Source organism: Dromiciops gliroides, chromosome 5 (genome assembly GCF_019393635.1).
Source record: "Dromiciops gliroides isolate mDroGli1 chromosome 5, mDroGli1.pri, whole genome shotgun sequence".
In the NCBI taxonomy this organism is placed as follows: domain Eukaryota; kingdom Metazoa; phylum Chordata; class Mammalia; order Microbiotheria; family Microbiotheriidae; genus Dromiciops; species Dromiciops gliroides.
Window position 1 is genome coordinate 128,947,540 of NC_057865.1, and position 72,089 is coordinate 129,019,628.

Genomic DNA, 72,089 nt, shown 5'->3' on the forward strand with positions numbered 1-72,089 from the left:
GGGAATGACTTGCATTCTTATACATTTGGTTAATTTCTCTACATATTTAAGAAATGAGGACTTTATTTGAGAAACTTCCCATATTTTGAGTTTCTTTCTAATGTTTACTGCATTACTTTTGTTTGCTAAAACTTTCTGATTTCATGTAATCAAAATTAAACATTTTGACTTCCCATTATTTTCTCTATCTCTTGTTTGGTCATTAAAACAAACAAACAAACAAAACTCTTACCTTATCCATAGATCTGAAATGAATATTTTTCATGCTCCCCTAATTTATATATATTACACTTTATGTCCAAATAATTTACTTATTTTGATCTTAACTTGGCATTTGGTGTAAAATGTTAATCTATGCCTAATTTATTCCAAACTACTTTCTGATTTTCCCAGCATTTTTTCAAAGTATGAGGATTTTAACCCCAAAATATGGGTTTTGGGGGTTTATGAAACACAAGAATACTATGGACATTTACTACTATGTATTGCACATCTAATCTCTTCCATGTTCTACCACTTTCTTTCTTAACCAATGTGAGATTGTTTTTATGATTACCATTTTGCAATAAAGTTCCTAATAAATTACACTACCTTTGTTCACATTTTTTCATTGATTTCTTTGATATTCTTTTTTTATTTCTTTGTTTTGGAGCAGGTCAGTGTGGGTCAAATGACTTTTCCAGGGTTACACAGCTAGTAAGTGTCAAACATCTGAGGTCAGATTTGAACTCAGGTCCTCCTGAATCCAGGGTCGGTGCTTTATCCACTGTACCACCTACTGAGAGGTGCCAAAGAAAATTGGTTACATATAGGCCTGAGGCACAGCCTGTGGAAAGGAACAAAGATGGAAGATGGATTGACATGGATGAAGGAAAGCCAACTAAATAGCTCGGAAAAATTGGGAAGGGTATGTCATAACTTGAGAAAGGTAGGTTAGAGTCAGATTGTGAAAAGCTTTAAGTGTTACTTAGAATAAATTATATTTGGGCAAGTAGGTGGCACAGTGGATAAAGCACTGGCCTTGGATTGAGGAGCACCTGAGTATAAATCTGGCCTCAGACACTTGACACTTACTAGCTGTATGATGCTAGGCAAGTCACTTAACCCTCATTGCTCCCCCCCCACAAAAAAGAATAAATTATATTTGAACTTAAGGTTGATTGAGAGCCATGAGAGATATTTGAACATGGGAGAGAAATGGTCAGACCTTCACTTTAGGCACACCAATTTGGCAGAAGTATGGAAATGGATTGGATACAGGAGAAAGATGAGGAAAAGAAACCAATGAGCAGGCTATTATGGTAATTTAAGAAAAAAGATAATGAAGACCTGAATGTGAATGGTGAGTAGAGAAAAAGTGATGGATATGAGATATTTTATGAATGCAAAAATGACAAGCTTTGACAGTGTTTTGGATAAGGAACTGGGAGAAAAATGGGAGTGGGGAAGTGTGAAAATTCCATATTTATAAAAAGCAAACTCAATAAAATTAAGGTTGCATACATACCATCTACAATGAAACACAGTCGGGTTGTAATCGGTATTCTATACAAAACTCAAAGAAGTTGATGAGCACTATCCCATCTGAAACATTGGTTGTATTTGTTGTTCTTCTTGTTGCCATAGCTACTTACAATCAATAAATTATCCTGACAGTTCAACAAGATAAAGTTCCTCTGCCTTCTGTACAAATATGACAAATGTGTGATTGGAGAATACTTACTGCCAATGATTTTCCACCTTGTGCAAGAACCTGCTTGTGTTTATACCAGCAAGAAGCAGGTGTTCCAGCTGTATAAAAGTTAAAAAAAAAAAGAGAAAGAGAGAAAAGATTGCACTGAGCTGAGCATCAAACCAAATATTTTTAGATTCCTAAGATTGAGAAAACTTTTATGATTTATTTTCATAGGTTCCTACTTTTAAGTGACATTGTACTGAAAGATGAAGGATCTGAAAAAAAATTATATTTTGGGATTCTGCTCAAGACAAAATGAAGGAAGAATTGAGCATGCTGTGGGGGAAAAAAAAAACAACAAAAAACTATTCCTACGTATATTTTCAGCAGGGTATTTCAAGTATGGAAGTTGTTTTTCATTGAGCCAAATTCCACTTCAGCTCAAAATACTTTTTTAAAAGAAAAAAAGAGAAACATCTAACCACATTCTCTTAGACATTGAGAATTTCCCTGAGTACAGTGAAGCAGTGACTTGTACTGGACATCTTAGGGAACAGCTAGATAGTATGGTGAATAGAGTGCTGTGCCTAGAGTCAGGAAGACACCTCTCTTTAAGTGAAACTATAGCCTCAGATACCTACTGAGTGACTTTGAACAAGACACAAACCTGTTTGCTTCTGTCCCTCATATGTAAAATGAACTGAAGAAGGAAATGGCAAACTTCTCCAATATCTTTGCCAAGAAACCTCCCCAACAGGGGCTACACTGAGTCAGATGCAACTGGAAAAAAAATGACTAAACAAAGATAGGGTCAATTGAACTTCTAATAATAACTGACTTGTGTCAGAGAATAATTTCAATACTCAAGAGATTCTACTTCAATATGCCACCAAAGCTTGTCATCTCATACCCAAATATGATGATTTTACTTCAACTATCTACCACTGGGATAGAATTGCGTGTCCTATCACACATTTAGCAAGATATTGCCTTACTTGTCAATTTTAATCCTTTCAGTAGCAACACTTATATGTCCTTTTTCATATTCACCCCTTTCTCAAGAGCATTAAATGGGCCTCTTTAACTTCCTACATCATCTACATACCTCTCTTTAAGGCTCTCTATAATTTGTTCTTACTTTATCTCAGAATCATAGCCTATGGCCTCAGAAGTTCTTTACTCCAACCTATTCCTATACAGGAATCTTTTCTCCAACATTCTTGAAAAGTGATTATCCAGTCTCTACTTGAAGACCTCCAATGAGATTTAAATTACTGTTTCTCAAAGCATCCCATTGTACTTTTAGATAGCTTTAATTATAAAGGAGCATTTTCTTACTTTGAGCCTAAGCTACCTCCTTTGCTACTTCAACTCATTTCTCATAGTTTTGCCATCTGAGGACAGTAAGTTCAAGCTAAGTCCTGGTAATTACCTACATGCACTATATTCATCCCTACCTCACCTCTGCTACTGATCTCACATTTGAGAAAATAATTATTAATAATGGATTTGGGGGGGGCGACCCTTGTTCTTTTCACCCTCTGACTCCAAAGTGTGATCCTTAGAAAATTTAGTTAATCTCTTTTGGAACCAGCCCAGGAACCCAAGGGTGGATCCATAGTAACAGAGATTGACTCCATGGTATTAGCCACACCTGGACGTCATTTGCCTTGCCCTTCAGAGATGGTCTTTTTGCACACTTCCCCAATAGATCATTACATCATTAAAACTCACTTTAATATGGACCACCCTTAGTTCATGTCAAACACATATGGAAGGTTTTATTTGCAAGTAATATAGAAAAATCCTACAGTCGTTAAGATGTAGTGGCAAAGCAAATGTTAATGCCTCCTTTTTTGTCATTTCAACTGATAAACTCTAAGCATTTTCTAATGCTGAAACATTTGTCAATACCAAGGACTTTGGTAAATAAGAACTTTCTTTTCTGACTCTTCAGGAGCTACAACCCACAGAAGCATTTGGCTAGCTGCATCTCTATAGGTGGTACTTCCCAGGATGATGCATAAGGTCACTTGCCTGAAAACATAGCTATTTCCAAGGTTTTGGGACTCCCAGTCCTGCCCTGTTCCTGTCAAAATCCAAGGTGGTTTTACTTGCCTGGCCCATGCACTATACTGTCTATCCAACAAGATGCCTTTAGCTTAAGCTTAGCTGACTTGTCTATCTTACAGTGAGCAAAAGGAATAGCCACAGCAGGACTGATTAAAGATGGGCATAGTGCTTGGTCCATTGCTATGGATTATGATCATTTTGACAGTTGTCATTGTAGTGGTTATTTTATTTATTGAGGTGGCATAATACCACCAACCTTACTTCCCCCAAGGCAAGAAAGATGGAGTGGCAAATTGTGCAGTTATCCAGAAAATCTGTGAACTATAAACACTTATCTAGAAAATTTAGTTAAGGGGAAACAAAACACAACTCAACAGGAAGATTCAGGTTTTTGTTTTGTTTTGTTTTTGTTTTGCTTGAATTACCTGGGTAATTACTCTTAAGTCTCCACTCTTCATTGCCTGTGGGTGGAACCTAAGAAAGGGTTATGACAGTGCAAAACCTCTTCTGCATTTGGGGATTATAGGATTGCTTGGGGAAAACAACATTAGATCAAAATTTACTTATTTTCCCAGGAATAAAATTGTGAGTAACTGGCAAGACCTTCAGCCTTTCCATGTGCAGGGGAAAGAATTCAAAGTTTTTTGGTGACCATGTTATTTATTTATTTATTAGAAATTCAACTCAACTCTTGTTCTCAATATGTTCATCATGTTAGCAGAGAAAGGCAAAGTTTTTTTTTTTAAATTAGAGATGCACATTGAACCTATTATTTTACTCTGTCATTGTCATTATTTAAGCCTAATTATAGCAGTTCCTGCTGGCACTGTTCTATTATAAGCCCAGTTTTTCAGGAGTTTATGACTCAATGGTTTCTAATTCGAATAAGAACAAAACAGTGCACAAAGTTGTCAAGCCTGCATGCAATTTATTTTCTAAAAATGGATGTAAATGGGTTAGGGTAATTTTTAATGCAAATAGTAAAAAATATATATATATATTTTTTAAATTCCCTTACATTCAGTTGACCCAGAATAAAACAATGATCTGTTTTTTTATTATAATTTTCTAGTTATTTCATTTCAACCTTCAAGTGAAATATTTTAATGCAAAATAAGTTAAATATATTGCTAATGCTTCTCAAGATATTCACCTTTGTTGATTCCCATGTCCATTGTTATATATAAAGGAATTTTAACTGGATTCCCAGAGTAAGGCTATCCAGATGGGGTAATAGAAAGCTTTACAGATCTTAAGTCAGAGGACCTATATTTAAATCTTAACTGTGTCTCTTGAGTACCTGTTAATGTTACTGGGCCTCATTTTCCTCATCTGTAAATGAGAGAGTTGCACTAGAGAACTGCTATAGATCTTTCTTACTATTAGGATAAGAATTTATACGTAAAAGTTCCTTCTCTCACCTTATATCTAACATTTATGCAGCACTTTGTTTCATGTGTGTGTGTGTGTGTGTGTGTGTGTGTGTGTGTGTATAGATATATAAGTGTGTGTGTATATAGATAACCTCAACTGACACTCATAATAAATTAGTGAAGTAAGTTTTATTATCATTTCCATTTTATAGGCAAAGAAACCAAATCTGAGGTAGTGAAGTGACCTGCCCAAGGTTACACATCTTGTTTCTAAGGCAAGATTCAAACAAAGTCTTCCTGACTCCACCTCTAGCAATCTATCCAGTATACCAGCTAGCTGTCTATAAAATGATCCTGAAGTTATGTATGACTTTAGTTCTTGTTCGTCAAAGTACATTTAAATATATTAAAGAAATTTGTCATTTAATGGAATCAAATATGGTCCTTTCCTTGGAAATCCCAAGTTTATTTTTCAACTCTGTGAAAGCCTTTTTATTATATCTACATTAAACCTATATTTTTAGAGAATCATATTATTTTAAATTTGGAAGTAACCTTAGGAATCAATCAGGCCAACCCATTTATTTCCCAGACAAGAAAACTAAGACCTTTTGTGTTTAAATATGACTTGTCCAAGGTCATAGATTATTGTAATTTTAAAACTTAACACTTTAATTGAAAAACACAAGTACAATTACAGTGGAGACTTACAACTATAGCATGGAATTTGCTATAACGTGTTTGCCTGGGATAACATCCAAGTGATAAGTTACTAGAAGTTGCTACGAAAAAAACAAAAAACTGACAGTCTCACCAATCAAAATATCTATAATTTAATTGTAATAAGGGTATTTTAAAATAAAGTACACACACACAATTGGTTAAGTGATCCTGAAAAATAAATACAAAGAAAGGAATAATAACAAAAGAATATACAGAGAGGAGAGAAAGTAAAATAATTGAAGTAACATTTTACATCAGAAATTTCACAGTTAAATATCTTGGATAAAATTTTTCAGATACCAACTTGAGTTTATAATGGTCTGGATGAATTGTGCTCCCACCTCAATTAATAACTTGAAATTTTACATAGATACCTGTTAGCCTTGTTATATCCTGGTATTAGGGAATGAATATCAGCTATCCTTGCACCTTGAATTTTGTCAGTTTAAACTGAAAATATGTCAATTTCTGCACAACCTTTCCTAAAATATATTTTAATTAAGCTGGTATTATCAATAATAAAATGGAAATAACATGCTATATATGGATAAGATATATACAGGGTAAAGTAGAAATAATCACAGGGGAATTATTCAAATATTTAAGTAGACACTTACTGCTCATAGGATAATGTCCTTTATTTTAGCCTGTTATTACAGATCCAACAACATCTGATGTCTATTTAACCTTTCCACACCTTAATGCCAGCCTTCATCTGCTCTATGCTCTGGGCAAACTGTACTATTCAAAATATCTTAAAGATGTTCTACATTTACCATTTCTTTGGATTTACTCATGCCAATCTCTTTGCCTGCCATATACCTTCTTTCCTTCCTCATTATATAATGAAATCCTGGGTACACTTCAAAATCCATCCTAAATGTGTTCTCCCTGATTTATCCAAGTGACAGTGATTTCTTCTTCTCAACAATATGAACATGTTACATCTGCTTAATAGACTTATATTTTCATATTTTTCAGTATTTTTTATGTAAATATAATTCTTCCTACTCATTGTTAAGTTTCTCAAAAGCAGGAACTGTGTGCTATTTAATTTTAACAAAGCCCAAACAGCCAGATATGCTTTGCAGAGAATACCCTTTACATACAGATTAGATTATTTTTCAGGTGTTTTTCATCTCTCACATTTTGTGATTCTATGAGGTAGATTGTGATTAATAAATGTTTGTTGGTTGAATGAATCAATGAAACAAGCAATTCTGGAAAGATATCTTTATGTTGTGAATTTCCTGAGGACTATATATTATATGTTTACTGTTCGCAATAAAAACTTAGTTGATTGATTTAAGTTTCCATTAGATTACAATATTCAGTCAATAAGCATTTGTTAAAAGTCAGGTACTATGATAAGTACTGGGGATGGCAAGAGGTTCCAAAAGACAGATCCTACCCTCAAAGAGCTCATAATCAAATCGGGGCAACAAAAAGTAATCAAATATGTTCACACAGGTTAAATCAGAAATAATTAAAAGAATAAAGGCACTGAAGTTAAGAGGGATTGGGAAAGACTCCCTTTAGAAGGTAAGCTTTTAATTGGGACTTGAAGGAAGTTAGAGAAAGCATGAAATGAGGATAAGGAGTGAGAGAATTCCAGCTATGATGGACAATCAGAAAAAGTGACCAGAGCTCAGAGATGGAGTGATTAATTTGTGGAATATCAAGAAGTCCTGTGCTACTGGCTAGAAGAGTGTGTGTCAGGGAGTAAAATGAAAGAGTGTGTGGGGGAAGGGAGGGACTATGAAGGGGCTTTGAATACACTTGATCCTGGAGGTGATAAGGAGCCACTGGAGTTTATTAAGTTGGGGTGGAGGGTGACAGAACTAGACCTGGGCTTTAGAAAAATCCCTTTAGCAGAAGAATGGAGGATGGATTTGAGTGGGGAGGCATTTGTGGCAGAAAGACCTGTCAGAACATCAGAATAGAATGTGGTAGAGTTTTATTTTAGTTTTCTTTTTTTTTCTTTTAATTTTTCAATGGTATGAAATAAAACATGTATTTCCATAAGATAGTATAATAAAAAAGATGATTGCATATGAAACTGCAAACCAATCCTGTACAACTTACTATTCCTAAATATACAACAAAGGTTTCATGTAAATTTAATTTTTTAAACTTTACTTTCTTCTCTCCTCCCCCACCCACCCTAGAAATGGTTACCATTATACTCAAATAGGTATATATTTTTAAAATTACTCTATAGATACTTATATTGATCTGTTCTTTCTCTAGATCTGTATAGTGTCCAGCTTCATATGTTCTTTACTTTTAGTCACTTAAAGTCTTACTTAATGCAATATTGTTGTTACCATCATATTTTGAAGAAATGCTCTTTTCATTTAACTCTTAGCTTCCTTTATTGCAGTATAGTGCAAAGCTTCCTTCTGTGGTTGAGATGTAAAGGAAGTAAAAATCACTGGCCATTAAAATAGCATATGCTTCTCTTTCCAAATATGTTCCAAATTTACTGGATGTTTGATACTACAAAGAGAAAAATAAGTTCAAACAATTTATTAAGATTCTGCCTTTTAAAAATTCACATAATTTGCCATTGGGTTCATTTACCCTTTATGGAAAAAAATTCCCTGCATGTGACCATGGGGATATGTGTTACACATAGCAGATGTTTATTAATATTGAATTGAATTGAATTAGTCTGAAATGAAGTCAATATCATTTTGAGCTTTTATTGTTTGTGTATAAAGTGATTTGGGATAGATTTTGTCTCAAATTGCCCTCTAGATCAAAAGTATTAAAATTCCATGTAACCAAAATTAGCATTAAATTGTATTTTAAATTTTTTTAAAACACTTGTGTTTACTATAAAAGACAAGGCTATGCTGAACAAGCAATTGCTATTAGAGGTAAATGTATCTGGCCTGAGGACCATCAACTATCATATCATGTGAACAGGATACTATGAGTTTGGACTGAATTTCTAAGATTCAGTTTAACAAGCATGTTTCAAATATCTACTAGCAACTCTTGTCTAGTGCCTTAAATGAATAATTTGAAGACATTACTTTTCTATACTAGTAATTTCTAAACTTTGGAAAAAAAATTTAGAGTAACTTTTGTGTATTTTGATAACAAAAAAAAGGACTGCAATGAGTATTTTGGAATATACAAGGAGTTTAACTACAAAAGTGAGGAGACATATGGAATGGTAGCTATTAAGGGTGAAGGATCAAATGAGGGCTTTTCAAATATGAGGAAGACATTATTTGTGCTTGTCAGAAGTATGGATGTAGCCAGTAGTAGATGGGGAGGTTGGAGAAAAGTAATATAATGAGGATAAAAGAGGGGGAAATCTGCTAGAGAAGATGAGATTGAATGCTATCACTTTGGCATCTAGAGGGATCTGCTTAAGCAAGTATAAGGGGACCCTCTTCATGGTGAAGGAGAAGAGAGTAATGTAAAGCATCTGATCCAAAACAACAACTCTTGTACAAGAACCAATTGCTGAACTATATCCCAAATAACTCAATGTCTTATAACAACAACAAATCACAACAGCAACAACACCAAAAACATTATTCTAGCCTAGCTCATTAAGTTTTCTATGATGATGTTTGAAACTACTTTATGGAATGTTATTGGAGTCTCCCCATGCTATTAGATGCATAAACTGTAAGTCCAAACCACATCCCCACCCCCCCCACACACACACACACTTTTTATCATTACTTTAATGAAGTTTTGATGATGACGATGATGATGTTATAGGCTTCAAGGTTCCTTATGATCCCTGAGTTAAAAACTTCTGTGGTCAACAGAGTTTTAACCCTGAGTTGTTTTGATTTATAATTCTACCATTAGTGATTTTGAGCAATCTTTCATATTGCTCTTCTTATTAAGTACTTGTACTGCAAACTGTTCATTGCCACTGATGATTTACTTATTATATAATAGCTCTTGGTCAGATATATTTATGTTAATTCTCTATGCATCTTTGATATCAATGAAAATGAATTATTTCCTAATTTTGACTTACATTTGTATTCTTGATATATTGATTCTTTATGAAAAAGTCTTTTTATATCAGATAATTGGAATTACTTTTTACTTTGTATTCACATTGATATTTGTTGTTATTGTTATTAAGAACCTTCCTATGAGCCATAGTTGTAAACTTAGCCAGATTTCATTGAATACTATTTTCATAGTGTGTCCTTTCATATTTAGGACACATCTATTTTGAGCATATAATAGTGTGCAATATAATATGTTTTCAAAACTTAATTTCAACCACGGTGTCTTCTGGTTTTCTCAGTAATTCTTGTGAAATAGTAAGTCCTTCCCCAAGTCGCTTTGAGTTCTTGGGTTTTTTGAACACTAGATTATTGAAATAATTTTTTATGGTTTAGTTCTTTATTGTGTTTCATTGATCTAATTTTCTTAATTATAACAAATACTAAGTGGGGTTTTTAAAATTATTATTGCATTAAATTATACTTTGAAACCCAAAAGTTCTATACTTCTTCCAGTCATATTCTTTTTTCATTATTTCCCTTGTGACTCAACCTTTTCTTTCTAGAAATGATTTTTGTTACTTGTCTAGCTCTTCAATGTATCCCCTTTGTAGTTTGATTTGTATAACAAAAATTAGTAAATTTATTTCTGTATATTTTCAATTTTATTGTAATACTATAGTGCAACAATAATCAATTACTTGTTTCAAGTCATTTTACTCTTTATTTATAATTATATTTACACAAGGCTTGTTTTTGCCTTAGTAGCATTTCTCCTAGAGAATGTAAATGTTTGTAAACATTTTAAATGGCATTCTCCTTTTTTCCTCCTGGATTTTGTTATTGATATATAAAACCCCTGTTGTTTTTTGTAGATTAAATTCTACTTTTTTTACCTTTTAATTATATCAGTTTCTCCATTTATTCTGTGTGGTTTTCTAATTAGCTCATTAGTTGCCAGCAAATAAAGGTAATATTTTCTTCTATTTTTATATATTTATGCCTTTAAATTCTGTTTTCTTGTTGCTATCTCAATCACTTCTAAAAGAATGTCAACTAATAGAAGGGAGAGTGGGTATTCTGCCATTACTCCTGTATATATAGGGAAAGCGAAGTTCCCCCATTATATGTAATTCTATCTATCTATCTGGGAGATAGCTATGTATAGATATACATAGTATTTATATATATATATATATATATATATATATATATATATACACACACAATATGTACATAGTATGTGTAATATGTGTATATATTATAATATCATATATCATATCATATCAATTCTATTGTCTTAGGAGCCAAAGTTGTTGTTTTTTAAAAGACTTACTGAATATATATGTGTGTATATGTTTGTGTGCGTGTGTGTGCACACATGTGTGTGTGTATAAATATTACAGATGCAACTTTACAGGTCTCTGAAATATAAAATACACTCATATATCCAAAATAGCAATGACCCACAAGGAAATAAAATCTTTAAATCTGGAAAGCTAAAATCCCTTGTGAATATCTATCTATCTATCTACACACAAACATACTCCTTCCAACTGCTCTAAAAATGAGAAAGTCCTTAGGAGTTACAAATATCATCTTCCCATATAAGAATGTAAAAAGTTTAACATTTTTAAAGACCTTATGATTTCCTTTTCCTGTTTATCTTTTTATGCTTCTCTTGAGTCTTGTATTTGAAAATCAGATTTTCTATTGAGCTCTGGTCTTTTCATCAAGAAAAGTCCTCTATTTCATTGAATGCCCATTTTTTCCCTTGAAGTATTATATGCAGTTTTGCTGGATAGGTGATTCTTGGTTGTAATCTCAGTTCCTTTGCTTTCCACAATATCATATTTCAAGCTCTCTGAACCTTTAATTTAGAAGCAGCTAATTTTTGTGTTATACTGACTGTGGCTCCACAGTACTTGAATTTTTTATTGTTGTTTGTTTTCTGTTTTTTTGCAATGTTTTCTCCTTGTCCTGAGAACTCTGGAATTTATCCTTGGGCTTTTCATTTGGGGATCTCTTTCAGGAGCTTTGTTCATTTTCCCAACCCATTTCTTGACTTATAACTCATTGTAAAAGTGGGGCTCTGCTTCCAGGGTGAAGGATGCACTGTCCCAGCTGTTTTCAAACATACTTCTAGGGACGTATAAGTTTTCAGTTTTTTCCCAGGTGGTATTATCTAAGGAGAGATGTATTTACTACTCACCTGGCTTGTGCTCTGGTCTGTGAGTGACCATAAACCCTCTTTTGTCCCCTAAAACTGTGAGGAGATTCCCTGTTCCACTGAAGCTGCAAACTCTGGTGTATTATTGCTTCTCTTGGCCCTGAGGCTACCTTCCAGGAATGCAACCTAGATCTGAGTATGGGCACAGCAACCAATTCCTGCTCCCAGTGCCAGCAGAGACCCATGCAATTTCCTTCTGATCAATTGTTCAACCATCTTACCATCTGTGGGCTGAGAAATAGTGACTGAAACTGCTGATCTGGTGGTTTCCAAGGCCTGTTCCTGGTTTGATAGAATCTGGTCTGCTCTGATCTGGCCTGTGCTGGATGTCACTCCATTCTCATCCTGGTACAACAGACCTTTCTTGCCAAACTTCTAAGTTGTATTTGGTTGGAAAATTATTTTACCATGTCCTTTTGTGGGTTTTTCTGCTTCAGGAATTATCATGGCATTATTTAAAGAAATCAGGCACAGACCAACATCTTATACCTTATACTAAGAAAAGGTCAAAATGGGTACATGATTTAGACATAAGAGGTGATACCATAGGTAAATTAGGAAAGAACGGAATAGCCTACCTTTCAGATATTTGGAAAGGGGAAAAGTTTATGACCAAACAAGAGAGAGAGAATATTATGAAATACAAAATGGATTATTTTGATTACATTAAATTTAAAAGGCTCTGTACAAACAGAAGCAATGCATCCAAAATTAGAAGGGATTCAGAAAGCTGGGAAACAATCTGTATGGCCATTACTTCTGATAAAGGCCTCATTTATAAAATATATAGGGAACTAAATTAAATTTATAAGAATCCAAGTCATTCCTGAATTGATAAATGGTTAAATGATATGGATAGGCAGTTTCCTGATGAAGGAATCAAAGCTATCTATTGCCATATGAAAAAATGCTCTAAATCACTATTGATTGGAGAGATGCAAATTAAAACAACTTTGCGGTACCACCTGACACCTATCAGATTGGCTAACATGACAAATAAGGAAAATAATAAATGTTGGAGAAGGTGTGGAAAAATTGGAACACTACTACATTGATGGTGGAGCTGTGAAATCATCCAACCATTCTGGAGAGCAATTTGGAATTATCCCCAAAGGGCTATAAAGCTATGCATACCCTTTGAGCTAGCAATACCACTATTGGGTCTTTTTCCCAAAGAGATCATAAAATAGGGAAAAGGACACATGTACAAAAATATTTATAGCTGCTCATTTTGTGGTGGCAAGGAATTGCAAATTGAGGGGTTGCCCATCAATTGGGGAATGACTGAACAAGATGTGGTATATGAATGTAATGAAATACTATTGTGCTTTGAGAAACAATGAGCAGGAGAAGGTCAGAGAAACCTGGGAGGACTTGTATGAACTGATGATGAGTGAGATGAGCAGAACCAGAAGAACATTGTACACAGTATCATCAACATTATGTGTTGATCAACTGTGATAGGCTAGATTCTTCTCACCAATACAATGGCACAAGAAAGTTCCAAAGGGCTTCTGATGGAAAAGGCTCTCCAAATTCAGGGGGAAAAAAATCTGTGGAATATAGATGGTGATTGAACCATACTATCTCTTTTGTTTTTCATGGTGTTGTTTTTCTTTTTTGAGATTTTTCCTTTTTTGCTCTTATTCTGCTCTTATAACATGACTAATGCAGAAATATGTTTAATGTTCATATATATATATGAACATTAAACATATATATATATAAACATTAAACATATATATATATAAGTATATATATATATATATGTGTATATATATATATATATATATAATATCAGATTACCTGCTGTCTAGGAGAGGGGTGGAGGGAGGGAGAAAAATTTGAAATTGGAAATCTTATATAAATAAATGTTGAAAACTATCTCTTCATGTAACTGGAAAATAATAAAATATTTTTATCAGGAAAAAAGTATTTGCAGACATTAGGCAAGTCTCTGTCTTTATTCCATCATCTTTCTAATTCTATATTTCATAAACAGTTCTATGTATTTTACTTATGTTTTTTACAATTGGGTATTCATTTTTTTGTCATGTTCTGTGAACAGATTAGTGATACTTAAATGTTGTTTTGTTTTCAAAATTTGCATTGATTTGTATAGTATCCATGTCTTATTTTATCCTTGATGCCTTTTGATTCTCTTCTTTCAGATTTTCTTCCACTTAAGTATTTTTACATTTTGAATCTGACATTTTCCCCCTCGTAGTTCATTGTTCCCTTCTAAACACGAAAACTGTGAGAGCCAAATTAAGTATACAGAGCATTAATCTCCCTCTTCAACTTTCCTTAAGAAAAAAAGGAGCCACTAAGCTTTAATGTACGGTGGATCAGTTTCAGCTGGTGCTGTCTAGCAAATGCTACAATCATATCATTTCCTCCCCACTTCCCAAGTTTCTTTAATTTTTCAACATATTCTTCAAAAGGAGAGTCATTTATTCTAAAAGACTCAAACTCAGTTCTATGGTTAAGCATATAAGAAGCAGAATCAATTTATCAAAAAGAAATAAGGCTTCAATCAGCAAGATTCAATATTCAATATGTTCATTGATAGATCAAGCAATAGGGTTCAATAACCCTAGAAAAAAAGAATTCTGGTAGCTTCTGAGGCTCAATGGCCCCAGCCACAGTATATACTTAAGATGTCTTTGAAAAGTCACTTAGTTTACAAAATTGAATTTTAAAAACAAAGCAAAAGAAACAAAAGTCAAAAAACAAAGAAAAGCCAAAAAGAAAAACAAAAAGCAAAAGATTTGCTAAGCACTCTTTTGTACTCTTAAAGAACTTAAAGGTGTGGTGAATTCCAGGCCTTTTCAGTGCCTTAAAGGATAGGTACAGGGTGGGGAAAGGGTGGGGGAGATTGAGGTGGGCCAGAAAACCAGGTCTTGTCCTTCAGTGGTTTGCCTGTAGAAGGAAATGCTTGTTAAAGTTTAAGGTATTTAAGCTGCTAGAATATGGGGTATGCCACATTGTTTTAACTGGTTCCCCAATTCTCTGCATGCCAAAGGGGTAGGGGTTTCTGAATTGTCATTAAATGCTGTGATAATGTTTTCTATGGTAGAAAATGTGGAGTTCTCTAGAATCAGCTTCCCCTTTGAAACAGGATCAGTATTCCCCATGTGGGCAGGGCAATGTCTTTGCCACTGATTTTCAATAGGGGCTGATTCAACTGATGAACTATCACATTCAGCTGGTGATTGGGAAGATCCCCTATCATTTATTCAATGTGTCCTATTCTCATGTTTGTCTGTATTGTTAATTCTGAACTAAGAGCTCTGTTTTAGTTATTTATTTTCATTTGTGAAATGAGAACTTTATCTGAGAACCTGTCTATGAAATTTTCCCCCAATTTTTATTTTCCTTCTAATTTTGGCTACATTGCTTGTATTTATATAAAACCTCTTTAACTTAATATAATCAAAATTATCCATATTATACCTCATAATACTCTCTCTTTTTATCATAAAATGTTATTATATTCATAAGTTTGATAGATATGTTCCATGTTCATCTAATTTTCTTTTGATATCTCACTTTATATCTTGGTAATGTCTCCATTTTGACCTTGTCTTGGTAAGTGATTGAAAATATAGTTCTATGCCCAATTTCTTCCAGACCACTTTCCAGCTTTCCTAATAATTTTTACCAAATAATGAAATTTTAGCTCCAATTTATTTTTTAAAATCTTTTTTTTCCTTTTTTTTTTTTAACAATGCCGGTATTTGTTGCTGTTATTCCATGATCTCTCAAGAACTTGTAGGATTTTCTTTGCCATTGAGTAACTTTGATTAATTTGGTTTCTCTTTGAAGTTTTATTCATTTACACTTTCTATTTTTGTTTTAATGGTCCTCTTTCTTCGTCTATGTGTGGTCTGCCTCTTTATTTAGGTTTTTTCTCATATACATTTTTAATCCAGAGCAGCAGAGGAAACAGCTGAAGCAGCCTCAAACTATGTCCTCTCCTGTTTGCCCATGGATAGGTCTTTTCCCTTCTTCATTCTTCCCCCTTCTTCCTGCCCCGTCTCTGAGTACCCATTGATATTCCTACCCCCTATTGTTCTACTTCATGCCTCCTATACTTCCCTTCTCCCAGATCAGCCTTTTCCCTTTAGCCACCTTACAACATCTTACAAGTTTTCAATTTCAAATTTCCATCAGTGACCAAAAACTTGGCCACTTTACAGAGTTGAATTCCCCAGAACACTATTTGATATGGATGATGCTGTGATGAAGGTGAATCAAATGTCATTCTCATGATTGGGCTACTTATTCATGGAAAGGAAGCACTATTGTAAATAAAAGAAAACTTGTCAAAAGAGGGGTGGAGTTATCAACATCATAGAAGGGACTTGAACTGCAAGATTAATTACCTTGACTGGACCCACCAATGCCATCTTTAAAGCTTTGCTCTGATCATTGACAAACTGGAAGAGGACATCAGCCATTCTTTGATGAATAAGACAGCTATCAGTAAACCCCCACTAATTGAGGGGCTTGTGGTACCTGCCTGCTAGTGTCACTTTCTAATTGGAAAGGAAGGATACAATAAATAAGAGAGAGCACAGAGACTCAGGGCCATGTGGCAGGGAATATGCTATCAATGTCAACTGAGTCAGCCCTCACCAATTCTAGCAAGCCACAGTCTATCACTGAATGTGTCAAACAAATCTGCATGGTCATGTTTTGCTTACTCCTCCATAATGATGCTTTGTGGATTTGTGGGAGAGTGAGCCTCAGATTTATATGCAGATACACATTAATTAATTAATTAACTGATTAATCAAGACTACTAATTACTACTATATATGCTATTCCATTCCATTAAATGCCTATTCATTGAACTATTTGTGTTGATGACCCATTAAAATGAATATACTAGAGGGAGTTCATGAGTTATTATTAAGGGGAGGTGGGCCTTGAACCACATTTATTTTTTTCAAGAAGAGCCAACTTGTGAATAACTGAGTTCTGGAACAAACTTCCCCTTAACCCCTAGGGAGAATTATTAGAATTATTAAAATAGGACTTTAGTTGAGAGAGAGCTGGATAATTGCTTAAGTATTCATTTTGACCAATGTTATATTAAACACAAAATGTATAATTTGGGATTTCAGAGTTCTATGATAGTGTTTAAGTGCCACCAGTATGAAGCTACTTTTATCTAGGACTTTATACCTACATAGTAGCATATGATTAAGAGAGAGTGTGAGGTAGGATAGGTTCCACATCTTTATATGTAAAATCAGCTTTTCTGCTTCATTGATACAATAACTGGATACCCTACATGTTATTCCAGCTCTAGTATTCTAGTGTTGTTTTCTGTAATTTCCTTTCCCCAAACTCAGCATGTGGTGTATATTTTACTCTTAATGAATTTGATAAAATGAAAGTCTTCCTCCAAAATCTACCTCAGTTTAATCTGTACCCCTTTTTGATGATACTTGTATCTTAGCCCCTTCAATGGCACACCACAAATTGTCCAATGGTTTTCCAACTCAGACACTATCAGACAAAATTACTAGACTGATTAAACATGAACAAGCTAAGTTGATCATCAACTTGATGGCAAGGTGCAAAACTCAAAGTCTTTCAAATCAAATTAGTAGAGTCGTGCATTTTTACAATTGTGTATGTGGCCATATTTTGTAAGTTTCTCAAATGGCATGAATTCTTACTTTTTACCATTCTATATTTTCTTGTCATTCTATAGATGAGCAATTCAATTGCCTCTAGCCTCTCCTCCCAACCCAGCAGTTTTCCTACAAGTGACAATCCCAGTCCCCACCACTGACTGTTTCTCAACTCAACCACTCCATAGGCTACAAAATTATAGCAAAGTAATTTTGGCCTTTTGGCCTTTTAGCCTCCTTGGCTACCAAAACCAATCCTCTTGAGGAAAGTAACCAATTAAGTGGCTTTTCTAAATTAGCTACTGTGTTTCAGGCCCTCTTCTACACACAGAGAACAAAGAAAAAAAATGAACGGTTCTGGTTCTCAAGGACTTTACAATCGACTGGCGAAGACAAAAGGTACATTTGTAATTATACATACATGCATATTTGTTTGCATCTGTGTATATAAAATGTGTGTGTATATATACATATATGTGTGTGTGGTTATTGGTAGGGAGAAACTTGTTCATCCTTTGTTTTGACATAATGGGGTGATGACTTGTGCATGAACTGGATTTAAGGAAGGCAGAGTTGCACAAAGCCATCAGCCTCACTCTCTTTTCCATAGTTAGTGAAGTCCAGTGGCAAGACAAACAGGACAACTGGTGATGCCCTGGAGTACAGTGAATGACCTCAAAGTCTTCAATGTCTGACTAATATCTAAGTACCTGCTTCAGCCATCTTCATAGTTGTTGGAACAAAATCCACCCATTCTTCCAGGGTAATCTTTACATCCTTGGGGTAGATTTTTCCCTGAGTCATTGATGGGCTTGAGGCGAGTAAGTTACCCACAACCTGGTATAGCCTATCTGCAGAGACTGTTTTACCAGGTTGTAGTTGCTGTACATGTCATAGTTTCTTGGAGCCACAGGTGAGAGTTGGGTAAAAGGTTGAGATCAAAGGTGGATGACCAGCCCTGAAAAGAACTCAGCAACCCCTCACCCCAGAGGTGCTAGTCAGGGGAGATATTAATTGCTAACAAAAGGAGAAATATTTTTATATAAAAGGTGGTACTTCGATTCAGTTTTGAAGGAAAGAATGGAGTCTAAAAGGTGAAGATGAAGACAAAGTACATTCCAAGCAGGAGTAACAATCTGTGCAAAGGAACAGAGATGACGGATGTGATGCTATAGGTGAGGAATGGCAAGGCGAATTTAGCTAGAAGGGGTATAAATAAGACTGAAAAGATTGGTTGGATCTGCCTTTTTCCTGTCCCTTATAAGAGAGTAAGAGAGGGGTGGCATCATTGCTGGCATGTCAGTATTCCTCACCGTGTATTTTTCCAAGTGTCTTTTTTCAAGTCTAAAAAGTTGCCCACTTCTCAGCAATACAACAGTCCAAAACAATTACAAAGGACTCATGATGGAAATGCTATCCACACCCAGAGAAAGAACTGTGCAGTTTGAATGAAGACTGAGGCATGCTATTTTCACTTTTTTGTTATTTTTTGTTTTTTCTCTTGTGTTTTTTTTTCCTTTTCCTCTAATTATTCTTTCATAACATGACTAATGTGGAAATAGATTTAACATGATTGCACTATATAAAATATTAGATTGCTTGCTGTCTTGGGGAAGGGTGAGAAGAGAGAGAAAAATTTGGAACTCAAAATCTTATAAAAATGAATGTTGAAAACTATATTTACATGTAATTGAGAATAAATACTATTAGGTAAAAAAAGTTACTAAGTCAATGATTATGATCTTCAGAAACTCATCATCCAAAACAACTCTGAAATTCTCACCTCCTCATATAATTTTCATCTCCAGCTTTAACACTTCATCATGCCCACAGTTTAAGTAAACTCTCCCCATTAACCCCCATTTTCAGCTTCATATAAGTTATCTTCCTCCATTAGATTGTGAGTTCCTGTAGAGCAGGGATTGTTACTCCTTTCTTTATATCCCCAGATCTTATGCTTAATTAATGTTTATTGACTTTTGACTCTATCATCAAATATTTATTAAGTCCCCACTGTGTACTAATCACTCTTCTAAGCACTGGAAACATTGTGATATGCTCTGGACATTTATTAAGCACCTATTATATGCCAGGCACCTCTCTTGAAGTTAGTAATGCTAAAATAAAGACAATATTTTTACAGTTAAAATATTCAAGAAGTTTTGGTCCTTCAAGAAATTTTTCTGTTACAATCTCCTTCCACTTCATAAATTGTATTTCTTTATCCTTTTATTGAATTTCTGTTCCCCTTTTACATTGCCCCCTTTTTGTTTCCTATCATTTGGGACATAAGCACTAGTATCATATAACTCCTCACCCATAATATAATAGATTTTAAGATAGATGTGACCTCAGAGGTCATTTATTTTGTCTCACTTAACAGATGAAAAAACTGAGGTCCATGTAACTTGAATGAATTGCCCAAGGCAGTAAGAAAATAAATATCATAGGTAGAATTTTAACCTAATACTCTGATGCCAGAGCTAGTTTTCTATACTTCTGTACTCTAGCTATGGTAAGAATTTTTTAATCTATTCATAATGCAAAAGAACATTCCAGAATATCAACAAAAACAAATTATAATTGCAAAACTCATATCATGATTGATGACAATTTTACCTTTTCACTTAGAATTGCATGAGAAAGTAGAACAACCTATAAGAACTGTTAATGCCATATGACCATCTGTTTCTTCAGGGCTTTTACATTTTTCCTTCAGCTAAATGTTTTTGAGAATGAACCAGGGTAGCTCATCTCTAGTGTCTCTTGACAGCACAAAGGCAATTTTGAATATCTGACATCGCCCAGTAATATCACATCCTTCAGAACAGTTATGATGAAGAAACTGCTTACACAATGATACAAGAATTGGCAATACTTTTTTGAGCTGTACTTGACATGCTTGCTTTAAAGAGAAAAATAATAAATACCTCCTCTGGACTAAACTGATTAAATGATCTCACTGTTAAACCATTACATTCTAATGCAGAAAAGAGTAAAAGCCAGACAATCCACTTATGTGTTGGTATATTTTCTGGGGGAATTATGATTGCTTGGTGAGATAACAAAATTAATGTATTTGAATTCAGTTCCAAACAAACAGGAAAATAAATACACAGTCTGATGACTGCTTCAAAGTATGATATGAAATAAATCAATTCCTAATTATTTTGCAATGCATCTCACTTTTTCTTCTGGTTGTTGTAATCCTCTGGAAATATCTATGTGAATGTTTATGTAATATGGCCTATGTGCAATTAATTTCTGACAGACTTCAGGTAATAAAGCTTTTTTTTTTCATTTCCCCAAATATTTCACATCACCAAAATCTTGGAATTAAAAGGGACTTCAGATGTCATCTATCCAAACATGTAACCGAAGAAGTCTTTTCTCTAATGTATCTGAGAAGTGGTCTGGCATATATAAACATATGTATGTGTGTGTATATATATTCATACACACACACACACACACACACACACACACACACACACACACATATATATATATATATATATATATATATATATATATATATATATATATATATATATATTTTGGCTCGGGCCCAGAGAGCAGAACTGAAAGAAATGATTGGAAGTTGTAAAGAAGCAGATATTATGTAATTATTTTTCTTTGTTTTATTACAGAACATTGTTGATAATCTTTTGTTACTCTTCTTAATAATGTTTTACAAATAATTTCATACTATGAACTTGTATAACTCTTGGATTCTATATCTTTCTCTTTGGTAAAGAGAACTTGATGGTAGAGATGGTTTGAGGGCTATTTTGTTTCTTCATTGAGCTTTCATCATTCAACAATTAACTACACTCTAAGAAATTAAGAAATGGAGATTATCAATGTATTTATTTTTATCTATTCATCATTTTTTAAAGAATTTGGTTAAAATTTTTAAGTTAAGGGGCAGCTAGGTAGCACAGTGGATAAAGCACTGGCCCTGGATTCAGGAGTGCCTGAGTTCAAATCCGGCCTCAGACACTTAACACTTCCTAGCTGTGTGACCCTGGGCAAGTCACTTAACCCCAATTGCCTCACCAAAAAAAAAAAATTAAGTTAAAACAGCTACACACAGTATCTTCTTATTTATCCTTTCTTTCTTTTTTGTTTTTACTTTGATTCAAACCAATCAATGATCTAATTACACAGAGAAAACAATTCTTAAGTGATAGATATGTCTGGGTCCAGTCAATTAGAGTTTGTTAAGTTACAATCAATTTTGTTTTGGGGATGCTATTCAGTGTTTTCCACCTATGAATCCTTCTCATTCTCTTTCTCAAGAAATTGTTCATGATATAATAGGTAGGAAGCTTCTTAGTAACTCTCTCTCTTTCTCTCTCTCTGAGTACTCAGAAGCTACACACACACACACACATATATATGTGTATGTATGTACATATGTGTGTATGTATGCATATGTATAAGTTTATATAAATATATAAATCTTGTATGTACTATACAAATCTATTTTCATTTCTTAATACCTAAACATATTTACAAACATAGTTTTAATATCCTTCCTTTTGCATATTTTAAATTGAAGTAACATTATCAAATAATATGTTGATTTTTATTTTGAGGGTTTTGCAATATTTTGCACAGAATTGTTCTGTGCAATGGATATTGATCTAGAAGCAATAATGACTTTCAAAGTGATCTGTTTTCTTACACTTGTCAAGAAAGTGATATATTGCAGAATTAGAATTGGGAGAGGCATTCAGGTATGACATTTCATATCCCTTTATAACATTTTTTCTGCTTCAGAGAAGGGGAAAGGGCCTTAATTAATTATAATTTTATTGTGATATTCACAATTTATAGGAAGTAGTCATATTTCAGGTGTGCAATAAAAGGGAAGTATGTGCAACAGAAGAGAATTTTAGGAGTGTCATTAGTGATGATCACATTTAGTATAATTCTCTTAACTATATGAAAATCTGGAATAGCAAATAAAAATTGTTTTGATTGCACCCAGGTGATATACAAATAGGTGTCAAGGAAACCCAGAGTTATTTGGGATATTTGGACCATTTGTATCTAGGAAGTTTATCTTGATAATATTTGGGGGTTTTATAGGACACCTAACAGATGCTTTTATCTGCCAAGACTTCCCTTCCCAAGTTAATGGGTGGTTTATGGCCTTTTAACAAATATTCTGTCTGCCAGGGCCATCTTTTATCACCTCCCCAACACTTGTAAAAATTTGGGGGTGTCATAGACTCTCTAAGAAAACATCCTTATCTATAGATAAGACTTCTCCTTATTCATATTTCCTAGTCATATTGTTTGCTTTTAAGTTTGAACTGTCAAATTGATTTGTACTGTGTTGTAGAACTAAGAACATCCTGTTACAAACCAGGAAGCAGCAAGTTAACTAATCTGGATCCCATTGGTTTACCAATAAAGACAAATATTTAGGTTTCCAAGGACTTATAATGGCCCTGTGGATGAAGTTTGAACTATTCTATTTTAGGCAAAAGCTCCACATACTACATGCCTGTTTTGCTAATTAGAGAAGAATAAATTGGTGCTGATTTCTCTAAACTGGATTTTGTTCTGGTTGCTATGAGTTTTCTCACTCTATTTCTGTAAGGGACAGTTTAGAGATTTTTCCACATTAATAATATTCAGTTGTATATTATTTGACATGAGAAGACTGAGTGAGTGCTGGGATGAACAGGGAGAAGCTAGCAAGCAGAGCATTTACCTAAACTGTACTTCCACTGTTTTATCCTTACATGTAGAGCATATTTGTGGCTACATTTATTCAGTCAGAATTTTTGTTTGATTGTTCTAGTCTCTATGTCCTTAAGACAAAGTATATATGAGTTATAATTTATGATGATGATAACAAAGACAATGATGGTGGTGATGAAGACAATGAAGACAATGTTGATGGTAACTGCAAAATAAGATCTGGACAATTATTAAAACAATTATATAAACAATGTTTAAGGAAGTGGGTGGCACCAGGAAATTTATAATGATTCTAATGAGAGATACATATGTACAAGAAAAAAAACCTCAATTATTTGTGAATACCTTTGGATTATTTGTGAAAGTGACACTTTTATTTGTCTTTTGAATTAAATTTTGCAAATCTCAGAAAAGGGACAAATCACTTTTGGCTCTGGAGCATCAAGGAAAACTCCATGAAGAATGTAGTATTTTAACTCAGTCTCATAATATTAATTAAAAGTTTATTGTTTGGGTCAGTACTTGTGTTTTCATCAGGGTAGAGAATTTCTTTGCAAGGACATTATCGCATCAATACAGCTCTGTAAAATGTAATCTTATTTGCATTGATGTGGACTTAGAATAAATCAGAAGAAGTTTCTCTTGTGAGAAGCAAAACAAAAGATGACAAGATAACAGGACAGACATATTGAGTAATCAAGGAAATATTAAAGTTTAGATTGACCAACTAGATATCCGGACATACATACCTAAGAAGTAAGGGCAGATCAAATTCTATAGCAGGAAAGTCAATTAGGTATGACTACCACCTGACTGGAGCTAGGAGACAGAGATAACCTCAAAGGTCAGGACCATTATTTAAAAAAAAAAATCCCCCTCAACTCGTAGGAATATGAGAAGCATCCACGTTTTCTCCACCCCATCCCAAAAGGGAACTTTCCAATTTTCAAGTGAACACCCTACCTATCCTTTATAAGAGCTTTTGCTTTCCCACTGTTCAAGGAGGAGGAGAATGTTTCTAAGCCCTCCTCACTGAGAGGTGAAGTCTTTGCCTTTCTACTAGGTCACCTTCCCTAGCACCAAATAAAGACTACTTTAATTCAAGTTGGGTTGTGTGAGACAGTGTAATTCTTTATTGAGAGATACCTAAGAACCACCACAAACCCCTGTGTCAGTATGGAGCACTGACAAGTTAATTGACTTGCCCAGGATCACACAAAGTATATGGCAGAGGAAAGATCTGAACATTTCTTTCTTGCACTTGTCAGGAATTAATACAATTCTTTCTAACTCCCATGTTGGACCACTTTTTTTTCCACACCATACTATCCATCATTAGAGCCTTCTTCCTGCAAACCTTTATTGACATTACAAAATGTCTCAGGCCACTTTTTCCTCTAAATATTTAAAAATAAACCAACAGCCAAATCATTTTAAAATCAGAAAATTTGGAGGGATTAATATCCTCATTTCCTGGGATCATGTAATAGTGAAGGCATTCTTTTTATATATTCCTGTCCTTCATGCAATTGGAATTGTGCCCAGGTTAATAAGAAAAATAAAATTATATCTCTATTTCTTTTAAATATATTTACTTCATCTGGCAAGTAGGGAAAATGAGTTGATCATGTGAATTTATAGTCTTGTATAATAGAATATCATTATCGTTATAAATAATATTTATGCTGTAATTTAATTTTATGGAACACATTTCCCTAAGAAAATCTGAGTTGCATATTACACATTATTTTTATTGGTTTATAAATGAGAAAATTTTGGCTAAGAGAAATTAAGCATTTTGCCCACTGAAATAATATATTTCAGGTTAAGTCTCCTGTTTCTAAATTTCATGCTTTTTCTACTGTACCAGAAAGTGGAAAGGTACTTAGAAGTCATCTCTTCTATCTTTTAATTGTACAGATGAGGAACTCAAATTGTACAGATGAGGCTGTTGAGCTGATACACCCATAGTCACATAGCAAATTGGTGGCAGAGCTTTAATTAGACTACAGATCTCCTAGGGGAAGAAAGTATATTATATAACAACTTATAGGTTAGCAAACTTGAAGATGATTCTTGTCTAAATTATGGGGTGTGGTTTATGTCTACTTAACAAAGGTGATCAATTCTAGGCAACATTGGTTTGCTAAAAAGAAATTATGTCAAAGTAAGTTAATTTTTAAGAGGGTATCTACAGTTGAAGAGAAGAATGTTTCTAAAGTATAGGATAGAGGGCAGCTGGTGGATAAAGCACCAGCCCTGGATTCAGGAGGACCTGAGTTCAAATCCGGACTAAGACACTTGACACTTACTAGCTGTATGACCTCAGGCAAGTCATTTAACCCCCATTGCCCTGCAAAAAAAGAAAAAAGAAAAAAAAGTATAGGATAATAAAAGCAGCAGAGTGAAGAGAGTGGAGAAATGATTACCAAAAGGAAGTTTTACATAATTTCTAATACTCCATAATTAATCTGAATATTTAAATTACTATGATATGATTTCCCCATGCAAAAAGATGGGTTGGATTTTTTTTTTTTGCAAAATTGTGAATACAAATATTTTTAAAATGTGTACATCAAATTATATTTACACTGAAAAAGGGTAGTGACTTCTAGAGGGAATCTGATGATGAATTTTTTTATAAGCTGAATCTGTATGAATATCTTAACAAATCTTTGATTAGTAATAAGCATGTATGGAAGGTTAAAGCAGGTTGAGTTAAAAGCAAAAATTCAGAAATGATAAAATGTTTGACATCTGACACAAAGAAAATTGCCATTTATTCTTTTTGTTTTGTTTTGTTTTTTGTTTTGTTTTATTTTTAGTGAGGCAATTGGGGTCAAGTGACCTGCCCAGGGTCACACAGCCAGTAAGTGTTAAGTGTCTGAGGCCGGATCTGAACGCAGGTACTCCTGACTCCAGGGCTGGTGCTCCATTCATTGTGCCACCTAGCTGCCCCTGCCATTTATTCTTTGAATATATGGAAATGCCAGATTTATGCATATATAAATATAAGTTAACTTTATTTGCCTGTCAAGAAGGGACAAAGCTGGACCATTAAAAAAACAAGCACTTCTAGCAACCATGATTGGTCCATTCATCTTCAAAGGAAGGGAAAGAAGTGATTGGATTTTTGTTCCTGTGAGATAAATCTTTCAGAAGATCAATAAGGCAAAAGAAGAATAACCACAGTCTGGGGTGAGAGGGCATGGGAGGGAGGGGTAAGAACTTAAGTAGGACAAAAAAGAGCTCTTCAATAATTTGTATAACATTCCATTCTAGTTTAATGTATGCAAAAAACAGAATATAGTTAGGTCTGTTGTTCAATTACATAAGGGCAGATTGTCCAAATGCTTCAGAAATTCTTGGTGAAATAAAGCTACTTATTCTTAACATACTTAAAAATCAAAATAACTAGACTACATTTTTCTTGAGTGGTTCTCTGAGGTAGAATGATTAGAAAGACTCCCCATCTCTCTCTCTTTATCTAGCTCTGTCTGTCTGCCTCTGTCTCTGTCCTTGTTTCCCTCTATATCTATTTCTCTGTTTCTGGCTCCCTCTGTCTCTCTCTGTCTTTGTCTCACTGACTCTGTCTCTCTGTCTCTCACTTCTCTGTCTCCCCGGGTCTGTCTCATCCCTTCCCCAACAATTTGATTCTTAAAATAGTGAATAGCATTATATTATTTTAATCATAGAGAGGAACAACTTTTGTTCAATAATTAATTTTGTAAGAATGCTGTCATTTTATGCTAGTCAGAAAGTCATACACTCATATATTCTGTTAAAAAAACTAGTATAAAGAGACATAAAAATAAATTTAATGGATAGTTATTTAAAATAAGAAATTATAGAGAATGTGTCAGAATCAGTGGAAATTCACTCCCAAAACCTATAACTTTTCTCTCTAGAGTATTAGAGGTAGAAATTGAATGTGAAATATGATGACCTTGGGACATTATAGGATCTTGAATTATCAGGGAAAGTTCTAATTATAATCATTATGCTTTATTCCACTCATGTAAAAAAAGTGTAACATATATTTTAGAAAAAAATGTTCAAATAGGGATTAAAACAAGAAAGTAAGAGTACATTTAACCTTCAGCTAACTGAACAAATCAGAAGCATCTCTTCAACTATGCCTGAGAACTGAGGTGATACTGTATGTATTTATACAATAAAGAATATTTACCCGTGAGGCCAGAATAATCTTAAATTAAAATAGTTTTAGAAAATGAATTGTTCATCTTCCGATGATTTCAAAAGATTTTCAAGGATGGAGGCTATCATTTGAAATTTCAAAATTCTTTATTTTTCCTAGTGAATAAAATGACCTGGTTAATAATATGCCCCCATCAAGGTCCTTGGAACATTCTCTATCTTCCTAAGGTCCCCTATTATTAAAGATTATACTTCTCATTTATCCTATCATGTATCTCATCTATCTACCTATTGTCATCTATCTATCTATCTATCTATACCTTCACAGATTATAGATTTGCATTTTAATAAGAGATATACAAGAATTAAGTCAGATGATTGGTTAATTATAGGAGTTTTAGAAATTATAATATACTTAAGGGCAAGATATTTTTTTAGTGGTGAAATCTTGATGCATGTCATACTTTATCTCACAGATAGTCATCTATTATACTCATATAGGGCCGGCTATCAATATAAAACAATCCTTGGAAATCAATTCACACTACTAGAACTATCTCTAAAATCATCAGGGTAAAACTACTTCCTCAGTCCCCAGTGAGCAGAGCCCAACTTTAATATTAAGTTCATAGTCAAGAAATAAGATAGAAAATGAGTACGTAACAATAACAACAAAGAATTTGACCATGAAAAGCTAATATGGTTGCAGGGATGACCAAGAAGACACAAACTTGGTGGGGGAGGGGGGAGGAGGGAGGAAGTAATTTGAAAATAGCTACAAACAAAACCTCAAAGGAAAATGCTCATTGGACCCAAGTACAATAAGAATTCCTGGAAAAGTTAAAGAACAAGGTAAGAGCTGTAAAGAAAAAAGTTGGGAAAAGAAATGAGAGTGATACAAGTGAATTATGAAAAGAATATTCACAGCTTGGTAAAAGAGGAACAAAACAGACTGAAGAAAATAACACCTTAAAAATAGAATTATTCTCAAAAGTTTGCTGAAGAAAAGAACCCCCTAAAAACACAGAAATGATCAAAATAGGGAAAAAAATACAAAAGCTCACCAAAAATAATTCCTTAAAATTAGAATCGGACAAGTGGAAGCCAATGAATCCATGAGACATCAAGAAACATTAAAACAAACTCAAAGGAATGAAAAAATATAGAAGAAAATATAAAATATTTTATTGGTAAAAAAATAAAAATTAAATTAAAAAAGTTAAAAACAAAAAACAAAAAACCTGACCTGGAGGATAGATTAAGGAGAGACAATTTAAGAATTATTAGCATACCTGAAAGCAATAATTTTTTTTAAAAGCCTATTTGTTATTGTTTCTGTGATTTATTCTCTGGACCATTCATTCTTTATGAATAGATTATTTGGTTTCCAATTAGCTTTCAATCTATGATTCCACAGCCCTTTATTTAATGCATTATGGAATGATAAACATTCATTTTTTTCTTTTTCCTTTTCTGCTCTTGGTTGTGAGGTTTTTATAACTTAATACATGATCAACTTTTATGCAGATGCTATATATGTACTGATAAAAAAGTATACTCCTTTCTATACCCCTTCAAATTTTGCCAGAGGTCTATAACACATACCCCCCCCCACACACACACACAAATATGACTTTCTTTTCATCTCTTTGACCACTTTCTTATTTGTCTTATGGTTAGACTTAGCTAGGATTGAGTGGGGCTAACCAAGGTCCCTCACTAGTATAGTTTTACTGTTTTGAAGACACTAGGTATCCATGAGGACTTGAGTAATCAAAATTGGGAGAGAACAAGGTTGAAAATAGTTATTGAAGAAGGATAAAAAATAAGAGGGGTTTTTTGAACTTGAGTTTGAAATTAACTTACCAGTTGGTAAGAAATGTATTTGAAGGGAGAACTTTGAAGACAATTGGGAAAGGCAAGAAAATATGGTAGAGTTTGAGGAAAGGTGTAAACAATAAAAAGGGAAATCTATATACATTTGTCAGTAACTAGATAGTAGAAAATCTGTTCATAAAAATCTGGGCAGTTTTATATGAATTAATACCGAGTGCAGTGAGCAGAAACAGGGGAACATTGTACACAGTAGTAACAATATTATAACTGTGATCAAGATGATAATCCAGGACAATTCCAAGGGATTCATGTTGAAAAATGTTTTCTACCTCCAGAGAGAGAACTAATGTGTTCTGTCTTCTTAAGGTGGAAGGGCTGTAGTATGGAAGAGAATTTTGAAAATTTTTTTCAATGAATATTAAATTTATTAAATTATAATTTGGAGATATTAAATTAAAATATGTTTCAAAAATAAAAAATATTCATATTAAAGTTTCATAAAGTCAAAAGGATGTAGCAAAGTTATGGATTAATTTAGGTGGTAAAATGCATAGAATAATGGACCTGGAGTTAAAATAAATAAGTTCACATCTGGCATCACTTATGTGACCATGTACAAATCACTTTACTCATCTATAAGATGGTTATAATTATGGCATCTACCTCCCAGGGACATTGCAAAGATAAATTTAGTTAATATTAATAAAGTACTATGTAAACCTTAAAGTATAACAAAATATTAACCATATTATTAGCTTATCTAGCACATTCTCTAGGGCTACTTTCCCTAACCTTCATTTGTACCAGAAGGCTGGGTTCCTTGTTGAGATTCTAGAATTTGAGAATTTTTTTCTAATACTGTAGCCCATGAGTCTACACATATCTTCTTATTGTTCTCTCCAATTGGTATCAGTCATCTATATTGAATTTGCTTTTGAAAACAGGATTTATTCACAGGGTTTATCCCAACCCATAAGTTGTTCACTCCTTTTATGGATATACACAGAAAATCCAGGAGAAAGTGGGCTTATGCTTGGAGTGCACATAGCAAAGGAGTAGCCTCCAGCTCCTAGAACCCATTTTGTTGGAGTCCTCAAGATGTTTCCCTTAGGCATAGTTTGTATAGTTAGCTTTTCAGATTGGTCTTAGGATATGGCTTTCTTATACTTTCCAGTGTGTCTTCGGCTCACAGTGTAGACACTAACATCAGTAATTTGTAAAGTGTCAATGAAAAAGTCAAAATTCTTCAGTCCTCTGAATTTCACAATGCACTCCTTTGGCCAGATGGTCAGAAAGACCATGAGACCAAGTGATTACTCCTTAGAGGTTTGACATGAGGCTTCCACCACTTATATTCCTAAAAGTCAAAATAACTTGGTTCTCAACTGGTCTACTATTTTATAGATGACCCACATGGATTAACCAAGTTTCTTTAAATAATGTAAACACATTTTCTATTCAACATTACTTCATTTCATCTAGTAACTTTCAAGGATAGCTAAATTTAAGGATGTTTTATACTTTGTCTCAAGCAGAAACTCCTAACCTGGAGGATGGGTCTCAGGGATAGAGAACAGGGAGTTCATGAGTTTGGATGGGGAAAAAAACCCACACATATGTGTATGTATGTATGTGTGTATATGACATGTAGATAGATATGTGTGTACATATAGGCATAGGTGTATATACACATGCATGCATATATGCACATATTTATTTATGTATATATGTGCATAAACTATATATTACATATGTAAACATACAACTCATCCATAATTTTGATACCTTCCCAGATTAAACTATTTTCCTCTATCATATTATATAATGTGTATACATACATACATACATACATATATATATATAATACAATTTTTTCAGTGTTCTGAAGTTATTTCAATGTATTTCTGCTCTCATTTATATGATGGTTATGAGGTTACTACCAGAAAATATTTTACATTTTTTTCCAAATCTTTTATCCCTTACAAATATAGCAAACCTATATCATGTAATAGTTTCACAGAAAGCTCTCTGATGCTCTGATATTTTTTAAGATTCAGTGCATTCCAACAAGTCAATTTTATCAAGAATCTCCGGTTTAATTCTTAGGCAAATTAATTAAGATTTAATAGATTCACCAAATAAAAATAGGCACAGTGTGATGTATATAAACCATAAAGGTGTAGCAACATTGATAGGACAAGTTTATATTAGCTGAGTCAGAAGCAATAATACTCAACTTTATATACTCCCTGTACTATAAATGAAAAAGGAGACAGTGTGTCATATTGGTACATTTTATCCATATTCTTGGTTACTGCCAGGAAACTGTTAAGAAAAACAGAGCAGTTTTAATGCAATGATTTCTATGCTTGTGTAACGTGGACTGTTTCTTGGTGATAACATTTTTATTCAATTATGTCTGTAAGCATCATAACTTCTATTGATGAACATGGATTGGCATAGTTGTTTAAGCCTATAATGAACTAAATGTTACACAGAATACAATTTTCCTCTTCATTTACTTTAATTTATTCAAGTTGTAAATGTCATTGCCTTCCATGATTACGGAATAAATCTCACTGTAGGATCAATTACTACAGTTTAAGAATTAGACTTAAGAGTTCTGTTGTAATTATGAATGTTTAGAGGTACCATTTCCATTCACCACAGCTCTTTGAAAAAGATTTGAAGACCTAATGAATGGTAGGTAACTCTGATGTTGGGCCACCAGGCACATAATTATTAACATTATTGCAGCATATTTATTCATGTTCAGTTAATTTCATCATTTCCCTCTGTATCTACCTAAACAGATGTTCACTGTATTTCATAAATGGATTATTTTGAGATAATTTGATCCTTTTTAAAAAGTGATGCTTTTTTAAGTTTCAAGAATTTCCATACTGACCTTTTATTTATTTATTTATTTTTGACAAAGCAGTGAGCAAAATCCAATAATGATTTTGGCACCACTGGTATGGAAATATATTTAGCAACAAAATATCAGGTGGAAAACACTTGTACAAAGCAATAGAACTAATAACAAAGCATGATTGATAAATCATGGACTTTTTTTAGGTACTCATTTAGGAGATCATTGACAAATAATAGCATTCATTTAAGAGTTCATAAATATTTGCCATCCCTTTTTTATAATAATGTAATCATGATGCCAGTGTTAAGATATTTTTAAATAATGATGAATTATGTTAATAATTTTTACCATTCAAAAATATTTTAACCACAAAATAACATGAAGAAGCCTTATTGGCCAAAGTTTAAAAGGAAAAAAAAAATCAAGACATCCTTTAACACAGTGAAGCCATATTAAAAGTTTAATTCCACAATACATTTACATTCCAACTGGATAGCTACTTAACTTCAGGAAACTTTTATATTCAGATCCATCTCACTCTCTGGATTAGACATACCTTAGAGGCAGTATTAGAGATTAGGCAATTGGAAACCTCTTGAGGAAAATCGTGAACAAGATTAAATATAGGGTGCTTATATGTGTAAAATGAAATATAGAAATGAAGCAAGTTTCCTGAGTCAATTAGGCAAAAGTGTTTCCTGAACTAAATCATCATCAATATTTCCTCATTCTCCAATATGCATTGGCTAGATGAACATATGTGGTGAAAATGGATAAAAATTGCCTGATTCATCATAGCATGAAGCAATTCCTGCAGAAAGACATGAACCATTAAATGATTCACAAATACCAATCAAGTGACTTGTAAGACCATTTTAATAAATGGTAGAAATCAACTAAAATGAATGTTTTAGTCCATCAACCCTAAGGCTCAAAGAGACATGCTCTTACATTTATGTAAATGTAGACTTGCTCTTGGAGCAGGCAAGGGGGTATAGTGGAAAACATGTTGCATTTATACAGTCAAAAGATGGTATACAAATCCTTACTCTTCCTCTTGTTTCCTGTGTGGCCTCAGTTGAGTCACTTCACCCCTCTGCCCATCAGTTTCTACATCTTTAAACTTAGAGCATTGTTCTAGATGAATGCAAAGGTCCGTTTGAATTCTAAATCCATGATGCTATGTCACATTTTGGTTAGGAGTGTCTGGGGAGGTAAACATAGTTGCTGTAGTGTGATAGTATGTTATCAAGAGCCTTGCTTTTAGATTTGGAAGGCCTGTGATAGGATTCATTTGCTATTTTTTTAAATCATACAAGTATTTTATTTTCCAGTTACATGTAAAGATAGTTTTCAACATTTGTTTTCATAATAGTTTTAGTTCCACATTCTTCTCCCTTCTTCCCTTCCCTCCCCAAGAAAGAAAGCAATCTGATGTAGGTTATATATGTACAATCACATTAAACATATTTCTGCATTAGCCATGTTGTGAAAGAAGAATCAACAGGGAAAAACCTCAAAAAAAAAAAAAAGTAGAAACAGTATGGTTCAATCTACATTCAGAATCCACAGGATTCATTTTGCTTTTTGCTTTTTCTGGATGTGGAGAATATTTTCCATCATGAGTCCTTTGGAATTGTCTTGGATCATTGTATTGCTGAGAACTAAGTCTATCACAGTTGATCATCATACAATGTTGCTGTTACTGTGTACAATGTTCTCATGGTTCTGCTAACTTCACTCAGCATCAGTACACTTAATTCTTTCCAGGTTTTCTGAAATATGCCTGCTCATCATTTCTTATAGCACAATACTATTCCATTACATTCATATACCACAACTTGTTCATCTGCTGTTTTCTATATACATGACAACTTCCTGTTTAAGGGCTTCAGTCTTCTCATTTGTGAAATTAAGGCATTAGACTAAATATTTTCTAAAGTCTCTTCTGGTACTAAATGCTATTACCTATTCAAAATTAAGGCCTATTGTCCATATATAAATTGCAGTCTTTGAATGCTTTTAAAATTGAACTTTAACTTTCAACAAAGAATATTGAAGTGATTATGTGCTTACTTCATATTTCAGGACAAATACAATCTAATTTCAGTAGGATAAGCACTCCCCGTATCAATGCAATACTTCCTCTCCACCAGAGTAGATGGTTTTAATAAGTATCTTTCTTGTAAAATTCTAACAGTGCAGAGTGGTCTGGATATTTTATATGTCGCCAATGGAATCTGAAAAAATAGTTTCTCTAATATGACTATCAGTTGCAAGTGAATACAATGATTAGTTTTTTTAATCTATACTAATAAAATAATATAAATCCTCTAAAAGTTTTCATTCATCAATTATAGAGAATTTTCTTGATTGTCTAAATTGAAATGAGGAAAAAACAAGGAAGCATCAATAATCTACTATACCAAAACAGGCATTTTCACCCTAATGGTTCTTCTACCACCACTAAGTTTTCTACAGTGGAAATTCCAAAACTCTAAAAATATATCACTAAGGCTTAGTTGGAAGATCCAGCTTCTTTTTTATTTTATTTATTTTTCTTTCTTTCTTGAAAAGAAAGACTAGAAAAAACTTCCTTAAGCTTAAGATGTGATTATTATTTTTTCTTGGGTTCCTATATAATCAGGGTCACTTTCTGGTTGATTTTGTTCCTTGTGCTCTTCTTACTTTTATTTAATTTGAATGTATAATGATTTTAAATTGATATGAAATGCTAATAATCACTAGCTCACTAAATATCCTGTTAATTTTTTCTGGAAAGATGCACAGAGAAAAGCATGTTAGAGTTATATTCATTTGGAGGGTCAAAAGTGAATTGTCTTTCTCATACTTATGTGGAAGAAATATAATGTGCCTGAATTATGATTTTTTTTAAAAAAAGTTTCTGTTCTACAACTGACCTTTTAAAAATAGCTCCTACATTAAGAATGGAAACACTTGGGACTTAGCAGTTACAGAGAAGTTAGGCAATTGAAAAATGTCTGCAGGCAGGAGAATTAAACTGAAATAAGAACTTTTACATTTCAACTTTCTTTTCAGCTATATTTAGCTCATGTAATATTCCTACATTATCACTTTTCTTAAAGGTCGCATATATATGCTGTCAAAACAACTAATTGATTAGTGTAATATAAATAATCCAAAAAGAAAAAAAGGGTATGAACAATTGTTAGCCAAAACAATTAGATTATTTGCATTTTTAACTTTTTAATCAGTTATGATTAGATGTATTTGTATATATCAAATGATCTTCAAATTGTTCTTATTATGAGACTTTATATTCTTGAGTTCTTTGGGTGAAATGTGTATCTTTTTATCTCTGTCAATCCTTTATCCTATCTCCTTACAGGATATTTAATAAATAGGATCTATACATTTGGATTCATGACTATAGCTATACTTTGTTACTTATTCTGGAGATTGCTTCATCTACTGTCTCTTCTGACTACTCCATTATTGCATGAAATGGCATTCTTTGGAGCTTTACAATTAGAGCCGTTTTGAATATATAAACATCTTTAAGGCTTTGGGCTAGGAGAGGAGCTTACAATCTAGATATACTGTGTACCTAAAATATTTTCTATTTTGGTAGTTTGGGAAGAATAAATTGATGCATCTATAAGATCTTTTAAGCCCATACTTATAGGTATTTATTAAACCAGGCATTGTGCTATAGGAAAGGCATACAAAGACAAAGGTAAAGCCATGTCTTCTGGGGCAGCTATGTGGCACAGTGGATAGAGCACTGGCCCTGGATTCAGGAGGACCTGAGTTCAAATCTGGTCTCAGACACTTGGCACTTCTTAGCTGTGTGAACCTGGGCAAGTCACTCAACCCTCATTGCCCCACCACAAAAAAAAGCCATGCCTTCCCTCAAGGAGTTTAGATTCAATTGGGGGTAATTTTACATGAAATAAATAAATAAATATTTATAACATATTTACAAAATAAATACAAGATAGTATTTAAGCGAAGTCACTAACAGCTGGACTAATCATGAAAGGTTTCATATAAGGTGGCACTTGAGCTGGGATCTGAAAGAAAATAAAGATTATATGGGACAATTAGGGAATATGATTTAGGTATATGGTATAACCTATGAAAGATAAGACATGAAGTGAGCTGTGGAGGAAAATGCAAGGTAGGCATTTTGGGTTAAGGGTGGACTGTGCACAGTGTAATAGAGGATATAAAACTTGAAAAAGTAAGTTCAAAGCATTTGAAACCTGTGATCATCAAATAGAAGAGTTTGTATTTGATCTTAGAAATGGGGGGGGGGCAGTTAGGTGTCTCAGTGGAAAAAGCACTGGCCTTGGATTCAGGAGGACTTGTATTCAAATCTGGCCTCTGACACTTGATTCTTCCTAGTGGTGTGAACCTGGGCAAGTCACTTAACCCTCATTGTCCCACAAAAGAAAAGAAAATGAAGTAGAAGTAGAAGGGAGCCATTAGAATTTATTAAAAATGAAATGACAGAATGAATTAGGAATACTGCTTCAACAACTGTGAGGAGTGTGAACTAGAGACAGGGTATACCTGAGTCAGGGATACCATGTTGGAGTCTATTGCAGTTCTTCAGATGAGTGGTAATGAAGTTTCAACTGAATGGTAACCTTCTAAAAATACATAGCACATGTAAATTCTGATATATCTTCATCACAACTTCCTCTCTGATTGACATGTTAGGTTCTGAGAGCTAGGCTAGATATCCCTCCCCTTTAGTGTCCCTGAGGGACAATGGGGCAGCTATATCTAACACCATTGGCTTAAGACTCCACTGGTATATTTCTCTCTAAAGATTTTCAATTGAGAAACATTTAGTCAGCTAACTTTAAGTATTGTTTTTTCTCTCCATCAGTATTGTCACTTTCTTAGTGTGTGAATGGTGATTTTTTCTTTGGGGAAGATAAAAAGGTTAGATAATAATAGGAAACATTTATATAGCACCTACTATGTACCAGGCCCTGTGCTAAGTACTTCATAATCTCATATGATCTTTACATCAAACCTGGGAGGTGCTTTATTAGATTGATTTTAAAGATAAGGAAACTGAAGCAGAGGTTAAGTAACTTACCCAGATTCACATAGGCAGAAAGTGTCTAAGGCCAGATTTGAACTCAGGTCTTTCCAACTCCTAACCCAGGTCCTTCTGTACTACCTACTAACTACTAATTAACAATGGAATGCATTAGAAGAGCATAAGGAGTCATTCCCACAGTTCATAGTTGTAAGGGGAAACCAGGTTGAGTATCAGTTTGTGTTGTCACTATGTCCAAGTATGTGCTCTTCAAAATATGTTCTTTCATGCCTGAAACAAATCCCTACCCTTATTTAGTACAGGCTGGTAACATAATCACCTGCTTTTTTTCATGGGTTTAATATAATTATCTAGGTAACAGGGTTCATGGGAATGATACAAATGGGTATCATTTTTATTAGTTGCCACTTTGTGTGATTTCAGTAATGACTGACTTTTTTCCTTCAAAAACAGGTCCTACACTATAACATTCAACCCAGTTCCTTGTCATTGAGGTGTGGTTCCTTGATGCCCAGAAGAAAAATTTGGCTACTTTATTGGTATTGAACTTTCATCAGCTCCTTAGCATATTCTCCTTCCTTATAGGATTGGTATAGAAAATATTGACAAAGCACTTCAATGCCATACCATCATGATCAAGTAGATGTGGGAGGTATAGAGTTTTGCCAGTTTGATTTGATAGTTGATGGTGGCTTTCAAGACCTGCTGATAGTTTTGCCAAACCTGTGAAAGAGAAAAAGTCATTTGGCAGTGATAAGAAAGCTTTGGTTGAGGAGGCTTGGATGGCTGAGACAGGAGTCTACTATTCAAATGGTAGAATGGAAAAGTATTGGCAATGAATGCCTGGACAAAGTCTTTTCTTCCTCCCAGGTGATTCCTCCTTAGGAGCATGCTGGACAATTGTATACCCCATGTTCAAGAAAAGCTTCTTCTCAACTTGATTGATAATTTGTAGAAATCAAAATACATGACTAACTTCCCCTGACTGTTGCAACAGACTTCCAGTCTGACATAATTTTACTTCATCCAGTGTCTTTCAAAAGCTTTTTATATAGAGTAGAAGGAATTCTGATTGATTTATTGAATAAAATTAAGATATAGTCTAGGGCAAGTAGGTATCACAGTGCATAGAACACCAGGCCTGGAATCAGGAAAACCTGAGTTCAAATCCTGCCTCAGATATTTATTAGCTGTGTGACTCTGGGCAAATATCTTAACCCTGTGTGAAAAAATAATGGGGTTCTAGGGGACCCAGAGAGCCTGCCTGACCTTTCTTAAGGCCAACCTAGAGTCAGAAGGATTTCAAAGGAAATGTAATTGGACCTTGGACTGTGAATAGCGACAATTAGAGATTAAAACCACACCTACCTGAAAGCCTTCCCCTCAGAGGGTCTCTCCTTTGTACTCTGACCTCAGCACATACTGATCATGGACCACCCTCAAATTCAGTAAAGCAATAGATTTGAATGATGCTAGCCAATTAAGCTTTGAGCAGTGTGGAAGGGCTGCCTCTCCTCTGAACCCACAGGAAGCTTCTGCTCACACATGCTGACACTTGCTCTCTTGGCCTATGATGCTGGAGGGAGCAGACATTTTTTATCTCTTTCCTCTGAACTTTCTGAGCTATATGGTCCCTCTTTACTAATATTTTATATGCTTTAATAAATACTTAATATTCCAAACTGGTGCTATAGCCTCTAATTTCTAAGTAACAATGTATTAGAAACCCCAGCTAAATTCCCTAAAACTTGGGACAGGGATGGGGCCCCCTTACATTTTTAAATGACATACTTGTTTGACTAAGTTTACTCATCTATAAAATGAGCTGAAGAATGAAATTGCAAGCAACTCCAGTATTTTTGCCAATAAAACCCCAAATGAAGTCATGAAGAGTTAGACACAACTGAGATTCCTGAACACATATATAATCTCACATAGTTAAGATATCAGATGCAAAAATGAAGTTGGTGGTTTCACACACCCTTTCTTCTCCTTACATAGGGATGGTGAGGGGGGTAAATTACAAAATTTGATTTAAAAGTGACTTCTACAGCTATCTAATGCAAACTTTTCCTTCAATAAATCCCAACTGTAGAAACTGTGCTCTGGTTTGTCCAAAAAAAAAAAAAATCAGCTCCTCCATATGGCATCAATTCTGTTAGCTATCCTTGCCAGATTCCTATCATCTGAAAACTTGAAAATCCACCTATATGTTTAGATAACACTTCAACAAAGAATAGTACAAGACCATGTACAGGTGCTTTGAGTACTCTGTTGGAGACCTCTGACCCAGTTATCACTGTATCATGAATAACTGTTCTTTGCATTAGGCCATGCAGTTTTTAATCCATCTAAATGTATAATTTTCTAGTGTAAATCTCCATCTATATAAGACTAGCATAGAATACCTGCTCAAAAGCTTTGGTGTAATCTAGATAAATTGTGATGCTAGCACTCCCATCATCTATGAGTTTTGTTATTTGTCTACTTAGTCTGCCATCGCTTTATCCCAGTGAAAACATATCGACTGTTTGTAATCCCTGTTGCCTTTTGTAGCTGTTCACCAATCATCTTTTTGATAAGCCATTCTAGAATTTTTCCCAGAAATTGAAGTCAAGCTCACTAGCCTAAAGATTATAAACTCTTCTTTTCCTTCTGTTGAAATTTGGGACAAACCTGCCATTTTTCAGTATTGTGATAGCTATTTTGTATTCTATATTATTGTTTAAATTATATTATCAAAAACTCAGCAGTCAGATTTGCTAGTTCTTTTCATACCTCATTGTAATTAGGCTATGTGACTTGTATTCATCAAAAACAACTCAAACATCTCCTTACTTTTTTGAGTAACTATACTTAGCTATTTTTGTTCCATTATTTCCAGTGCAAAGTGCATTCTCCCCAGCATGAAAAAAGGGAAATAATGTGAATTGAATAGCTAAGACTTTTTGCTATTGTCAGATATCATTATCCTACCAGCCCAAACAAAAGTATTAGCTTTTCTTTCATCATCCGTGTTCTTCCCTTATATCTAAATAAATAATTTTGGTCATCTTCCCTTTCCAGGTTCAGCTTAATATGAACCTTAGAATTCCTCTGGGAAAGTAAGAAAGGGAAATGATATTCAATAACCTTGAGATGAAATGAAGACCAAACAAGAAAGATGAGGGAATTCAGAGCAAAGAGCTTCCATTTTCTCAGTACATTTACGGATCCAAGAAATTCCTCACTAAGGCAGGGGGAAAATAGTGTAAGAGAATTGAATTTGGAAATGGAAGGGGGGAAATAAAAGATTATTTTATCTTATCCTGGGAAATACATGCTTTTATTACCCCCATTTTATGGCTGAAGAAACTGAGGCAGAAAGAGATTAAATTACTTGCCCAAGATTACATTGTCAGTATCAGATCACAGTTGGATTCATTTTCCTGACTCTAGCCCCAGTGCTCTATCTACCATGTCACCTAGCTATCTTTAAGAGAAAAAAAAAAAAGAATTTACTCCAAAACTATTTAGTAGCAAAGAAGTAGGTATAGAGGAGATATATTTTTGAGTAATCCAGAGTTTAAGCTTAGCAAGACATGAATGGATTTTGGACAAAGTTGAAGAGTATTTGAGAGTAACAGACTGTGCATTGAAATGGCTAAGATTATAGTCACAATTATGAAGGGGAAGAGCAAAGCCAGATCTGAAATGATAGACTGGGAAACATTTTAAGTATCGAGGGACTAAAGGTCATTTTGAAATGAAGAATAAATTTAGTAAGTATCGTGCATAAAGACAGTTAGAAATATGAGGCTATAGTCAAACTGGGTTAGCTAGGTCATATGGTGAATAGAGTGCTAGGCCTGGAGTCATTAAGACTCATCTTCCTGAATTCAAATTTAAACAGACACCTACTAGCTTTCTAACCATAAGCAAGTCATTTAACCCTGTTTGCCTCAATTTCTTCATCTATAAAATTAGTTAAAGAAAAAAAATGGCAAACTACTCAAGTGTGTTTGCCAAGAAAACTTTGGATGCGGCCATTAAGAGTCAGACATGACTGAAAATGAAGGAACAAAAATATAAACTTGCAATAGCTAACTTTTTTTTTTTGCAGGGCAATGAGGGTTAAGTGACTTGCCCAGGGTCACACAGCTAGTTAAGTGTCAAGTGTCTGAGGCCAGATTTGAATTCAGGTACTCCTGAATCCAGGGCCAGTGCTTTATCCACTATGCCACCTAGCTGCTCTGCAATAGCTAACATAGAGCTACAAAGAGGGTGCATGTCACCCCTCCCTAGACTTTCTTGGCTGCTTTTAATAATATTGTTTACATCTCTAGCAGAAAGGTGCTTGTTTCATCTGTAAAATATCTGAATTAAAAATCAAATAGATCTTCTTGATGACTTTTTAATCACAAATGCAATACTTGTAGTGCTTCTGATTTATTAATTAATTCCACTCTCCTGTAGTACTTATCATCAGTTAGTTGGCACTGAAGTTTTTAAAAAAAACTTTGAGTCTAGGACTCTTGTGCTCTATTCATTATGATTTTAATCCTCTACTGTCATTACTTTATCTCACTAAGTCTATGTGGTAATCCTGTATTCTCAAAGAATATGCCATCAGAAAGAAAACTTGAATATATCTAATCCTAAAGGTTTTCCTTTTGGGATCTCTTTCAGGAGGTGATCAGTGGATTCTTTCAATTTCTATTTCACGTTCTGCTTCTAGAATATCAGTGTAATTTTCCCCGACATAATCTTGGAAGATGCTCTCTAAACTTTTATTTTGGTTATGGTTTTCAGGTAGTCCAATGATTTTCAAATTATCTCTCTTGGATCTATTTTCCAGGTCAGCTGTTTTTCCAAGGAGATATTTCATATTGCCCTCTATTTTTTTTTATTCATTTGGATTTGCTTTACTGTGTCTTGGTTTCCCATAAAGTCACTAGCTTCCATTTGTTCAATCCTAATTCTTAGGGAATCATTTTTTGAAAGATCTTTTGTATCTCCTTTTCCATTTGGCTTTTCAAGCTGTTGATTTTTTTTTTCTGATGACTCTCCTGAATTGTTCTCATTTCTCTTTCCATTCTTTCCTCCACCTCTCTACATTTTCCTGCTATGTCTCCTACTTTCTCTTCAAAGTCCCTTTTGAGTGCTTCCATGGCCTGAGACCAATGCATATTTTTCTTGGAAGCTTTGTATATAAGGTCCCTGAGGTTGTTATTCTTTTTTGAGGGTGCACCTCAATCTTCCTTGTTGCTAAAGAATCTTTCAATAGTTCTCAACTTTCTTTGCTTGCTCATCTTGCTGTCTTTTACTTGACATTTAACTCTTACAGTGGGGCCGTATTTTCAAGCTACACTGTCCCAAGCTTCAGAGGGTCCCAGGTGTTTTGGTTTGAGGGAGGGCAGGTTTTTCTCTTGCCTGACCTGTTCTCTGTTCAGAAAATAACCTCAAGCCATTTTGCTAATTGACCACCCAGCAGAACACTGTGTGCTGTGGTGGTTCTTAGCTGTGACAAGCCCGCACCCCTCCCTCACCTGGCTTCCTGCCACTCAAGATGTCTTCCTGGTTCTCTGCTGGTTTGGGATATCCAAATTCCTTCTTAGGTCATGCAGACACCCCTGTAACCCTCCAAGCCATATATAATAGATTTATTGAGAGAGGGCCTATCTTACAATAAAGCCAGTCTCAGGTCTAGGACCAGAAGACCCTGAGCAGAGCCAGGGTCTATACTCCATAAACTCCTCCCATTGTATCTTCTGAACATATTTCAAAATGACACAGAACATGATTCAAATGGTATAAATATGACATTGGGACAGTCACCATCAAAGAAGTCATGTATCCACAGTCAGAATTGTGTGGCAGCTAGCCAATTTAGAGGTTTAGTCATGATCTTCACTAAATTCTCAAGGTCAAGTAATCTCTAATACTGACTGGTTCTTTCATCTTAGGAGATACTATTTTTCGTACCTCATTGACCATTTAATCACATTACAAATAGACTTGTTATGATGGTCAAGGAACAAGTTCACAATACATAAGAACATATTACATAATATCTATTCCTATTTGTTGCATTGCTATTAATTTCTGCTACAACTGATATAGGTACAGCGCATTGAATCATTTAATTCTGTGGGCTGGGGAAAATTTCACTCACAATTATTTCCCCACATTGATTTCAAGTTGTTGACTATTGATATAATCTGTAGTAGCCATTGTATTTTTCCCCCTTCCTGTGTTACTACCATAAGTTTATGTTTAAAATAAACCATCCCTGGGGCAGCTAGGTGGCGCAGTGGATAGAGCACCGGCCCTGGAGTCAGGAGTACCTGAGTTCAAATCCAGCCTCAGACACTTAACACTCACTAGCTTTGTGATCCTGGGCAAGTCACTTAACCCCAATTGCCTCGCTAAAAACAAAACAAAACAAAATAAACCATCCCTGTTCTGTTAAAATGCCCAATTATAAAATACTATTAGTTCACTAGCCTAACTACTTCATTTGTGAAATTTCCCGTAAGCCAAAATTCCTTCAGTAGTGTAGGACACGCTATGATTGAGTCAAACCAATGAAATAACAAATCTTTAAAGTGTTAAAATAAATAATACAAAAGTAAGTGTTTTTATAACTTTTGTATCTGGCACTGTAGTAGCATCATAGAAACTAATTCTTATACTAATGATTTATAGACAAACTTCTTATGAAGTGGAGAAAAGAATCAGGAGAAGTATGTTAATGAAAAAAGCATGAGGGAAATATACAGATAGTTATCATAACTATAAACACAAATGGCATGAACTCACCCATTAAATGGAAGTGGGTAGCAGAATGGATTAAAAACTAAAACTCTACAGTATGTTGGAGACACATTTGAAGCAGAGAGATACATACAGCATAAATGAAAAGGGCTAGAAGAGAATCTATTATGCTTTAGCTGAAGCAAAGGAAGCAGGGGTAACAGTCAAGATTTTAGAGAAAACAAAAGCAAAAATAGATCTAATTAGAAGAGTTAAAGAAGGAAACTATACCTTACTGAAAATACCAGAGACAATGAAGTCATATCAATACTTAACATATATGCACCAAATGTTATAGCATCAAATTTTTTGAAGGAGTTGAATGAGTTATAGGAGGAAATAGATAATAAAACTATATTAGTAGGGGACCGTAATCTTCCCCTCTCAGAAATAAACAAATCTAACCAAAAAGTAAACAAAAAACAAGTTAGGAAAATGAATAAAATTCTGGAAAAAATATGTATGATAGGTCTCAGGAGAAAAGTGAATGGAAATAGAAAGAAAGAAAGAAATTTCTAAGCAGTACAGGACACCTAAATAAAAATTGAATATATATTTGGACATAAAACCTCACAACCAAATGCAGAAAAGCAGAAATAGTAAACACACCCTTTTTCAGATCATAAGGCAATAAAAATTACATTTAATATCAGACAATGGAGGGATTAAAAATTGATTGAAAATTAAATGATATAATTCTGAAAAAAAAACAAGGGGTCAAAGAACAAATCATCAAAACAATCATCAATTTTATTAAAGAAAATGACAACAATGAGACAACATATCAAAATTTATGGGATATAGCCAAAGTGTTACTTAGGGAAAATTTTATATCTCAAATTGATAATATCAATAAAATAAAGAAAAAGTAGATCAATGAATTGGGCATGCAAAGTAGAAAATGATCATTAAAAATCCCCAATTAAACACCAAATCTAAACTCCTGAAAATCAAAGGAGAGATTAATTAAATTGAAATCATGAAAAACATTTAACTAATAAATAAAACTAGAAGCTGGTTTTAGGAAAAATCAATAATATAGATAATCCTTCGGTTAATTAGATTTAAAAAAGAAAGAATAAAATCAAATTACTGATATAAAAAAATGAAAGTGGTGAACTACACACCAATGAAAGTGAAATTACCATAAATGTTAGGAGATAATTTTGCCCAATTGTATACCAATAAATTTGACAATCTAATTGAAAAGGATATTTACAAAAATATAAATTACCCAGAATAAGAGAAGAAATAAAATATTTAATAATCTGATTTTAGAAAAAGAAATTGAACAAGATATCAATGAACTTCCTGCAAAATAATCCCCAGCAGGGGCAGCTAGGTGGCTCAGTGGATAAAGCACAAGCCCTGAATTCAGGAGGACCTGAGTTCAAATCTGGCCTCAGATACTTGACACTTACTAGCTGTGTCACTTAACCCTCATTGCACTGCAAAAACAAAACAAAATAAAAACAAAAAACAAAAGACAAAATAATTCCCAGGACTAGATGGATTCACAGGAGAATTCTACCAAACATGTAAAAAAAAAGCCCAATCAATCCCAATAGTATATTTAAACTATTTAGGAATATAGGTAAAGGAATGCAACCAAATTCCTTTTATGAACAAATATGGTGCTAATATCCAAACCATGAATAGCTGAAAGAAAAAAAGAAAATTATAGACCAATTTCCCTAATGAATATTGATACATTTTTTTTTTTTTGGTGAGGCAATTGGGGTTAAGTGCCTTGCCCAGGGTCACATAGCTAGTAAGTGTTAAGTGTCTGAGGCCATATTTGAACTCAGGTCCTCCTGAATCCAGAGCCACTGCTTTATCCACTGCACTACCTAACTGCCCCGATACAAAATTTTAAAATAAAATACTAGCAAGAAGATTACAACAATATATCCCAAGTATCATACACTATGGACAGGTGGAATTAGTACCAGGATTGCAAAGGTTATTCAAGATTAAGAAAATGATCAGCATAATTGGCCACATCTATAAGAAAAGCAACAGAAATCATATAATTATCCCAATAAATTAAGAAAAGGCCTTTGGAAAAAAAATACAGCTCCGTTTCTTATTAGAAACACTGGAGAGCATAGAAATAAATGTAGCTTACCTTAAAATGATAAGTACCTTTTTTCATGAAACCATCAGCAAGCATTATCTATAATGTGTATAAGCTAAAGACCTTCCCAATAGAATCAGGGGTGAAGCAAGGATGTCCATTATCACCTCTAATATTAATATTGTACTAGAGATGTTAGCTATAGCAATAAAAGAAGAAAAATAAATTAAAGGAATTAGAATAGGAAATGAGGGGAACAACTATTACATTTTGCAGAAGATATGATATTATACTTGGAAAGTCCTAGAAAATCAACTAAAAATTACTTGAAATTATTAACAACTCTAGTAAAGTGGTAGCAAAATAAACTCACATAAATGATCAGCATTTTTATATATTACCAACAAAATCTAGCAGCAACAGCCAAAGAAAATCCCTTTAAATAACTATACATAAAGTAAAGTACCTGGGAGTCTACCTGTCAAGACAAACACGGGAACTATATGGACACAACCATAAAACACTTTTCACACAAATAAAGCAGATCTAAACAATTGGAATATAGTAATTGCTCATGGATAGGCTGAGCCAATTTAATAACAATGACAATCCTACCTAAGTTTATTTATTTAGTGCTATGATAATCAAACTATCAAAAATTTATAGAGCTAGAAAAAATAACTAAATTCATCTGGAAAAACAAAAAATTTAAGCATATCATAGGAATCCATGAAAAAATACAAAGGAGCTGTCCTAGCAATACCAGATATCAAACTATTTTTTAAAGTGGTAATTATCAAAACAATCTGGTACTGGTTAAGAAATAGAGAGGTAGATCAATACAACAGAATAGATAGAAATTACACTATATAAATGGTTATAGTAATCTAGTATATGATAAACACAAAGATCCAAGCTTTGTGAACAAAAACTCATTATTTAAGAAAAACTGCTGGGAAAACTGGAAAACAGTATGACAGAAAATAGGTGTAGACCAAAATCTCACACCATATACTAAAATAAGGTCAAAATTGGTACATGATTTACACAAAAAGGATGATACCATAAGCAAATTAAGAGAGTATGGAATCATTCATATGTCATATTTATGGACAGAGGAAGAATTTAGATTGAAAGAATATATAAAGAGTGAAACAAAATATAAAATAGATCCTTTTGAGTATATAAAATTTAAAAGCTTTTCCATGAACAAAACTATTGTATCCAAGATTACAAGGGAAGCAGAAAATTGGGAAAGAATTTTTGAAATGGATATCTCCGATAAAGGCCTCATTTCTCAAATATATAGAAAACTGAGTCAAATTTATAAAAATATAGAAGTCATTCCCCAATTGATAAATGGTCAAAGGATATGAACAGGCAGTTTTCAGACAAATAAATCAAATCTATCTATAGTCACATGAAAAAAATGCTTTAAATAACTATGATCAGAGAAGTGCAAATTAAAACAATTCTGAGGTACCAGCTCATACCTCTCAGAATGGCAAATATAGCAAAAAAGGAAAGTGTTGAATGTTGGAGGGAATATGGGAGAAATGGGATGCTAATACACTGCTAGTGGTATTCTGAATTCAGCCAAGCATTCTAGAGGGCAATTTGGGACTGTGCCCAAAGTGATATAATACTGTCCATGCCCTTTGATCCAGCAAAGCACTGCTAGGTTTATATCCCAAAGACATTCATAAAAAGAGAAAAGGACCTATTTGTACAAAAATATTTGCAGCTCTTTTTGTGGTGGTTAATAATTGGAAATCAATGGGATACCAATCAATTGGGGAATGGTTAAACAAGCTGTGGTATATGATTGGAATGGAATATTGTTGTGCTATAAGAAATAACAAGTGGGGCAGCTAGGTGGCACAGTGGATAGAGCACTGGCCCTGGAGTCAGAAGGACCTGAGTTCAAATCTGGCCTCAGACACTTAACACTTAGTAGCTGTGTGACCCCTGGGCAAGTCACTTAACCGCAATTGCCTCACCAAAAGAAAAGAAAAGAAATGAAATGAAATGACAAACAGGATGATTTTAGAACACAAAAGTTTTTTTTTTTTTAATCAATGTGAAAATTTGTTTTTAAATGTAACTTGGAGAAAATTCTAAATTAATTAATTAATTAATTTGAAAAAAAGAAATGACAAGCAGGATAATTTTATTTATTTGTGTGTTGTGGGGGGGGGGGGGGAATGAGGGTTAAGTGACTTGCCCAGGATCACACAGCTAGTAAGTGTCAAGTGACTGAGGCCAGATTTGAACTCAGGTCCTCCTGAATCCAGGGCTGGTGCTTTATCCACTGTGCCACCTAGCTGCTCCAAGCAGGATGATTTTAGAAAAACCTGGAAAGATTTACATAAACTAATGTATCGTGAAATGAAATGAACCAGAAGAATGTTGAGTAAAAACAGTATTGTTTGCTGAAGAACTGTTAGCTATTAACAGTTAACTGATTTAGCTATTCTCAGCAATACAATGATGCAAGAAAATCTCAAAAAACTAATGGTGAAGCATACTATCTTCCTCCAGAGAAAGAACTAATATTGATTGAACACAGGCTAAAGCACGCTTTTTTTCACTTTCTTTTTTTTTTTAGTCTGATACAAAATTAGTAATGTGGAAATGTTTTACATAATTGTACATGTTAACACATATCAGATTGTTTACCACCTCAAGGAGGGTGAGAGGAAGGAGGAAAGGAGGGAGGGATAGAATTTGAAACCCAAATTTAAATTAAAAAGTTAAAAAAAATGAAAATAAACATTCAGTCCAATAGTATGCTACATAAAATGATAAGAAAAGATTATGTGATATAAACAAGTAAACTATTCCTAAATTACCACATCACCATTTGGGGAAGCCTTATGTGCCAAGAACATATGTGAATGTGGAACATGCAAAGAGGGAAAACATATGGAATGAACATGATTGTTGAATATACATAAACATGCGCATTCCCAGAAACCATATAGCTAGAGCACCATATGGGCTTCATACACCTAGGAGACACCTGTGGTCAGTTCATATAGTTGCCAGGGCAACTCAACAATTCCAAAGCTACAGGACTATCATCGTCACTGCTAATGTTATCTTACTGTTTTCTGCTACTGTCTTTTGAATCCATCCTATTAGATGTATGTCTTCACTGGTTTTGTGATTGCTGATATTTCTACTAAAGTTTTCTGGGCTTCAACATTTCAAGTTCATTTTCTAGGCCCTTAGCTTCCATTTACATAGGTATAATGATTAGAAACCATTTTTACCTCATGAGAGGAGTCTGTCTTTAGTTTATATACAATATATGAAACCAATATAACTAGCTAAGGGCAATGAATAAAAGCCAAGAAAAAAACCCTGTCTTCGTTTGACTGTCAGTGTCTTTGCTGATTTGGAATCTATAGTACCAAATAACTCTTTGATTTACGATTAGACAAGATGGTGGAGGAAAGAAAGTGACTTTCCTGAGCTCTCCCCAATAACCTTCCAAATACCTTCAAATAAAGACAATTCCTGGAGCAGACATACTCACAAAAGGATAGGGTGAAATAATGTTGCAGACAAGAACAACTTATAAGGTCTGCAGGAAGAGTCTTTTGTATAAGGGTCAGAATGGAGCTCAATTTAGTGCAGGCCATGCCAGCACTGACCCAAACGCATAAAACCAGGAGCAGCCCTTGGGAGCCTCTGAATCAATAGCAGCAGCAATTTTTACTTGAACTCATAGATGGTAAGGGGTTGAATGGTTGGCCAGAAGACTACGTGGGTCTCTTTTGCTAGCACTGAGGCAGGACTCTCTTGTTTTGCCCATACTTCTATCCAGGTCATATCTTGGGTAGTGGTCCCAGGCTGGGGATGAGCACAAGCACACCAGAGGTTGCAGCCCCAATGCAGCTGGACTCTGTTCATAGTACCAGGGCAGAAAAACAGGCCTATGGTTGCTTGCAGACCAGAGCATAAGCCAGGAGAATGGTAAACATACCTCTCCTTAAATCATAGCACCTTGGAAGAAGTAAAAACTTAGAAATTCCTAGACGTATCTCTGAAAACAGCTGCACAAACCCCCTGAAGCTTGGAACAGTGTGCCCTCCATCCTGTAAGAAGGACCCCACTTCAACAAAGAGTTAAAATTCAAGAACTAGGCTGAGAAAATGTGCAAACAAGAAAAAATTCTGACCATAGGAAATTTCTATGGTGACAAGGAAGATCAAAATATGCCCTCAGAAGAAGATAACAAAGTCAAAGCTCCTACATCCAAAGCTTCTGAGAAAAAGATGCATTGGTTGAAGGCCATGGAAACACTTAAAAAGGACTTTGAAGATAAGGTAAGAGAGGGGGAGAAAAACATGGAAAGAGAAATGGGAGTGATGCAAGAAAATAATGAAAAAAAGTCAATAGCTTGATAAAGGAAACACACAAATACTGAAGAAAATTACATCTTAAAAAACAGACTAGGCAAAATGGCAAAAGAAGCCAATAAGGAAGAGAATGCTTTGGAAAGGCATTTCCAAAGGGAAAAGGAGGTACAAAAGCTCTCTGAAAAAAATAACTCCTTAAAAATTAAAATTGAACAAATGGAAGCTAATTACTTTATAAGAAATCAAGAAACAGTAAAGCAAAACAAAAAGAGTGAAAAAATAGAAGGCAAGATGAAATATTTCATTGGAAAAACAACTGAACTGGAAAATCTATCCAGTAGAGATAATTTGAAAATTATTTGACTAACTTAATGTATTGATGAGAAAAAGAGCCTAGACATCATCTTCCAAGAAATTGTCAGGGGAAATTGCCCTGATATTCTAGAAACAGAAGGCAATATAGAAATTGAAAGAATCCACTGATCACCTCCTGAAACTGATGCCAAAAATGAAAACTCCCTGGTCAAGGAGAAAATATTGCAAGCAGCCAGAAAGAAACAATTCAAGTATTGTAGAGCAACAGTCAGAATAACACAAGATCTAGCAGATTCTACATTAAAGGATTGTAGGGCTAAAGGATATTCTGGAGGGCAAGAACTGAGATTACAACCAAGAATCACATACCCAGCAAAACAGTGTATAATCCTTCAAGGAAAAATTCGCTATTCAATGAAAAGCAGGACTTTCAGGCATTCTTGATGAAAAGACCTGAGCCGAATAGAAAATTTAACTTTCAAATACAAGAATCAAGAAAAGCATCAAAAGGTAAACAGGAAAAAAGAAATCATAAGGAATATTAAAAGGTAAAACTGTTTACATTTCTACATGAGAAGATGATACATGTAACTCAAGAACTTTCTCATTATTAGAACAATTGGATGGAATATATTTAGACAGAGGGTACAGGTGTGAGTTGAATATGAAGGGATGATATCTTTTTAAAAAAATTAAGGGACGGCAAAAGAATTTCCTGGGTGAAAAGGAAAGGGAGAAGTAGATTGGGGTGAAGTATCTCACATAAAAGAAGAAAAAGCTTATACAGTGTAGGAGAAGATGGGGGAATTACCAGGGAGTGAGTGGACCTTACTCTTATCAGAATTGGCTAAAAGAGGGAATAATATACACACTCAATTTAGTATAGAAATCTATCTTACCCTGCAAGAAAGTGGGAGTGGAGGGGATTATGGCAAAGGGGTAAAGGAAGGGAGGGCAGATTGGAGGAGGGGGGTAGTCAGAAGTAAAAAACATTTGAGGATGGACAGAGTGAAAGGAAATAGAGAATAGAATAAATGTTGTAGGGAGGGAATAGTTTGGAGAGAAGTACAGTTAGCAATAGGAACTTAAAACTTTTTGAAGAAAGTGTTTCTGATAAAGGCTAATTTCATAAAATAAAAGCCATTTCCTAATTGATAAATGAAAAAAAAAAAGAAATGAACAGGTTTCAGGTGAAATAATCAAAGCTATCTATACTCATATAAAATGCTCTAATTCGTTATTGATTAGAAAGATGAAAGTCAAACAATTCTGGAATACTACCCCATGCCTATTGGATTGGATAATAGGACAGTAGAGGAAAATGGCAAATGTTGTAGGGTATGGGGAAAATGAAACATTAATGCAATGTTGGTGGAGTTGTAAACTGATTCAGACATTCTGTAGAGCAATTTGGAACTATGCCCAAAGTCATATAACACCATTCATATTCTTTGACCTAGTACTAGGTTGGTATCCAAAAGGAGATTTAAAAAAAAAAAGTTAAAGGACCTATATATACAAAAAACATTTATGGTAGCTCTTTTCTGTTCCAAAGAATTCAAAATTGAGGAGATGTCCATCAACTGGGGAAATGACTGATCAAATTATGGGATGAGATTATGATGCAACATCATTGTGCTATAAGATGGGATGAGCAGAATGCTCTCAGAAAAACCTGGGAAGACTTACATTAGCTGATACAAAATGAAATGTACTTTATACAAAGTAACAGCAATATTGTACAATGATCATATGTGAATGACTTGGCTCTTCTCAGCAATACCCAAGAAAACTCTGAAAGACTTGTGATAAAAAATGTGATCCATCTCCAGAGAAAGAACTGATTGTGTCTGAATACAGATCGAAACATTTTTTTTTAGTTTATTTTTCTTGCTTTTTGTGTTTTCTTTCTTTGTTGTTGTTGTTGTTGTTGTTTTGTTTTGTTTTTTTGCAGGACAATGAGGGTTAAGTGACTTGCCCAGGGTCACACAGCTAGTAAGTGTCAAGTGTCTGAGGCTGGATTTGAACTCAAGTCCTCCTGAATTTAGGGCCAATGCTCCATCAACTGCACCACCTAGCTGCCCCCTTTTGTGTTTTTTTTTCACAACCTGACTAATATGGAAATGTTTTCCATTACTACATCTTTATATCTTATATTGAGTAGCTTGTCTTCTTAAGGGGTGGGGAGGGAGGAAAGAAGAGAATTTGGAAAATAATTTTTTTAATGGATTTAATTTGTTTTTACATGTAATTGTGGAAAAAATAAATTCTAAATAAAACATTTTTAAAAAGAAATTTCTTTAAAATTCTCTTTTAATCTGTGATAGGAATCTTGAGCCCATAAAAATCTATCAAGGACTCTTTAGAAAAAAAAACACATGAACAGTATGACAGAAATCTCATTTCTCAAGAATATTTCAAGTTGACTAAAAGCTAAGAAATAACTGGCCCACATTTCCTCCTTAAAATAATTTTGAATGGGTATTCAAAATAAGCTCTCTTGATTCCACTGTAACACAATGCCTAAAAATATTTGTAACCAGTATTCCATTGCCTTGAACATAGTGAATGCTTAGTGATTTAAAAAAATTGTGGTTTATAGATATTACATATACATTAAACATAAACATATGACATATGATATTCTACACATTCATATAAACATCTATACAGCATATTTATTATATATGTATGCATAAACAAATATATATAATATTGTATTTATATATTATATGGGTGTATGTATACATGAAATGCATGTGGGTAGGTATTTTGGTATGTATATTAAATCCAAGCCATCTTCTCTTCTTTCCCTATTCTATTTCATTTGGCAATCTCATCAGGTCCCATGGATTTAATTATATCTATGCTTATATTTTCCAATATGATAATTTAGTGCTAATTTCTCCACTCACCTCCAGTCTCACATCTCCAAATGCCTAACAGACATCTCAAGATGGATATTCTGTAGACATCTTAAATTCAAAATAATGCAAACTTAACTTATATTTAGTTCCAAACCCTTACTTATTCCTAACTCTCCTATTATTCTCAACTAGATGTCATCCTTGACTCCTCACTTTTTTCACCCCCTATATGCAATCTAAGCCAAAGCTTATTGATTTTGCCTTTATAATATTCTACTCTAATGCAGGCCCCAATCACTTGATGCTTAGATTATTGCAATAGCCTACTGTTTAATTTCCCTGTCATAATTCTTTCTCCATTTCAGTCTATCCTCCACTCATCTGTCAAAGTAATCTTCCTAAAGTGCAGGTCTGACCATGTCACCTACCCTACTCAATAAATTCAATGAACCTATCATCTCTATTATTAATTGTAAATTCCTATGTTTGTTATGTAATGCCCTGATAATCATTCTTCCATTCCCAAGCATTTTCACTGGCTTTTCATCATGTGTTATATGTTCTCCTTATTCATTTCTGCTTCCTAGCTTTTCTGGATTTCTTCAAATCCTTGCTGAAATGCTACCTTGCACAGGAAGCCTTTTCCAATTCTTAATTGTAGTGCTTTGCCTCTATTAATTACCTCCATTTTATGCTGATGTACCTTGTTTGGTCTAATTGTTTCCATGCTATCTCTTCCATTAGACTATGGACACTTCGAGGGAAGAGACTGTTGTTGTGTTTTGTTTTGTTTTTCTGCTTTCTTCACATCCCCAGTGCTTAGCATCAGTGCCTAGGAGAAAGGAAGTGCTTAAAAATGCTTATTGGCTGAGTATAAACTGACCTAATTTATATAATATAATCATATGTTTACAAAAAAGAAATGACTGTTTTTTTATTTGTTTATTTCTTTAGTCTTGGGAAGAAATAAAAATGTCTAAGATTTTTCTTCAGAAGTTGTTCTTATAGACTTCAAGGTGGTCAAGATAAGAATCAATGTCTAGGCACAGCTAGTTGGCGCAGTGGATAAAGCCCTGGCCCCGGATTCAGGAGTACCTGAGTTCAAATCTAGCCTCAGACACTTGACACTTACTAGCTATGTGACCCTAGGCAAGTCACTTAACCCTCATTGCCCAGCAAAAAAAAAGAATTAATGGCCAACTGAACTACAAGTAGGCTCAGCCAATTATGATGGGATATCAACATCAGCAGTATCATCTGTGGACAGAGTTGGTGACTTGCTAGTTTTTCTTTCTTTTCTATGAAACTTTTGATGCCCAACTTAATTTCTTTTCTTTGCTTTTCTTTTTTTTTTGCGGGGCAATGAGGGTTAAGTGACTTGCCCAGGGTCACACAGCTAGTAAGTGTCAAGTGTCTGAGGCCGGATTTGAACTCAGGTCCTCCTGACTCCAGGGCCGGTGCTCTATCCACTGCTCCACCTAGCTGCCCCCCAACTTAATTTCTTAATCTAAGGTGTATGGGGTGTTCAAGAGAGACTATCACTCCTGGCATGAGAGCTATCAAAGCCCCTTTGAAAGTTGTTCATTCACCTTTGGTGGCCACCTGCACCCAACCCTCCCTTATGACTCCAAGGATCTGTATTCACAGTATCCAGACACCAGTAAAACCATCTTAGCAGATGGGCCAAACCAGGTTGAGGATAACTGATAGACCTTGAAAATTTTGGTGAGTTAGGGGGATGGCTAAGACTTTTCCTGGTGAAATGAGTAAATAATAACAATTTGTTTCAACACCCATAAAGGCAACTAAAGTCAGTGCTTTTGAGTACATAACACTCACTCAGATATTGAAGATGACAAGGTCACCCACTGCATAGCCAGTCATCTTGATTTGTCTTTCCACTGAATTTTGAGGATTCAGGAGTGAGGCTGAGAACTTTGGACAACTCTTCCTCATTTAAATCCAATTCATGTTACAAGTCAAGACATCACCAGTTATATCATTGGACCTCTTTGAAAAACAAGGATGAACAACAATTGCTTAATCTAATCCACCTCCTCAATTAATATATGATCAATTAATAATGCCAAATTTGTCTCTTTCCTTTTTCCCTCTAGTAAATTTGTCTTTTAAAGCCAACATATCCTATAAGAAGAGAAAGAGGATTAAAATTAAGGTAAAATTTGAGGTATCATTGGGAAAAAGAGAAACACAATTCAGTGACTATATATACAAAGTGACATTTTAAGGAGACACACACAGTCTACTCAATTAAAGAACAGATTAAACACAGCTCTATAACAAATGATACAGTGGGGATTAACAAAAGCAATTTGGTAGGAAACAGCCTAGCAACCATTTCAAAAGCACAAAGGCTAAGAGGAAGCTGCTTTGAAGCTATTAAAAGCTGAGGACACTGCAACTTGAAAAACTCTACAAAATAAAGTGATCTAAATAAATATTCATGGCATCCCTAGTTTCTAGGGACAATAAGTTTCTGATTGCCAGATCAAAATAAAAGTCTATTTACTGTGAACCTAGCAATGGGATGGAAAGATTGTTTTGACAATGGTGATCTTCCTTGCTTTATTTTTCTGTTGAAATGTAATTAATGAGCTTATTTTCTATATTGTACAGAGGAATAATAAGTTGTTCAGTGAACACCCTATGAGCAAATTTGTGAATGTCTGCTTCTGTCTATATTTTTCTAATGTGAACCCAGAGATAAGCACACAGGCAATTATGACTGTGGTTCTACGCTGGACTAACACATTACAGCATTTCTGCTGTGCTTTTCAAGCATTTTGGAAAGGATTCCAATCTGTCACTTGGTTTGTGCTGTGCAGCTGTTTAAATGAGAGGATAAAAAAGTTTTAAAGCAGCAGCAGGGAGCTCCTTACTGTGTTTTTCATCCTCAGTAAGGGACTTTTATAGCCAGGGAGATATGGCTTGAGGAATATTTGGATGGAATGGAATAATTCCTGAATTTTCAATACCCTTTTCTTTAACTTTGGTGCACACCTTCTCCCACACATCCCAACTGTCTTCACTCATCTCCAGTCCTCTCCTCTGCGAAACTCTTCTCTTCAATTATCCCTTTTCTTTTCCAAAACTCTCCTCTCCTGTCTTCTCTCTTCCTTTCAGAGTCACTACTAATACCTACTTGAAGAATACTTTTAAATATTGTATGAAAATGATTATCCTGTAGAAGAGAAAACTTAGAAGAGACATGTTAGTCATCTTCAAGAGTAAGGACAATTAGATAAAAGAAGAGTTATATTTATACCTGGTAATCCCAGAGGGTGGAAAAAGGAACAATGGGTGCAAGCTACAAAGAAGCCAATTTAAGTATAATGTCAGAAAAAAAATATCTTGACAATTAGAGCTGTTCCAAAGTGTAATGATCTACCCCAAGAAGGAGTCTTCTTGCAGAGTTTCAGAATCACTTCCTATATCTACTTCTAAAGTATTTTGTTGTAATGCTTAGGAAAGAAATTTGGGTTAAAGTAAATGTGTGAGTACTTGTATGTAATTTTATTTTTTTGATCAGTCTCAATTATTTTATTTTAATAAAATAACTATTATTATGAAAGATTGACTTGTCAAATTAGGCACCCCCTACTCCTACATCTTAAAAATAATTGGGGTAGGGGGTAAAGCAGAAGGGGAAATCAACCAAAACACCAAAATAGATATGCTTCAGTTTTCCTTCTCCCTGTTTTCTCTTTTCCTCTAGGGAAAGGCTTACCTCTATCCTATCCATTTCTAAAAGGACTGGGGATAAGGATTTAGGCTTCCGGACTTTCTCACATCCATCCCTTAAGTTCTGGAGCACCACTGAGAACCATTCCTTCTAGTGGCTTCCTTTCTAGTGGACACTCATGGTTTCCTCTCCCTCAGTATGCATCTTAGTTTGAGATGGAACTATAGGCATCATCTCTGTTGGAAGGCCACTCTCTTCCTTAGGGTGACCTTTATACATACATACATACATACATACATACATACATACATACATACATACATACATATATATATATGTGTGTGTGTGTCTGTGTGTATATATATCTCAAAGGCGAGCCAGCTCTCTGTCAGGTGGATGCTGTCAGTTATAACATGAATACCAGGAGGTCCCTGCAACTAGGGCAAGAGCCATTGGGTTACAGCCCATATGTCTGTGGGAGTTGCTGAAATCAGTATCCCATGGCTGTCCCAGTATAATGTAATAACTGAATAAGCCATGGTCCCTGGCCTTCAGCATGGCTTCTGTCAGCTTCTTATGCAGCTTCATACAGACACTTAGGTATGGAGCATGGAAGATGACACCCGTGTGATCACAGACAAATTGCTTCAGGAGCTTCACCTTTCTAAAGTCCAAATGGAGCCTCTGATCCCAGCAGATGGGGCAAGTGTTTCCAGAAACTTTTTTCCTTGAATGTATATCTTATGGGATCACTCAGATGAGGGCATGTCATGCTGGGTGGTCCTTTGGCAGTATCTCCCATGTCACACAATCAATTCCAAAGTTCTTCAGAGAGACCTGGAAGTGTCCTTATATTGCTTTTTCTGATTACCCTGTGGGTACTTGCCCTGTGCGAGTTCTCCATAAAAGAGTCCTTTAGGCAAGTGTGCATTTGGCATTTGAACAATGTGGCCAGCCCATCAGAGTTATACTCTCTGCAGTAGAGTTTGAATGCTTGGCAGTTAAGTTTGAGAGAACACCTCAGTATCTGGTATCTTATTCTGCCAAGTGGCCTTCAGAATCTTCTGAAGACACTTCAAATGGAAGCAATTCAGTATCCTGACATGACACTGGTAGATTACCCAGGTTTTACAGGCATATAACAATAAGTTCAGCACAATAGCTTTGTAGACATTCAGTTTGGTAGTCAGTCTAATACCTTTTCTTTCCCATGCTTTCTGTCAGAAACTCACAAATGCTAAGCTAGCTCTGATAATGTATACATCAACTTCAGTATCTGATTTCTCTTTTTCCCCCCCTGTGGGGCAATGTGGGTTAAGTGACTTGCCCAGAGTCACACAGCTAGTAGATATCAAGTGTCTAAGTCCAGATTTGAACTCAGGTCCTCCTGAATCCAGGTCCAGTGCTTTATCTACTGTACCACCTAGCTGCCCCCAATCTCATTATCAATATGTACATTCGTAGAAAATATACCTCTGAGGTAAGTGAATGTATCCAAAGTATTCAAAACTTTTCCATTTGCTATAATTGATGGTTCTACAAATGGATGGTGTTGTGATGACTTTTGGAGCACTTGTGTTTTCTTAGTGTTAATCATTAAGCCAAAATTAACACAGGAAGCAGAGAATTGTTCCAAATACTCTTGCATCTCAGCTTCAGAAGCTGCATTGAGTGCACAATTATCTGAAAACAACAACAACAAAAATCATGCACCAACACTCCCTTCACTTTAGTCTTGGCTTGTAGCCTTTTCAAATTAAAGAATTTACCACCAGTGCAGTAGCTGACCTTGTTGCTGTGTTCAAACTTATTGAAAGTGTTTGACAACATGGAGGAAAACATCATGCTAAAAAGCATGGGAGCAGGCAGACAATGCTGCTTCACTCCATTGTTGACCAAGAAAACATAAGAGCATTGTACATTATCCAGAATCCAGGGAAGCATGCCATCATGAAATTGACATACAATACTGATGAACTTCTTTGGGTAACCAAATTTTGCTGTAAATTTCCATAAGCCCTCATGACTAACAGTATTAGAGGTATTGGTCAGTTCTAGAAATGTTGTTACAGACCATTGTTCTGATTCTAACATGTCTCCTGAAAGATTATACTCAGTTTTCCTGGGTAGGTGATTCTTGGTTGTAATCCCAGTTGCTTTACCCTCTAGAATATCATATTCCAAGAACTCCAATCCTTTAATGTAGGAGCTGCTAAATTTGTGTTATCCTGACTGTGGCTCCAACTTACTTGAATTGTTTCTTTATGGCAGCTTGCAATAGTTTCTCCTTGACCTGGGAGGTCTGGAATTTGCCTATAATATTCCTGGAGGTTTTCATTTTATGATATATTTAGGAGATGATCAGTGAATTCTTTCAATTTCTATTTTGCCTTCTGATTGTAGAATATCAGGGCAATTTCCCCTGACAGTTTCTTGAAAGATTATGTCTAAGCTATTTGTTTGATTATAGCTTTCAAGTAGTCCAATAATTTTCAAATTATCTCTCCTGGGGAGATATTTCAAGGTCAACTATTTTCAAGGTGATATTTCACATTGCCCTCTATTTTTCTATTCTTTTGGTTTTGCTTTATTGTTTCTTGATTTCTCATGAAGTCATTGGCTTCCATTTGCTCAATCCTAATTTTTAAGCAATTATTTTCTTCAGAGAGCTTTTGTATCTCCTTTTCTATTTTTGCTTTTCAAGATGTTGACATTTTTCCTGAATTTCTTACATCACTTTCATTTCTCTTTCCATTTTTTCTCTACCTCTTTTACCTTATCTTCAAATTCCTTTTTGAGCACTTCCATGGCCTATGATCAATTCATGTTTTTCTTAGAAGCTTTGGATGTAGGAGCTTTGACTTTGTTTTCTTCTTCTGAGGGTGTCTTTTGATCTTCCTTGTAACCTAAGAAACCTAGGGTCAGCATTTTGTTTCTGTTTGTTCATCTTGCCAGCCTATTTCTTGACTTTTAATTCGTTCTTAAAGTGAGATACTGCTTCCAGGGTGCACTGTCCCAAGTGTGTGTGTGTGTGTGTGTGTGTGTGTGTGTGTGTGTGTGTGTGTGTGTGAAGTCCCAGGTGGTACAATTTAAGGTGTGGTAAGATTATTGGAATTTGGCTGACTGATTGGATGAGCCCCACCTGGCCTGCCCTGAAGTGACATACGATGCTGATGTCAGAAGGAGAAACCACTCTCCACAGGCAGTTTTGAAGGACCTCCCCTTTTGGGGGAGGAAGAGTAAATGCTCACTGAGGGGAGCTCACTCTCTTTCAGAGTCATTTTCCTCCCGGTGCCATGAGCAGCAACAAGAACAAATGAGTCCTTCAGGCCCAGGCTATAAGCTGTTTTTTTCCATTGAAGCTACAAGCCCCAGATGGTGAGTTAACAAAGAAGCCCTGCATTCTTTTGAATCACCTGAACTGGAAGTGAGTTTGAGGAAAGTATAGATTTAGTTTAGAGTTAGGAGGATTATCATATTTGTTTTTCCCTATTCCCTTATCTTTGATTTTTATTAATTTCACCTTTGCTGTTTATTTTATTCCCATTAATAAAACCTGATTCATTTGTGGAAAAGAGGCTGTTAGGCTCCTTTCTTATTGGCCTGGGAGAAATATCTAAAAAGGCAGTTCGGAGGAGAGGGAGCTTTGGACCTAGAGGTGCCTCATTATTTCCGGGACACCAATATTATGGTGAGCCACTCAGTTAACTCTCCATATGTTAAATTTGGCCCTCACAAAGAAGAGGTATATTCCCCACTCCCCGGGCCTGTGCACTGGTCTGCAAGCAACCACAGGCCTGCAAGGCCTTCTGACCTGGAATAGAATTCTGTTCCACTGTGGCTTCAAATTCTGTCATGCCTGCACTCCTCCCCTACCTGGGCCACTACTCAAGACCATGACCTGGATCCTAGCTCAGGCAACACAACAGAGTTCCACCTCTGCAGCAGCAGAGACCCCTGTAATCTCCCACTAGTCATTCGCTAGAACCTCTTAGTGTCCATGGGCTGAGTCCCAGAAGCAGCTGCCACCAAAGCCTATTTTGAGGCTCTTCTGGGGCAGCCTGTCCAAGGCAGAGTCTGCACAGCGTACTCTTCAAGTATTTTTGTTTTGTTTTGTTTTGTAGGACAAAGAGGGTTAAGTGACTTTCCCAGGGTGACACAGCTAGTATCAACAGTCTGGGGTTGGATTTTGAACTCAGGTCCTCCTGAATTCAGGGCTGGTGCTTTATCCACTGCACCACCTAGCTGCCCCCTGCACTGTATACTCTTACCCCATCACAACAGATCTTTCCCACCAATCTTCTAAGCTGTCTTTGCCTAGAAAGTGATCTCACCTCATCTTTTTGTGGGTTCTGTTGCTCCAGGAATTGTCTTATGGCATTATTTGAAGGTATTTGGAGGGGTGTCAAGGAGAACTCAGGGAAGTCACTGTCTTTCCTCTACCATCTTGGCTCCTCTAGTATTTCTATTGAAGTTGTTAGACAGTAAACACCATATTGACCATTCCTTGACCCTTGTTTTTCATCTAGAAACTTCTAAATTTCCCTATAATTTTCATTAAGCCAGTCTTGAGGTTTGCAAATATTCTGACCCTAATGAGCAAATGCAGTGCTGAACACCAAATCTCTGAAAACTGCCCTCTCCTTTTGCCAATAGTTGGTTGGCTCAAATTTCTCTCCAATTTTTGACAACCTGTTCACACTCAAAGAAGCACTCTAATCTGATGACATTAAGTCTTCTGGTAGTCATTTTGCCTCGGTGTTTCTGCTTTTGTTGAATGTGAATATTTAGCTTGGAGAGGATAAGTCTATGATCAGTCCAGCACTCGGCCCCAACTCATTGCCTTTGTCACTCTCACATCCTGTCTGTCTCTTCTCCTTGCAATCTCATAGTCTATTAAATGCCAGTGTTATGGGGCCGCCAGGTGTCACAGTGGATAAAAGCACTGGCCCTGGATTCAGGAGTACTGAGTTCAAATCCGGCCTCAGACTCTTGACACTTACTAGATGTGTGACCCTGGGCAAGTCACTTAACCCCCATTGCCCTGCAAAAAATTGCCAATGTTAGCTGTGAAGATGTATCCAAGAAGTTTTGTTCTATTTAGCTAAATGGAAGATAGCATTGGCGATGAGATCATGAGATGCACAAGTCTTCAGTAACAAATGATCGTTGCTGTTTCTATTTCCAACTTCATTCCTTCCATGAACTCCCTGCCATGTCTGGTAGTTTAAGCCTACTCTAGCATTAAAACCACCCAAGATTATAGGCTTATCTTCTTTTGGCACATTGATAATAAGGGTCTCCAGGTCTTCATATTTTTTTTCTTTGACCTCATCAGGATTTGTTATTGTTGAAACATAGACACTGATGATGGTGGCATGACATTTTCCTACAAATGGCAATTGCATTGTTATGAACCTGTCATTCACTCTTTTTGATAGTCATACAAGCTTGTTGACTAAATTAGTTTTTATTGCAAAACCCACACCAGATTCATGGTGCTTTCCTTCACTGTGGCTGCTCCAACAAAATATATATGCAACTCCTACTTCAGTAATCTGGCCTTCATTTGCCAGACTTGTTTCACTCAAGGTTGCTATTTGGATGTGATACTTGCTAAGTTCTCTCACATAATGGAGCTGTTCCTCTTTCAAGTCTACTGGATTGTATGTTGTCTATAAGTGTGTACATATTCCATGTACCAGTGGTGAATGGAATCATCTTTGCAGAAGCTCTTGCACATTTTTTCTGTGTTTCAACTGCATGGTGGGATTTCTGCCTGCCATAATAATCAGGCCAGGGTTAGGCAAGCAGGCACTTTTGGGGGACCTTTTCTAACCTTTTCCTCACACCAAGAGGTGAACAGTGTGGTAATTAAAAGTCTGCTCAAGGCCGTCTAGGTGGCGCAGTGGATAGAGCACCGGCCCTGGAGTCTGGAGGACCTGAGTTGAAATCTGGCCTTAGACCCTTGACACTTACTAGCTGTGTGACCCTGGGCAAGTCACTTAACCCCAATTGCCTCACCAAAAAATTCTGCTCAGTGAGAAGACAACCCTATGGACTGGGCTGCTTATGTGCAGGGTTGTAAGTACAGCTTCCAATGTATCTGCACACTGCTTCATCACTTGCCTCTTGCAACAGGACGTTGAAATAAGTAAAAATGGTAAAATGGTATAGATGATGTCTTTTGACATGCATAAATTTAAGTGAGGCAGAGTTGCATGAAGTTTTTGGCTTCACTGTCTCTTCCAGAGTCATCACAGTACGGTAGCTGGAGAGAGTCAAGATGACTGGTGATTATTCAAGATGCAGTCGATGACCTTGGCATCTTTGATGTCTAACCAAGCTCTAAGGGCTCCACAATGCCTGCTTCAGCTACCTTTATGGCAGTTGGAAAAAAAATGTTACCATCTGTCCATTCTATGAGAGGAAGTCATCACATGCTTAGTTTTGACACTCTCCTAACTCACCAGTGGGTTTGAGATCCCTCAGTTACCCTTACGATGGTTTAGTCTGTCTGTCAAGATGGTTTACCAGGGTGTGGCCCCTGAACATGATACAACATTTTGGAGCAACAGGTGAGAGATATGTGAATCAGGCAGGCATCATTAGTGAAAAGTAACCCTGTAAAGGGCTCAGACATCCTCATACCAAAGGTACTATTCTTCCTTGAACATGTCCTACACCCCTTCTTATTACAGAACAAGGTATCTGAATGACCCATAACATTCCTATCACCTCTGTTGATTATCATAAACACTTACTTCTGTACTCTTGTCTTAGATATATTTTTTAAATGTGTAGAAAAATCTGAGCATAAGGAGAATGTTAGAATAATTAATATCCATATGGAAAATTGATCTTTATTGAAAATATTCCAATAGTAGTAGGACAGTGGTAGTAGGAATAAGAGGAGGAGAAGTGGTAGTGGTAGTTGTTGTGGTAGTAGAAATAGTAGTTATATTTTTATAGAATTTTTCAGATTTGAAATGTCCTTTATAATATTATCTCAATATTTCCTCAGAAAACCTTGGAGTTAGATAGCATTATCTCCATTATATGGATGAGAAAACTGAGGCAAACAGTGACTAAGTGTTTTGCCCAGAGTAATAAAGATAAGTATCTGGAGCTGGATTTCAACTTAGGTTTTCCTCACTCCTGGCCCAATGCTCTATCTGTTATAACATCTTGCTGCCCTAGGCTATATATATATATATATATATATATATATATATATATATATATATATATATATATATATATATATATATATATATATATATATATATATATATATACTTTTTAATTTGCAATTAAATTTGTCATCTTTCAGGGGTGAATTTTAAGGCCACTACAATTCTGTCTAGTACTAAATCTATGATTACTTCTCCTCAATAAAACTGAGTGTAGTGTTCAAGTCAATCAGGTAGTCATACCAAAATACTCTATTAATTACTTAATGTATTTCAATGATACGAAGTTATATGGCTCTACTATCAAGTATATTAGTCAGCTATTTCATTTTTGTGGAAACTCTCTGATGTTATAAAAATGGTAACCAGACTAAATATATGCAAAATCCTGGATAAATACCATTGGAAAAAAAAATGCTGGACTGAAAGCTTTGAAAAGGAATGTGGAGGTCAAATTGAACCAAAGGATGAAATTGATATAACTGCATTGTTGATGAGGAAGCAAAAACAAAACAAAACAAACAAACGACAACAACAAACATCAATCAAAGAAACATCCAGGAGAAAGCTAAGGCTTTGTATGTTAATAGGTTGACTGACATTCTAAGGAACAGCAGACAGCTGTGTGTGGAAAGATTGGGGGATCCCCTGTTTTTTCCTGAAACTAGATCTAGTGGTGTTGACCCAAAGTGATCCCAGGCTGTAGCTGTGTGTAAGGAGTGAGCACAACCAGTGAGTTCAAGGACATTTTTAAGAGGGTGTGCCTGAGAGAATCAACTAAAAGATACCTTGAGACAATTAACATCTTTAGCAAAATTACAGGATATAAAATAAAACCATATTAATCATCAACATTCCTGTATGTAGCCAACAAAGTCCAGCAGCAAGAGATGGAAAGATAGAAAAAGAAATTTCAGTTAAAATAACTGTAGCCAATTTAAAATATTTGGGAGTCTACTTTCCAAGACAAACGCAGGAAGAATATTAACACAATTACAACACATTTCAGGCAAATAAAATTAGATCTAAACAATTGAAAAAATATCATTTGTTCATAGGTAGACTGTGATAATATAATTAAAATGACATTTCTACCCAAATTAATTTACTTATTCAGTAACATACCAATTAAACTATCACAAAAATAGAGCTAGAAAAAATAATAACAAAATTCATCTGGGGGGGACCGCTAGGTGGCAGAGTGGATAAAATTCCTACCCTGGATTCAGGAGGACCTGAGTTCAAATGTGGCCTCAGACACTTGACACTTAATGTGTGACCTCGGGGAAGTCATTTAACCCTCATTGCCCTGCCAAAAAACAAACAAACAAAACAAAACAAAAAAAATCTGGAAGAAGAAAAGGTCAAGAATATCAAGGGAATTAATGGTGGAAAAATGCAAAGGAAAGTGGGCTAGCCATACCAGACCTAAAACTATATTATAAAGCAGAAATCATCAAAACTTTTTGGTACTGGCTAAGAAATTGAGTAGTGGATCAGTGGAATAGGTTATACACACAAGACACAGTAATAAATGCCTATAGTAATCTACTGTTTAACAAATCCAAAGACTCCAGCTTCTGGGATAAGAACTCACTCTTTGACAAAAATCTTGTGGAAAAACTGGAAAATAGTATGGCAGAAACTAGGCATAGACAAACATCTTATACAGTATACCAAAATAAGGTCTAAATGAGTACGTGATTTAGACATAAAGAGTGATACAAAAGTCAAATTAGGAGAGAGGAATAGTTTACCTGTTCAGATGCAGGGAAAGGGGAAGAATTAATGATCAAACAAAAGGTAGAGAATATTATGAATGAAAAATGGATCAATTTGATTGCATTAAATTTAAAAGGTTTTGCACAAACAAAACCAATGCAACTGAGATTAGACATAACCGTAAGCTAAGAAACAATTTTCCAGCAAGTATTTCTGATAAAGGCTTCATTTCTAAAATATATAGAGAACTGAATTCAATTTATAAGAATACAAGTAATTCTCCAATTGAGAAATGGTCAAAGTATATTAATAGTAAGTTTTCAGATGAAGAAATTAAAGCTATCTATGGTTATATGAAAAAAATGCTCTAAGTCACTATTGATTAGAGAAATTTTAATTAAAACAATTCTGAGATACTACCTCAAATTTATTAGATTGGCTAATATGGCATAAAAGGAAAATGATAGATGTTGGAGTTGTTAGAAAATTGGAACACTAATGTATTGTTGGTATAGAGCAGTTTGGAACTATTCAAAAAGGGCTATCAAACTGTTCATACATTTGACCCAGCAATACCACTTCTACCTCTGTGTCCCAAAGAGATCATTAAAAAAAGAAACAGACCCACAAGTACAAAAATATTTATGGGAGCTCTTTTTGTGGTGGCAAAGAATTAGAAATTGAGGGGATGACCATCAATTGGGGAATGGCTGAACAATTTATGGTATATGAATATAATGGAATACTATTGTGCTGTAAGAAATGATGAGCAGGCAGATTTCAGAGAAACTAGGAAGGACTTACAAGAACTGATGCTGAGTGAAGTGAGCAGAACCAGGAGAGCACTGTACACAATAACAGCAACATTGTGTGATGATCAACTGTGAAAGACTTAGCTCTTCTCAGCAATACAATGATCCAAGGCCATTCTAAAAGACTTACAATGAAAAATGTTCTATACATCCAGTAAAAGAACTATGGAGTCTGAATGCAGATCAAAGTATATTATTTTCACTTTGTTGTTATTTTTTTCTTGTGTTTTCCCCCCTTTTGTTTTGCCAAACAGAATAAAATGAAATTAAAAGAAACCAATAACAAAAATAGGGGGGAAAAAGAAGAGAATATGAAACATCTCATTAGAAAAGCAACTGATCTGGATAAAAGATTGAGAAGAGACAATATAAGAATTGTCAGACTACCTGTCAGTTATGTTATATTCATTTTCCTCTCATCACTGTGTTTGTTGTATTCTATTGGTTTTGATGTTTTCTCATTATTATCATTATCTTTATTGAATTTATTGATTCTTTCTATGATTTGTTTTCTAACCCACTCATTATTTATGATTAGGTTATTTAATCTTCAATTACTTTTTAAATCTATATTTCTATGGTCCCTTATTAAATATGATTTTTATTGCATTGTGATCAGAAAAGGATACTTTTAATATTTCTGCTTTTAACTATTACATTTTTACGTCCTACTATATGGTCAATCTTTGTAAATGTACTATAAAACTTTCAGAAAAACTTTCTATTTCCATTTAATTCTCTTCAGATATCTATCATAGCTAGATTATCAAAAATATATTCACTTCCTTAAATTTTTTCTTAGTTTTTTTAAAGATTTATCTATTTCTAAGAATGGAAGATTAAAATCCCTTCCCATTATAATAGTACTATCTATCTCTTCCTGAAAATCATTTAACTTTTCTTTTAAAAGGATATTGTATTGTGTGTGTGTGTTTGTGTGTGTTCAGCATTTATATTGCTTCATTGACTATAGTATCTTTTATCAAAATGTATGTATCTTGTTTCTCTCTTTTAATAAAATCTATTTTAACCATAACTTGTAAGATTCTAATTGCTACCTTTGCAATTTTTTATCAGCTGAAGCATAAATTCTACTCCAATCCTCCATTTTAGCCCTATATTTCTCATTCTTTAAATGTGTTTCTTGTAAATAACATATTGTTAGATTCTTATTTTTAATCCATTCTGCTATCCATTTCTGTTTTATAAGTGTTGATCCCATTCACATTCAAAGCTATAATTACTAATAGTGAACTGCCCTCCATCTTATTTTTACTATTTCCCTCCTTAGTGGCGACCCACAAAGTGGAGTGCTGAACCCCTCAACCTTCTGAACTTCACGTTGGGTAAAAATTTTTATATTTGTACATTTCTCCTCTTTTCATTGATTTTATGTGCCTGTCCCTTTAAATTTTCAACTGGGTTTCTTCTACTTGCTAAGTACCTGCTCTGCTCTAACTTTAGTCTGGTTAATCAAACAAAAGAAGGATAAGATCATGTTAACACTTGGTCCTTTTGAATATTAATATTTTATTCCTATTTTTATTTTTACTTTTCTTTGTGTTATAGTGAGGAAATTTTTGAATTACAAAAAGTGGAGTGCCCCCATTAGTTTGCTGTCAATATGTTGCTCAATTTCATTTCTCTCTTTTCATTCTCTTTACATTGTTAGTCACAAGTATCTGTATTCTTCATTAAGGAAAGATTTTTTCTTTACTAAGCACAGGGGGGAATGTGAGAAAATAATGGGATTTGGCAGCTGCCCAGTACCCCCACCTGAAGATTGATTTGGAATCGATAGAATTGGGTGAGACTGACTGATAGACTTACCATGAACCTACTTAAGGTTGATTAAATTGAAATCACACCGGGGCAGCTAGGTGGCACAGTGGATAGAGCACCGGCCCTGGAGTCAGGAGTACGTGAGTTCAAATCCGGCTTCGGACACTTAACACTTATTACTGTGTGACCCTGGGCAAGTCACTTAACCCCAATTGCTTCACTAAAATATATATATATATATATATATATATATATATATATATATATATATATATATATCACTAAAAATAAAGCCAGATCTGATGTGTGTGTATATATATATATATATATATATATATATATATATATATATATATATAGAGAGAGAGAGAGAGAGAGAGAGAGAGAGAGAGAGAGAGAGAGAGAGACCACCCCTAGCTGGCCTTCAGTGGGGTGTTGTTCTCAGAGGCTGTGGACTCCTACATCAACAGGAGACCACCCTTGACCAATCAGTTTGAAGGACCTCCCCTTCTGGGGAATGGAGACAGGAAGTAGGATGTGTTGCTGGCTCCCTGGGTCTGTCTTTTTTTCTGAGATTTGGTTGGTGTCAGAGAGGAAAGGAGCTAGCCTTTTCTTGCTTTACTTTCTATACTACATGTGTTCTCTTTATTCTTTAATAAATGGTTAATGACAAAAATTGGTGCTGACATTTCTAGCTTATAAGTAAACCTTAGCTACTTCTCCCCACACACACACACTGGGGGTAGAAACAAGGCAACCACACATTAAATTTTAAATATCACAGTAACCTCTTTTTAAACTTTATACCTTTTCCTTTTATTTCTTATTTTTCCCATCCCTCTAAAAATTTCCCCCTTATCTTCTCCCTCCACAATCCTAATCTTAATCTTTAGACCCTTCTAAAAGTCCTGGCCCCACAGTTTTCTCACCTCTCCAGATGTACGCATTATATTCTCTTCAAAACAGATGAGATTAAGGTTCCAACATTGCCAGCCCTCTACCCCACCTGCTTTCTTGCTGTTAGTTTTTCCTTACACCCCATTTTTATGATATAATTACTACTTTTTACCTTTTCGTATGCAATTTTGTTTTTTAGAATCACTCCATTATAGAAAACTCAGCCCCAAATTTTAAAAATGAAAATGATTATTCTGAACTTTGTTTCAGTCATCTAGTACCCTTTACTAATAAGCATGTTATTAATATGTAAGGTTTGTTATCAGATTTACATATTAACTTTTTCATTAGATTATTACATTGAGGTGAGATGGAATTCCTTTTTAAGTTTATTATCATTTATTATGAAAGAAAATATTAATCTATTCAAATATTTGAGGAGAGCTAAGGGAATTTTTATTTAATTTTTTGTTTTTTAAGAAAGAAAAGCAATCTACATGAAAGGTTGTTTGTACCAGTTTTGTCCTATGACCAAGGGAAGATCATAACCTTCATGGAACAGCTATGTCTAAAAGTACAAAACCTGTGTAACTGAATAATTGTTCAAATCTTTCCAATAAAAATTCAGTCAAACATCAGATCTGGCTTTATTTTTAGTGACCAAACACAGCCAATTCATAATGTATAATAATTGTTTTTTTTATTGACCATGTCATTTTTCATTCATTACTTCCTTCATAAAGTTGAGTTATTCAATAATGCACTATTTTGCTAGCACTTATCCTTCAGAATCTCAGAGCTATAATATATTGTTTTCCTGGAATTTCCTGGAAAGGAAATTTGATGATATTCAGTTCCTACCCACTCATTTTACAGACAAGGAAACAAGAGTCCAAAGAGGTAAAGTGATAGTCAAAGTCAGAGATAGTTGCATTAGTGCCAGGATAGACACTAGAATCTAGGTCTCTTGACTCTTGTTCTAGGTATCTCATCAGGCATATGACCATCAAATTACATTCAAATCCTAGATGTCTGTAACTAATGTTTTGGGTCCATCACCTGAAGCTTTGTTTGAAACAAGTCACCAATATGTTTAATATAATTCCTGATGCCATGTTGTTTTATTAATCACCTTATCTCCCTGAAGATTTATACCCTTTGCTAAATTAATTAAACATTTTTCCCTTTTGATCTGTTTCTATATTTATTTTGTATTTATTCTGTGTGTATATTATATATGAACTGTGTGCATATATATGTGTGTGCATACATACATAAACATATATGTATGTGCATGCCTGCATGTTCACATATACACATGTGTGTATACACACACTTTAGGTTTACATTATCTACTTAAATCTATACATGTGTTTCTCCCAGTAGATTGTTAGTTCCTTGAGAAGAGAAACTGTTTTGGTTTTGTCCTAGCAACTCCAATGCCAATCATGATACTTGGCACATACTAGGGAGATATAGATAGATGATAGACTGATAGACAGACAGACAGACAGACAGACAGACAGACAGACAGACAGACAGACAGATAGATAGATAGATAGATAGATAGATAGATAGATAGATAGATAGATAGATAGGTAGATAGGTAGATGGATAGATAGATAGATAGATAGATAATGTTGTGTCTCTGACTTCAAGGATATTCCATCATGCCCATGCTTCCTTGTTCCTAACTCCTATTTTCTGCTCTTTTTTATGTTTCTTCTTTTATTAGGAAGTAAGCTCCTTTATGGAAGTAATTGACTTTCTTTTTTTATTATACTTGTACCCCCAAAATGACACTTAATAAGGAGAAAGAGAGAGAGAGAGAGAGAGCCTTTTATCCTGAATTGACTTCTTTCTTTCTTCTTATCCCCTTTCCATTACCAAAACAGTATATCTGAAAGTGGCATCCTTTTTTTGCCTGGAATGGGATCTTTTCAAGGCTGTGCTGAATCAGCTTGCCTTTTAGAAGTAGACAAATGCTATAAATTAGGGTTTGATTTATTGTTTTGCTGATTGTTTAGACTTAAGAAAATGATGGGGAAAATGTAAATTATGGAGATTAAAATAAAAAATTTTCACTCTTACATTTTTTCTTCTTCTTCCTGAGAGCTAGTTGTTATATATTTACCAGAAAACCTCACTTATTTTTCTTTTGTGATACCTGCTTGGAACATTACCTGAGCATTGTTAAAACCT